Below are 72,089 nucleotides of genomic sequence, written 5' to 3' on the forward strand. Positions count from 1 at the left end.
ATTCAACATTGTTTTACAAAGACCACCCCAATCACTTAAACCAAATAATGCATACTAAGTCGTAAGTCCATGTGACACGTCAGATCTAGCCATAACGTCTGGGCCGGGTTTAGGGTGTTACAACGTAAGTTATTATGATAAACACACATGTGTTATGATAAGTTTATGTGGTCAAATGATGTTAATTCCTAGGTTAAACCAACCTAAGATTATAAACATATGTGTGTATTATGTTATACCATATTTAGATGTTAAAATGTGCTTAAATTAAATGGTTGAATTGGTCTTGAAATAATATTTGGATTGGTTGGTATTTGGACGAAAGTTTTGGTGCAGGATATTGGTAAAATAATGGGTGAAAAATGAAGCTAGAAATGACTTTATTTTGTCCACACGAGCATGTGTCTATACCGTGTGTAACACACAGCTTGGTACATGGGCGTGCAGTGTAACAGCCCGATTTTGGGCCTAGCCGAAAAAGTGGTTTCTGAACCACTAACTCGAGGTCATAGAAATTATTTTTAATATTATTTTTTATGTGATGGCATGTTTATAAAGATGCATGAAAATTTTGGTAAATTAATTTTAGCGTTTGTGAGCTTAATCGCGAAAACAGACTAAATCGCATAATGTTCAAAAGTTTTAATTTGTTAGCTAAGGGAGTTAAATTGCCATGTACCATAAATTGGGGGGTTTTTAAAGTGAAATTAGGCCCTAAAATAGTGCTTGGCCGGCCATGAGACAAGGATTTTAACTTAGTCAAATGTTAGGTGAAGTTGGAGACTTATTTGACTAAAAAGAAAATAAAATAAACATGGGATGATATCATCCCTTTTCCCATCTTCTTCTTGACCGAAAATATCATCCATATGAGGGTTTTAAAGCTTCAAAATTTCAGCCACTTAATCTCTCTACAAGCAAGTGATCTTGATGGTTTTTCTTGATGATTTCTGTACTTTTAGACCCCTTGTAGCATGAGCTTTCAAATGAGGGAACTATTTTGCAAAAGGTGGAAAGTCTAGGGTTTTACCATGAGAGTGTTCATGTTGTTTTCTGAAATTTTATGGAAGAAAATGAATCATGGTTGTGAAATAAACAACTTTTGTGAAGTAGTTTTCATGAAAACCCTAACTAAGGACCATTTTGCATAAGTTGTAAAATAGTTGATAAATGTGTGAAATAATGAGAATTGTGGGCTGGTCATAGTATAAAAATTATTCGGCTAGGCTTGATCAATAAGAAAATGTGATAAAAATTGATTTTTAGACCCAGGGGTAAAATGGTTATTTTGTGAAAGTCTAGGGGCATAATGGTTATTTTGTACAATTATGAATTTTTGAGTGTCTAGATTGATATGTTGATGAAATGAATGAATTTCTATCATTTCAGATTAAGAATTACAAAATCCGGGACTAGACCGGGGAAAAACAAAACTAGTGGACTAAGCTGACTAGTCGCCTACATTTTGTAATCCGAGGTAAGTTGTATGTAAATAATACAACTACATTGTTATTATATGCGTTGGAATTGATATAGAATAAATTACTTGTTTGTGGAAATGATTATGTAAGTTGAATATTAAGATAGTAGAATTCCCCTTTGGACCTTAGGAAATAAATCGAATATTCATGCCATGACATTCGGGTCATTTGTGTGCTAGTATAAGACATGTCTGGGACATGCATCGGCCACATTATGAAATCCAGTGTAAGACCATGTCTGAGACAATGGCATTGGTATTGAGACTAGAGCTAGTGTAAGACATGTTTGGGACATGCTTCAGCCTCGAGATGTAAGCCAGTGTAAGACATGTTTAGGACATGCATCGGCTATGAGATGTGTCAGCGTAAGACCATGTCTGGAACATGGCATCGGTACGTATAGAGCTGTCAGTGTAAGACCATGTCTGGGACATGGCATCGGCATGGATATGTGAGAGCTAGTGTAAGACCATGTCTGGGACATGGCATCGGCCTCGATTTCGATAGTCAGTGTAAGACCATGTCTCAGACATGGCATCAACTTGATGGATGAGCCAGTGTAAGACCATGTCTGGGACATGGCATCGGCATTATACCCTATGTTCGAAGCTTAGTGAATATCCGATAGTATTCCAAATTGTTCAATGATGAGAGTTACAGTTTAAGTTAAATGAGAAAAATATAACCATGTTGTGACTGGTACAGGTACCTATATGAAATGTATGAGATGTGAGCTCAATATATGTTATGTGAATTGTAATGGAAAGTAATTAGTAAGTTGTGCTTGTGCCTACTTTTGTACTATGAGCATGATGATGAATGGTAAAGTTCTTGTTATAATTATTTGCATATAACTTACTAAGCTTTATGCTTACTCCCTCTCCTTTTCATTTTCTTATAGTGTCGCCTAATTAGCTCGAGGATCATCGGATGTCGAAGGCATTGATCACACTATCATCCGAAGCACTTGGTGTAGTTAGATATTTTATTTTGATTATGGCATGTATAGGACCTTGACTTTTGAGTTTTGTGTCATTGTTAATTAACCAAATGTGTTGGCTTTAACATTTGATTCATTTTGTATAAGGCCATGGAAAATGGCTAATATTAAAAGTTATTATGTGGCAAGCTAGTCTTTCATGAATGTGAAATTGTCGGCATGGTTAAATAAATGTAATGTATATAGGTATTAACTATGGTTGTTTGGTTGAGAAATCATATTAATTTAGACTTTGATGTGTTGGTTGGTGTTAAATTGTGTCTCAGGGTGGCAAGGGCTTGGTAGATAGCCTTATATTGTCCATACGGGTAAACACACTGACATGTGTCTAGGCCGCGGAAGACACATGGCCAGCTCCATGGGCATGTTGTCCAGTTGTGTGTCCCCTGCACGTAAAAATTACAAGTCAATATGCATGGTAGTAAACACATGGGCAGAGACACGGTTGTGTGTCTCAACCGTGTGAAGGACATAGCCTCTGGCCACGGACGTGTGCCTTGGCCGTGTGCCCTTTATTGGATACTGACGTCAGAAACAGAATGTCAAGGTTTTTAAACACGGGCTAGGACACGGGTGTGTATGGCCGTGTGAGGGACACAAGCCATAGACACGGCCATGTGTCAAGCCATGTGAAAACCCCTGTAGGTTTGAATTTGGAATTAAATTCACACAGGTATGGGACACGGGCGTGTCTCTAGACGCTTAGGCCGTATGTGTCACACGAGCCATCAGCACGGCCATGTCATAAAGACCACATGGGCGTGTACCTTGTTTTCAAGGGTTAATTTTCTAATGTTGGTTAAGGACTCGAACTGGTCCAAAATGGTTTCGAATGGACGTTTGTGGCCTTGTAGGCCCTTGTTAAGGAATTTAAACAAAATTTGAAAAAGTGTTAAGTTTGATCAAGCCTTAATGATTCGAAAATGTTGGAATGCATGTGTTTAAGTGAGGTAATGCCTCATATCCCGTCCCGGTGTAGGACTCAGGTGTGGGGTGTTACATGTAGTTAGGCTGTGTGTCCTTTGCATCTTAAATTCGAGAAATAGAATGGTCAGAGTTGAACACACGGGCAGAGACATGGGTGTGTGTCTTGGCCATGTGAACCCTGCACCGAATTTTTGAAAATTAAATTAATCACACGGCCTACTCACACGGGTGTGTGGCTGGCCATGTGGTACGAGTCAGAGAATTACACTTGGTCGAACACGGCCTACTGCACGGGTGTGTCTTAGGATCACACGGGCGTGTCCCTAGACCTGTAACACCCCTCGCTCGCATCCGACGCTGGGACGGGGTTCGAGGTGCTACCTGACTTTTACTAACACTTACATACTAGACAGGGCCATGAAATCTCAAATAATTAAAAACTTTTATTTTCACATACAATCTGTCCCATATACAGGCTTACGAGGCCCAAAACATACATTCGGAGTGGTTCGGGACCCAACCGAGAACTCATGAAAAACTTAGAAAATCTCTTGCATCAAGGCTTCATACGCCCGTGTGGGTATAGATCACACGTCCGTGTGCTAGGGACACGCCCGTGTACTAGGGACACACCCGTGTACAAAAACCTGGACAAATACAAGGCTATTTTCCAAGCCATTTTGTCAAACTCACAATAAATACACGCATACTTATACAATAACATACAACATGGCAAAATTAGGTACTTAAACATTCCTAACATGTCATGATTATGGCAATTTCACATGCAATAGATATCATAGATTTTACTCACATCTTTACCACATTCATACTATAATCATTATAAAATCATCACATAATACCATAGCACATGCATGCATAATTAAAATAGATTTACAACCCCATAATCAAAATAGGCCAACACATATGGTTAAAGCCATATCACATACTCTAATATTTAAACTCCTATACATGCCATAGGCTCAAAGTACTTGAAATCACTACACCAATAACGTTAACTTGACAGTGTGATAATATCTCTGACGGCCTCTAACCCGAGCTGACCTAGAAACTCTAGAAAACATGGGAAAGAAGAGGGGTTTAAGCTTTCGCTTAGTAAGTTCTTATGAAAACAATAAGCACCCATTAACTTGTTTTATCAATGTTTACAACATATTCTCAAGTTCACTACAAGCTGTCTTTCTAAGCAATAGTCACTATATTATTTATATCTGGAGCTACGAAACTCCGAATTAAGTTCCGTTAATTTTCCCTGAAACTAGACTTATTTTAATTTCTTCCATAAAATTTTCAGAATTTTTGGTTAAGCCAAATAGTACAGTTTATTCCTCAAAGTTACCCTGATTCACTTTGTCGACAGATTCGACCCATACGTACTAAAGTTCAATTATCTCATAGTACAAGACTCAAATAATGTTCTCGTCTATTTCTCTTGAAACTACACTCATATATATACTTACTAATTTATTTCTAGAATTTTTGGTTGGGCCAATTAGTACAGTTTATTAGTTAAAGTCTCCCCTGTTTCAGGGTATGACCACTCTGACCGCTGTGCACTACAAACCGAATTTATCCCTATAAAAATTCCAACAACCATGGCGTTTATTTCCCAAAAAAATAGACTCAATAAGGAATCCATGAATGTAAGGTATGACTCTTAATAATTTTTGTACAATATTTGATGAATTTCTAAAGTCAGAACAGGGAATCTCAAATTCATTCAGACCCTATTTCACAAGAATTCAAATATCACACAATATGGAATTCTTTTTCTTCCCCTGTTTCTTTCATGTGAAAATAGACTTATTAAGCTTTAATCGTATATTTTATTCTGCCTCTAACTCATTTTTCACTATTTTTAGTGTATTTTCAAAGTTACACTACTGCAGTAACTCAAATCTGTCAAGGCTAAATTACTCATTCATGATCATTGTTCACAAAATTAATACAACATCGTTTGTATAATCATCACCGAGACATTCATATCACATTTTCATTTATCATCTTAACATATTGTTGTTATGTCGAGTTTTCAACCCAAGGGTTAAGTACATACCTGCTCAAAGTATCCATTTCACAACATTTACCAATACGTCCCTTTCATCTCGAGTATTCCTCCATTTGAGTAGAATTTTACCCGTTGAACACATCGGAATATAATTCGGATACATGAAAAGTTTGCACATAAATGCCACATATGTAGCCAAGCTACCATGTAACCCGCCCATAAGTGAACTCAGACTCAACTCAACGAGCTCGGATGCCTAGTTACATCTCACGAACTCGGACTCAACTCAACGAGTTCGAACATTCGCATCCATAAGTGAACTCGGACTCAACTCAACGAGTTCGGATGCTCAACCATCCTAGTGACATGTCACTTGTATCCTAATCTATTCCTAAGGTTCAAACATGATTTTCCTCGAACACATCTCCTTGCCATCTTCCGTAAAATACTGAAACCAATACTCGGTAGCACTTTATATTTAACAGATAATACACATAACTTGCATTTTATTCGAAAATAACCACAAAGCATATATTTCATGATAGAAATCAGCATATCATATATTTAACATCAATAACTTAAAAATAACAATTATGCTACATTATTTACATATGAACTTACCTCGATACCACAAAGGTGAAAAGGACATACTCGTCCATAAATCAATTTCTTTTCGTTCTAGGTCCAAGTCTCAATTTTCATCGTCTATAACATCACATTTAGCATACCAATCAGTCACAATATTCATATGGGTCTAAAAATCATATTTTTACAAATTTTCATTTTGACCCTAAACTGTTGCATATTTATACTTTTGCCCCAATGCTCGTAAATTAATTTTTATCATATTTCTTTACTCCTTGAGTCTAGATGAACCATTTTCATAACTATAGCAACTCATAATTTCAACTATTTTACACATTTACAACTCATTTTACAACTTAGCAATTTAGCCCTTTTTAAGGTATTTTCATGCAATTTCTTTCACAAAAGTTGTTTATTAGACAACTAGGACTCATAATCTTCCATAAAAACACAGCAAACAACACATTTAATCTCATGGTAAAACCCTAGACTCTTCATCATTTTGCAAAATAATCCCTCTTATGAAAGCTTATGCTTTAGGGTTCCAAAATACAAAAATCATCAAGCAAAGACATTAAAATCACTTACAAGCAAGGAAATATGTTGCTGAAATTTTCCAGCTTCAAAACCCTTTCTTTCTGCATATTTCTATGAAGGGAAGAGAAAATGATAGCTTTTTCCTTTTTTTTATTTGTTAATAATAAAACTATTTTTTCTAATTTTGACTTTTCAACTATTTTGTCTCCCATGGCTGGCCATCACACTTTCAATGGCCTAATTTTACTTTAAAGACCCCGAATTTAAGATACAAGGCAATTTAACACCTTTATGTATTAAAACACAACTTTTACTTTTTACGCGATTTAGTCCTTTTTCGAAATTGGACTAGAAATTGCTAAAATTAATATACCAAAATTAACATGCACTTATAAAATCATATTATAACACATAAAATAATACTAAAATAATTGTCTCTAGCCTCGAAATAATGGTCCCGAAACCACTGTTCCGACTAGGCCCAAAATCGGGCTGTTACATTTCTTCCCCCCTTTAGGGATTTTCGTCCCCGAAAATCTTACCAGAAAAAGTTGTTCTCTACTTTCACGAGTCACTTATATCTTTTTCTCACAACTAACAAAACAACTCCGCACAAGCTCATACTCAAGATTTCCTATAGCTTTTCCATAGTTGAGGTATAAACCTCGGAGCTCAATTTGAAACACTAGAGGCTGACATTCTTGGAACTATAAACTCAGAAACATACAACTCAGTCACATCTGTTGAATAATATATCTGTACATACTAAAATAATCATGCAGACTTCCATCATCAATCTTTCACAATTCAACTTGCATCTCTCCTTTTTCCTAGAAATGAGAGACATCCCGATACGAAATTCATAACAGTCCTTTCTCATTTTCTTCCCACTGTCATCACTAACAATAATAATCTCGAATACATTTGATATTCGGCTTTACCCTATAGACAATTCGACATCCTTTGACCGAATAGACAAGATACTACTGTGAACTCTGTACTCAATTCTTTGTATACCCAAAGTTTCACAGTACTGAAATCTTACTCTGAATTAATAGTAATAGAAACAAGAAATCAAATCCTCCCTACAATTCCAAATTAAAAGTCGAATCATGCTGTACTTGTTTAATTTACCACTTATAGCCACATTTCTATATTCTGATCAACAGCTGCTTAGAAACTTTACTAACATGAATCAAATGATTCCAACTTCATAGATGTGGTCTTTTTATTAATCAGGATAACTATACTTATAACATCTCTCGAACAAGAGAAATCCAACTAATATGTTTCAATAACATACTTTTAAGAATGAAACCCCATCATTTCTGACTGTACGACTACTTACCAAAGAATACGTAACGGTATTCTCGAACCAGAGAATAAACTTAAATGCACATAACTCAGATTTACTTTTGCAGAATAACCATTCTTTACCCCAAGAATTTTAAAGAAATCTCGACACTGAAATCCCCACACTTCTATGGTCGAGCCAGAAGCTTAATCATAACAGATTCTAATATCGCAAGTCAAAGATTACTCGTAAAGATAAGCCAAGCTTGATAATTCTCAAAACAAGAACGAGAGAAAAGCCAATATAAGAAATTCCAAGATATAAAGACTATACCAGAAATCCAAGAATATAATCCAGAAGAAAGTAATAAATATGATCCGGAAAATCCCTCAGAGAAAACCAGAAGGAAACTACTGTCTGTACGCTCTAGAATTTCTCGTAACAGAGATAATATAATTCTCCAATATATATAAACCATAATCAATAGAACATCAGAATAATCTCATATAGATTTTTACTATCAACTTCATTCCAGTATATCAGAATAGAAATCTGAAGAGATGGGGAAATGTCGATCATAACTAACTGGACCAATAGAACTTTTCATCTAATATCATAGTCATTAGCATCCTCATACGATAGAATTTCCATTCGAAAGGGATAACCATACGTATTCCCCAGAATAGAGGAAAACATAGAATGCTCAGAAGAGAAAGATAGCCATCACTTTATTTAATTGAATCCGTCATATTTAGACATCTGTGCAAGTCCGACATTATTCCTCTAACTAATTCTGTCTTTGCTAATCTTATACTATTCCATTATTGTACTCTTCAGTTTCACTTTTGCAAGCTTATGCAACATATCTCTCGAAAATCTCATCGTATAACTCTATTCTGGTAAGGGGGCGAAGATTGTAAAGCCTCTAAACTTTTGACTCTCAAGCAAATACATATTCAACAACAACATAGCATTACACACATCGATTCAAACATTTCAAATTTCCAACTTGTTATGAACACATTTTCACATATCTCAGTAATACATGCAACTTTATTTCGTGCGAATATTAGCTAAACATAAGTGAATTTATCATAACTCAAACTTTCATTTCTTTTTCTCAAATTACCCTTAATGTTTTATCAAATTCCCATATTTAGTCTTAATCACTTGCCAATATTTATCAAATTGGAGAACGTCTTATGGTTTTGAGTACATCGCTTACTTGATGCCATAGTTCAATTATGGTCTTGTACTAGCTCTCATCCATCTGTGTCGATGCCGTGTCCCAGACAGGTCTTACATTGACACATGTAACCGTGCTGACGCATGTCCCAGACATGTCTTACACTAGCACATCTCGTAGCCGACGCATGTCCCAGACATGTCTGACATTGGCTAACATCTCGAGGCCGATGCATGTCCCAGACATGTCTTACATTGGCTCTCATACCGTGGTTGATGCATGTCCCAGACATGTCTTACACTAGCCCTCGTCTCAATGCTGATGCCATGTCTCATACATGGTCTTACACTGGCACACAAATCTCATGTATTATCATGGTCCAACCATAGTCTTTTTCGTTAATTCATTAGTGAACGATAGTACTCATTCCCTGCGTTCCACCCAATTTGATCTTTCATTACAACTTTCATGCTATTGTGACATTTATGATTCTGTAAGTAAGATTATAAGGCATAACATTTCAGCATCTTGACTTCATTAATCTAGACATAAATGTCAACCTCATGTATATACTGATTACTAATCATGCAATAAAAGTATTCATACATACATTCTGTCACTTCAAGCAAATTTTTTTCTTTTCATAAACACTTGGCCAAATCAAGTTGGACATTTAACATCGTATGAATACTAACATGCATAAAAACATTTTTCACAACTTAACTGTGTTTTACTCCACTATTTCACATTCTTTAACTCAAGAGTATCACATAGTGAATACTAGTTCATATAAAAATCATGAATATCTTTTCATACCTTTCCCATTTTCAGCATGTCACAAGCATGATTCAATAATCTCAATTTTACTCTTATCTTTATCAAGATTTGCTCGGTTCAAATTCATTCCTGTCTTAACCAACAGTTTTATTAATGCCGAGAGATATCGCACTATCACGAGTAATACTATGGCATGTATAGCTAGACTCTCTTACGCTAGGTTAGTCCGAGAACCGACTAAACCATGCTCTGATACCAATAAATGTAACACCCCTCGCTCGCATCCGACGTCGGGACGGGGTTTGAGGTGCTACCTGGCTTTTACTAACACTTCCATACTAGACAGGGCCATGAAATCTCAAATAATTAAAAACTTTTCTTTTCACATACAATCTGTCCCATATACGGGCTTACGAGGCCCAAAACATACATCTGGAGTGATTCGGGACCCAACCGAGAACTCATGAAAAACTTAGAAAATCTCTTGCATCAAGGCTTCATACGCCTGTGTGGGTATAGAGCACACACCCGTGTGCTAGGGACACGCCCGTGTCCCAAACCCGTGTACAAAAACCTGGACAAATACAAGGCTATTTTCCAAGCCATTTTGTCACACTCACAATAGATACACGCATACTTGTACAATAACATACAACATGGAAAAATTAGGTACTTAAACATTCCTAACATGTCATGATTATGGCAATTTCACATGCAATAGATATCATAGATTTTACTCACATCTTTACCACATTCATACTATAATCATTATAAACTCATCACATAATACCATAGCACATGCATGCATAATTAAAATAGATTTACAACCCCATAATCAAAATAGGCCAACACATATGGTTAAAGCCATATCACATACTCTAATATTTAAACTCCTATACATGCCATAGGCTCAAAGTACTTGAAATCACTACACCAATAACGTTAACTTGACAGTGTGATAATATCTCTGACGGCCTCCAACCCGAGCTGACCTGGAAACTCTAGAAAACATGGGAAAGAAGAGGGGGGTAAGCTTTCGCTTAGTAAGTTCTTATGAAAATAATAAGCACCCATTAACTTGTTTTATCAATGTTTACAACATATTCTCAAGTTCACTACAAGCTGTCTTTCTGAGCAACAGTCACTATATTATTTATATCTGGAGCTACGAAACTCCGAATTAAGTTCCGTTAATTTTCCCTGAAACTAGACTTATTTTAATTTCTTCCATAAAATTTTCAGAATTTTTGGTTAAGCCAAATAGTACAGTTTATTCCTTGAAGTTACCCCTGATTCACTGTCTAACAGTTCTGACCCTTCTGTACTAAAGTTCAATTATCTCATAGTACAAGACTCGAATAATGTTCTCATCTATTTCTCTTGAAACTAGACTCATATATATACTTACTAATTTATTTCTAGAATTTTTGGTTGGGCCAATTAGTACAGTTTATTAGTTAAACTCTCCCCTATTTCAGGGTATGACCACTCTGACTGCTGTGCACTACAAACCGAATTTATCCCTATAAAAATTCCAACAACCATGGCGTTTATTTCCCATAAAAATAGACTCAATAAGGAATCCATGAATGTAAGGTATGACTCTTAATAATTTTTGTACAATATTTGATGAATTTCTAAAGTCAGAACAGGGAATCTCAAATTCATTCAGACCATATTTCACAAGAATTCAAATATCACAAAATATGGAATTCTTTTTCTTCCCCTGTTTCTTTCATGTGAAAATATACTCAATAAGCTTTAATCCCATTTTTTATTCTGCCTCTAACTAATTTTCCACTATTTTTAGTGTATTTTCAAAGTTACACTACTGCAGTAACTCAAACCTGTCAAGGCTAAATTACTCATTCATAATCATTGTTCACAAAATTAATACAACATCGTTTGTATAATCATCACCGAGACATTCATATCACATTTTCATTTATCATCTTATCATATTGTTGTTATGTCGAGTTTTCAACCCGAGGGTTAAGTACATACCTGTTCAAAGTATCCATTTCACAACATTTACCAATACGTCCCTTTCATCTCGAGTATTCCTTGATTTGAGTAGAATTTTACCCGTTGAACACATCAGAATATAATTCAGATACATGAAACGTTTGCACATAAATGCCACATATGTAGCCAAGCTACCATGTAAGCCACCCATAAGTGAACTCGGTCTCAACTCAACAAGCTCGGGTATTCGCATCCATAAGCGAACTCGGACTCAACTCAATGAGCTCGGATGCCTAGTTACATCTCACGAACTCGGACTCAACTCAACGAGTTCAAACATTCGCATCCATAAGTGAACTCGGACTCAACTCAACGAGTTCGGATGCTCAACCATCCTAGTGACATGTCACTTGTATCCTAATCTATTCCTAAGGTTCAAACGGGATTTTCCTCGAACACATCTCCTTGCCATCTTCCGTAAAATACGAAACCAATACTCGGTAGCACTTTATATTTAACGAGATAATACACATAACTTGCATTTTATTGAAAATAACCACAAAGCATATATTTCATGATAGAAATCAGCATATCATATATTTAACATCAATAACTTAAAAATAACAATTATGCTACATTATTTACACATGACCTTACCTCGATACCACAAAGGTGAAAAGGACATACTCGTCCATAAATCAATTTCTTTTCGTTCTAGGTCCAAGTCTCAATTTTCATCATCTATAACATCACATTTAGCATACCAATCAGTCACAATATTCATATGGGTCTAAAAATCATATTTTTACAAATTTTCATTTTGACCCCTAAATTGTTGCATATTTATACTTTTGCCCCAATGCTCGTAAATTAATTTTTATCATATTTCTTTACTCCTTGAGTCTAGATGAACCATTTTCATAACTATAGCAACTCATAATTTCAACTATTTTACACATTTACAACTCATTTTACAACTTAGCAATTTAGCCCTTTTTAATGTATTTTCATGCAATTTCTTTCACAAAAGTTGTTTACTAGACAACTAGGACTCATAATCTTCCATAAAAACAAAGCAAACAACACATTTACTCTCATGGTAAAACCCTAAACTATTCATCATTTTGCAAAATAATCCCCTCTTATGAAAGCTTATGCTTTAGGGGTTCCAAAAATACAAAAATCATCAAGCAAAGACATTAAAATCACTTACAAGCAAGGGAAATATGTTGCTGAAATTTTCCAACTTCAAAACCCTTTCTTTGCTGCATATTTCGGTGAAGGGGAAGAGAAAAATGATAGCTTTTTCCTTTTTTTTATTTGTTAATAAAAAAACTATTTTGTCTAATTTTGACTTTTCAACTATTTTGTCTCCCATGGCTGGCCATCACACTTTCAATGGACTAATTTCACTTTAAATACCCCCAATTTAAGATACAAGGAAATTTGACACCTTTATGTATTAAAACACAACTTTTACTTTTTACGCGATTTAGTCCTTTTTCGAAATTGGACTAGAAATTGCTAAAATTAATATACCAAAATTAACATGCACTTATAAAATCATATTATAACACATAAAATAATACTAAAATAATTTTCTTTGGCCTCAGAATAGTGGTCCCGAAACCACTGTTCCGACTAGGCCCAAAATCGGGCTGTTACAAGACCATACTGGTGTGTGAGCCCTGCATCTAGGAAAATTTTAGAAAATTTTGTGAAAAATTCTTGGAGTTCCCGATTAAGTTCCAACTCGATTCTAATAGTCTATTTGGGCCTTGAGGGTCCATTTAAGGGACATCATAAATAATATCGGTAAATGAATAGTAATTAATGTGAACCATTTGTAAATGTCCTGAATGTTCCAATAATGCTCCCTAACCCTATTCATGTGACGGATACGGATTAGGGGTGTTACAATATCGGCTATGTTAGTGCAGAAATATGTGAGATAGGGTTGCAATGCTTATCTTGCTTACGTACTTGATACAAAGGTGTCTGAATCGAAGATTGAATTAGTATCAGTGCATTGTGAATATCCAAATTTTTTTCTAGAGGAGTTACTCGGGTTACCACCGATCAGAGAGGTTGAATTTGTTATTGAGTTAGTACTGGGAACATCACCGATATCGATAGCTCCGTATAGGATAGCTCCAACATAGTTAAAAGAGTTGAAAACTCAGTTGTAAGAGTTAACGGATAGAGGTTTTGCATGATCGAGTTTCTTGCCCTAGGGTGCACCGATTTTTGTTTGTAAAGAAGAAAGATGGATAATGACACTTTATATCTATTATCATCAGCTTAACAAGGTTACGATTAAGTATAAGTATCCTTTGCCGAGAATTGATGATTTGTTTGATCAGTTGAAAGGAGCAACAGTATTTTCATAGATTGATTTGCGATCTGGCTATTTTCAATTGTGGGCTAAATATTTAGAGTTGTTGAAAACTGCATTCAGAACCAGATATGGGCATTATGAATTTCTTGTTATGCCATTTGGGTTAACTAACGCTCTTGCAGTATTCATGGATTTGATGAATCAAATCTTTAGACCGTATTTGGACAGATTTGTTGGTGTGTTCATTGATGATATATTGATATATTCTTGAGACGAACCTGAGCATGCCAGGCATTTGAGTTTTGTATTGTAGACTCTGCGAGATAAACAACTATTTGCTAATTTAGCAAGTGCGAGTTTTGGCTCCGAGAAGTTGGATTTCTAGGACACATTAATTCAGCGGAAGGCATCCGAGTTGATCCAAGTAAGATCTCAGCAATTATTGACTGGAAACCAAAAAGAAACATATTTGAAGTTAAAAGTTTTCTGGGATTAGCTGGCAATTATTGCCATTTTGTAAAAGGATTCTCGATGATTGCTACACCGATGACTCGATTGTTACTGAAAGATGTGAAATTTGAATGGTCTAACAAATGTCAAAAAAGATTTAATCAGTTGAAAGAACTGTTAACCGAAGCACCAATTTTAGTTTAGCCTGAGTTGGGTAAAGAGTTTGTGATTTTCAGTGATGAGTAATTGAACAGTTCGGGATTTATTTTAATTGAAGAAAGTAAAGTGATAGCGTATGCTTCTAGACAGTTAAAGATGCACAAGAAGAATTATCTAACACATGACTTGGAGTTGGTTGCGATCGTGTTTGCATTGAAGATTTGGTTACACCATTTGTTCGGTGAAAAATGTCATATTTTTACTGATCAGAAGAGTTTAAAATATTTGATGTCTCAGAAAGATTTGAATTTGCGAAAATGAAGATGGCTTGAATTGTTGAAAGATTATGAGTTAATAATTGAATATCACTCGGGAAAAGCAAATGTTGTCACGGATGCTATGGGTAGAAAATCCTTGTTTGCTCTGAGAATGATGAATACGTGGTTGACTTTGTCTGAGAACAAAAATAAGGTTAGACTAATTCGAGATTGTCTGAAAGTGGCTTCTGATAGAAGGAAGTCCTATGCGGATCTGAAAAGGAAAGATATTGAGTACTTTATGGGTGACTACTTGTTTTTCAAGGTTTCTCCATGGAAGAAAGTTCTGAGGTTCTATCGTAAAGGCAAGTTGAGCCATAGGTTCATTGGGCCGTATCAGATTCTGAAGTGTGTGGGATCGGTAGCTTATCAGTTGGAGCAACCTCTAGAGTTGGACTATATCCATGATGTTTTCCATGTCTTGATGTTGCGGCGGTATCGGTCTGATCCATCTCACGTTGTGTCTGTTGAGGAGATTGAGATTAGACCGAATTTGACTTTTGAGGAGGAGCTAGTTTAGATTTTGGATTATGATGTTAAGGTTTTGATGAGGTAAATTTTGAGGTCAAAATTTCTTTTAGGGGGTAGAGTTGTAACGCTCTGATAAATTTGTTTCTATTTCTGTAAATATTTGACACAATTGTGTATCTGCTTCAGTGGCTAAGTGTTCTGGGTGTGTGTGAGAGGTTATGGGTTCTGTAATACCCCAAACCCAGCCTGAATGTTATGGCCGAATCTGGCGATGTCACATTGAAGTGTTTTTTTTCGCAAAGTGTGTTATCGTTGAAAAACCCTTTCCAAATTTAACTTCATTGTGTGACCTTATTGATGATTTTAAAATGTGTCATTCATTTTAAAACTTGTGTCCCAATCATAAGTTATTTACTTTGGAAACTTTTTGAATGTCAAGATATCGCATTATAGCGAAAGCTTTCTAAATCGATTGCGTTTTTGCGTTTAATTTGTAAAAATGTTGTTTCTTTTTTTAAAACTCGAGTTCCTAATACTAGCAGTTATAACCAAAGTAAATTAAAATCCCAAATTAAAAATAAAAATCAAAGAGGCCTTATTATATTAAAAATACCCAAAATAAAAATTACTTATAATTTAAAGATTAAATACGAAAGTACGTGCCTTTTAAGACTAGGAATTACTTGTATAGATAAACAGATGGGTGAGTTATGAAAACTCAGTGTGTAATCCCATTTAAATAAACAAACAGTGAGTATATACAGTCTGGGCCTAAGCCCCATCCAATGACAATTCAGTATTAGTTAGGGCCTTAGCCCACTACGATATCTGTAGAACTTGGGTCAGAGCCTATTTCAGTGACAGTACAGTACATATATGCAATCAAAGATCTTACCCAACCAGCCTCTACACTCCATATCCGTCCAACCCTACACTCTATGTGGGGATATAATCAACCCACCCATCCCTACACTCCAAGTAGTACCAGTTACGGCACTAAACAGTATTTGCCGTAGAGCTGTTAGTATAGTACACTTTCTCCAATCATAATAAAACCCATCCCCATGCAACATATCATGCATCATGTCATGTCATGTCATAATATCATACATGAATTCAATATGTTTAAAGTGGCATGCTAAAATATAATCATATATCTCATAGAGGCATAACAGTCATTTTATCACACAGGGGCATAATAGTCATTTTATCGATTAGGGGTCCAGGTACACTTACTGACCCAAAAGTAGGTTCATAGACATCTCAGGTGACTCGTGCAACCTTAATTGTCAAACAGTAAAAATGGGCTAAAGGCCCATAATGTAGGCCCATGTGGGCCCACACGTCCGTGTTGCCCACATAGCCCAGAAATGGCCTTGGTCGTGTGGATTACACAGCCTGGCCCAATATTTCCCACACTTTCGTGTAATTTACCGGAATAGGGCCCACATGTCCGTAGGGCCCACTCAGCCTAATTCGGCCCAATAAGCCCAAAACGGTTTTGGCCCATGAAATTGCCCATGGCCGGCCTCAACGATCATACACCTATGTTTAGGCATACGAACTACTACACGAGCAAAAAAAGGACTAAGTCGCATGTTTATATTAGTGCATGAAAATTTTGGTGAATAAATTTTAGCGTTTGGGAGACTAATTGCGAAAAAAGGACTAAATCGCATAAAGTACAAAAGTCTTAATTCAATAACTAAGGGTGTTAAATTGCCATGTATCATAAATTGGGGGTCTTTAAAGGGCAAATAGACCCTAGAATAGTGCTTGGCCGGCCATGAGACAAGGAAGTCAAAATTAGGTGATGTTTTGGTGACCTATTTTGACTAGTAATAATATTAAAATAAAATAAAAAGGCTTTATCTTTTTATTTCTTCTTCTTCACTGATTTTTAGCATAAAAAATGGGGTTTAGAGAGTTCTAAATATCAGCCATTAATATCTCTTGCAAGTAAGTCATTTAGAAGGTTATTCTTGATGATTTTTGTATTTTTGGACCCCTTATAACACGAGCTTTCTAATAAGGGGACTATTTTGCAAAATGGTAGAAAGTATAGGGCTTTACCATGAGAGTGATTATTTTTTTTGGAAATTTTATTGAAGAAAATGAATCGTGGTTGTGAAATAAACAACTTTTGTAAAAGGACTTCTCATGAAAACCCTAATAGGACCATTTTGTAACATTTGTAAAATAGATAGTAATGTTGTGAAATATTGGGAATTTGGGGTTGTCATAGGAGTAATAAATGGTCGGTTAGGCTTAGATATTAAGAAAATTCGATAAAAATCAATTTTTAGGTCTAAGGGTAAAATGGTCATTTTGTAGAAGTCTAGGGCAAAATGATAAATTGTTAAATACCTAGATCGATAAAGTGATTTAAACTTGTGAATTTTTATCGTTTTAGATCAAGAATTATAAAATTTGGGCCTAGACCGGGGAAAAGAAAAGCTAGCGGACTAAGCCGAAATAGTCGACATATTTTGAATATTGAGGTAAGTTGTATGTAAATAATACAACTACATTGTTAGTATATGTGTTTGAATTGATATAGCATAAATTGCTTGTTTGTGGAAATGATTATGTATGATGAATATTGAGATAGTAGAACTCCCGTTTGAAATTTAGGAAATAAATCGGATATTCATGCCATGACATTCATGTTATTTGTGTGCCAGTGTAAGACATGTATGAGACATGCATCGGCCACATCATGAGAGTCAGTGTAAGACCATGTCTGGGACATGGCATCAGCATTGAGACGAGAGCTAGTGTAAGACATGTTGGGGACATGCATCAGCCTCGAGATGTAAGCCAATGTAACACATGTCTTGGACATGCATCGGCTATGAGATATGTCAGTGTAAGACCATGTCTGGGACATGGCATCGGTACGTATAGAGATGTCAGTGTAAGACCATGTCTAGGTGATAAACCGTAAATTATACATATTTTTACCCCATGTTTAATGCATTTTATAGGTGATTTCTCATTAGAATTGGTGAATTTGATGCTTCTAATGCTTTAATTTCATGTTTTGTACTGAGGAGAGCACCAAGAGTCAAAAGGAGCCAAAAACGAGCCAAAAAGGGACAAATGGACCAAATCGAGAAGATGACATGGCAGAAGCCTTGCCACACGGGCAGCTCACATGCCCATGTCTTTTGAGGGTGTCGACCAAGGCTTTCGTGATTTACACGGCCTAGCCATTGACCCACACGACCGTGTGTAATTTAACAGATCAAACACGGCCTGGCAATCACGTCAGACGGCCGTGTCACACGGGTGCGTCCCTACTGAGCCCAAGTTAAGTCCAGTTCAGAAAAGGCCACTTTGGAGGGTTTCTAGGCACTCCAAAGCCTATAAATACACACTAGAGGAGGAGAGAAGGGGAGACGGAGAAGAGGGGCAAGGAATTACCCCAAGCAAGCCGATTGATCCATCTCAGAAGCCAGATTCATCATCAAGACTGAAGATCTCTCCTCAATTCCCTTTCAGGAGTTTTGGGTTTTCTTTATGTTTTGTATTCTTTATTCTTCAGAGATGTTTTCTTATTTAGTTATGAACTAAATCCCTTAAGTACCTAAGAGGAATGAAACCTAAGACGAATCTTGTTATTATTTTCTGAATCGTACGATAAATATTTAACTTGTTCTTAATTATTTGTTCTTAATTCTTGTTTTGATATCCCAAGATACTGATTCAAGACACGCTCTTATTCAGAGGAGGAATAGACCCTGTCTAAGAGTACATTTTCCATAATTAAGCGGAGTTGATTGCGCGCCTAGAAATAGGGTGACAAGATTTTACCGGATTAGGGTGAAACCTAATAAGGTGATCCATAGACCAAGTTAATGCAACCCTAGAGTGTTAATTAGAGAAAAGTCTCGGTTATTCAATCTAGGGATTAGACATTATTATTCTTGAATAGGGATAACAACATAACTTAGGGATCTCTACGGAACAAGTTGAACGAATAAATCGTCCGATTCGGAGCCATAATAACAAGTAAAGTCTAGGTGGATTTTTCCTTAGGTATTGTCTCAAGTCAATCGATTTTCACAAAAGCAATTCCCCAATTCTTTTCTCTGTGCGTTCTTAGTTTAAATAATTAGTTAATTAAAACAAACCCCTTTTATTCTTAGGCTAGATAATAAAAAGATAGTTATTACTAGTACTTTTGGTTCCCTTGGGTATGATATCCCGATCTTGCCGTTACTATACTATTGTTCGATAGGTGCGCTTGCCTTTTCGTCATGATAATAGTTAGTCTAGGTTTGATCTTCATTATAAATATTTATTACTTGTTACAGATCACGAGATCAAGTTTTTGACGCCGTTGCCGGGGAACTGAAATATTAGGAACACTAAATTTTTATTACTTTAGCCATTTATTTTTCTTGCAATTTTATTTTATTTATTATTTATTAATTTACTTTTTCTCTCTCTTGGCAGGTTTTTATAGTTTATGACTAGAAAAAACCCGTCAGGACCATTACTTTTTTACGTAGAAATCAATCGTACAATTCGAAAAAATCAAAGAGAAATAAGGCGTAGTTTACGATACACGGAGAATGAGCGAGAAGACGATACTCAAACCACAACCGAAGAGATGGCCGAAAATCCAGCTGATCAGCTACCTCCTGCAATTGCAGCTAATCAAAATCTTGCACCACGTACTATGTATGATTATGCTAAACCTTCTTTAACAGGAACTGAGTCTAGTATAGTTAGACCTATTATTGCTGCGAATAATTTTGAACTAAAACCTAACACAATTCAGATGATACAGCAGTTTGTTCAGTTTGATGGTTTGCAGGATGAGGATCCCAACACGCACTTGGCGATTTTTCTTGAATTTTACGATACATTCAAAATCAATGGCGTTTCCGATGATGCCATTCGTCTTTAGTTATTTCCCTTTCACTGAGAAACAAAGCTAAACAGTGGTTGAACTCGTTACCACGAGGGTCTATCACTACTTGGGAACAAATGACCAAGAAGTTTTTACTAAAATATTTTCCGCCGGCTAAAACGGCTAAATTGCGTAATGATATCTCTTCTTTTATGCAGATGGATTTAGAAACACTTTACAATGCATGGGAGAGATACAAGGACTTACTGAGAAGGTGCCTTTACCATGGGTTACCGCTTTGGCTGCAAGTTCAAACGTTCTACAATGGTGTGAATCCCTCGACAAGAAAAATGATTGACATAGCTGCTGGTGGAACCATCAACAATAAAACATCGGAAGATGCCTATGAATTCATAGAGGAGATGTCACTGAACAACTATCAGTGGCAAGTTATGAGGACAAAGCCAACGAAAACAGCCGGCGTCTATAACATCGATTCAGTCACCATGCTCTCTAATCAGGTAGAACTTTTCAATAAAAAGATTGACTGTTTAATTGGTTCTACGTAGGTACATCTAGTAATGATGTGTGACTCAAGTGGCGGAGGTGTACATACAGAATATCAATCCTTCAATCCCACAACCGAAAAAGAACAAGTCAACTATATGGGTAACAATAACTTTAGATCTCAAAATAACTCATACAGTAATACTTATAATGCAGGTTAGAGGAACCACCCAAATTTCTCCTGGTGGTCAAGGGAATCAAAAGCCACAAAATCCTCAAGGTGTTCAACAGCCACCTTATCAACAAGAGGAGAAACTGAACCTTGAAGACATGCTTTCTAAATTCATCTCGATGTCAAAAACCCGTTTCCAAAATACCGAGACAGCACTTAAGAATCAACAAGCATCGATCTAAGGACTTGAAACTCAGATAGGTTAGCTGTCCAAACTAATCTCCGAACGACCACAAGGTAGCCTACCAAGTAATACTGAACCTAATCTTAGGGAACACCTCAATGCAATTAGCAATCAAGATAAGGTAGAATTCATTACACCTGAGCCAGAATTACAGCAAGACAATGCGATGAACAAAGGACGAGAAGAGGTAAACAATAACGATCCCAAACAGGTAAGTACAAATCATGAACCTCGTGTGCCATATCCTAAAGCTATGACGAAAGATAGAACAGAAGAACAATTCAATAAGTTTGTCAAACTCTTAAAGAAATTACATATTAACTTACCCTTTATTGAAGTTTTTTCGTAGATGCCCAATCAGCAAAATTCTTAAAGGAACTTCTGAGCAATAAAAGGAAATTAGACACTACATCACATGTGGAACTCAATGCAGTCTGCTCAGCTATTCTAAAGAATGAGCTACCTAACAAATTGAAAGATCCAGGGAGTTTTACAATTCCTTGCTTAATTTGTAGTCTATCTGTGAATAATGCTTTAGCTGATCTAGGGGCAAGTATAAATGTTATGCCATATAAAATGTTTAAATGACTAGGTCTCGGTAAACCTAAACAGACTAGGATGAGCATACAATTAGCTGACAAAACAGTTAGATTTCCTAAAGGTATTATTGAAGATGTTCTCGTTAAGATTGATAAATTTATTTACCCAGTAGACTTCGTTGTCTTAGACATAGATGAGGATAACGAGGTACCTTTAATTTTAAGACGACCAGTTTTAGTAGCTACCAGAACCATTATTAATGCAGGCACAGGAGAGCTAACACTTTGTGCAGGTGACGATGCAGTAACACTCCAAGCACACGACTCAGTCAAAACCTCTAAGACTCAAGATAATGCTATAAAAACTATCGATGATAAAACTAATATTCAATCATCCTTGAAGGAACTTCCTCAAACAAAGACAAAAAAAATAGTACACTACTATCATGAAGAGAACAAAGACGTCCATGAAGAACGATAACTACAGATAGAGGAGCTAGACGAATGGCGAGAACACAAACCGAGAACACATGATAAACTGAACCTACGCAAAAACAAGCCCGATACCTCTCCTAATCAATTTCAGGTCAGTGATACAGTCTTACTAGATGCCATTGATCCTTACATTATCACTACCACACCAAATGAGGAAACCTCTCTTACGGTACTCAGTATTTTTCCATTCGGTATGCTAGAGGTGAGTCACCCCAAGTTCGGCACTTTTAAGGTAAACAACACCCGATTAAAACCCTATTTTGATAGCAGGAATGAGGAATATAAATTCTTCAAACCACTCTGACCATTCACTAGAGAGGTAAGTCGAGCTTAGACTATAAATAAGCGCTTCTCGGGAGGCAACCCGAGCACTAACATTATTAATTTCTTTAAATTCTGATATTTAACTCCTAACGTACTAATAGAAATCTTGAATACAGGTGTTTCCACAAAGACACGGCCAATCACATGGGCGTGCTTAAGGCCATGTGAAAACAGGGCAAAAGATTTCCCCAACACAGGCAATGATAAAACGCCACGGCCATACGACATGGCCATGGTCGAGCCTACCAAAATAGCACGGGCGTGCGACACGCTCGTGTCGAACACCCGTGGTCGAACCTGTCAAATGTACACGGGCATGGGAGAAGCGAATGAAGCTAGACACGGTCGTGCTACACGGTCGTGTGAACCAACACACCTGAGGCACACGGGCGTGTGTCAAATTTTAAATGCGCCAAAATAGGAAAAACACGAAACACACGGGCTGAAATTGGGGAACACGGGCGTGCCCCATGGCTGTGTGTCCCAAAATCTATAAATAGGTTGCACTATTCATTGTCTTCTCCATTCAAAAACCCTAACCCTAGCCGTTGCAACTCCACACAGCCCCCTGCCACGCCCGTGCACCGCCATCAAACTTCGTTTTTAAAGCTCAATCCCTCTCCCTTAGCGTTTGTTTACTCCTTTCACTTTTATTTTACTCATTATTAATGCTTATTATTACAATAATCTCCATTACTTTTAAACTAGTTTTCATTTTTGTTCACTACTTTATAATTTAGTTTGCATTTATAGGTTCTTTATTATACATTTCAAATTAAATCAAGTTGTTAGACACACCTCATATCCATGCCATTACTATGCTTATTTTCATGCTACTATCATGCTAATGTCTATCATTTAAATTGCATTCGTAGGTTAGTTACCATCCAGTTTATGTTCAATTGAGACGAGGAAAACCTTATACCCATTACATTTCTATTCTCGTTCTCATGATTATTGTGGTTGAGTTTGCTTCATATTAGTAGTTTTGGCTGAAATAGTTTATTTCCCCTTCGAATATGTTTACCTATTATTATTCTTTATATCACAGGCCTTCAATATCATCTTCAAGAGGAAAGAAAACTGCCATACCAGCCTCGAAGAAGAGGAAGGGAGCGTTATCCTCCGCGGGTCCAACCCTGAAAATTCGTTACCCTTTTCTACAGTTTCCATGAGGGCCCCAAGAAGAGCTCTTCCAAATACTTCAGGTCTGACCTTTAGCAGCGGGCCGCTACATCGACTGGCCTACCGTAGAATAAGTCTAGATGGCTGATGTGATTCGAGCTCTCTTAACCACCGACCCATGGGAGCTATTCTTCGGGATTATCGAGCCAGCATACCTCGAGCTCACGATGGAACTCTACTCAACATTCCATCTCCAGACCATAATGACAAGGTACGATGATCCTGGCACGGTCCAGTTTCACCTTGGTGGATTAATTCACCAGCTAAGCGTCCCAGTGTTTGGTGCTGCACTAGGCCTATTTACGAAGGAGTTTAGGGAGGAGAATGAACTACATGCTCTCAGTTGCCACATACATTTCTCTCTCTCGAAGTGCTGGCACACTTTGGCCCCTAGCACGGCCTCGTACAATCCTAGCCACTCCAAGGCATCAGTTCTCCTACCATCCTTGAGGTACTTACACGCTATTTTAGCTCACGCGATTACAGGGAGGCGAGAGAGCACCAGCGTCATCAACACCCATGACGTCTACTTCTTATGGTGCATGTTCCAAGGGCACGTCATCGACCTTGCCTATTTCATAGCCCACGTGATTTAACACCAGACGTAGTGGCATCGGAAGGGGGTCATCTCCATTAGCCCCTAAATGACTCGACTGACGTGACACTTCGGGCTCCTCAACACCGCGGCCCAAGAATCATCCCTCACCCTCATCGTCCAGATGTCTCCACAAGGCATCTCAAGCATACTTAGCATGAAGATGATCGAGAGCTGGGAACACAAAAATTTATATACTTTTTCATACCCAATTCTACTTAAATTCATGCAAATTCGGTTAAATTCTTGTCAAAAAATAATTAAATTATGTTAAAAATATGAACATTATGAATTTTAATTAATTTTATAGTTAATTTTGATTAAATTTGGTTATTTTTTATAGAATTACACAATTGGAGAAAAAGGGCCCGGTGAACACTGCGAGAAGAACAAAACCGAGAGCAATTAAGTATCAAGGCCAATTAATTTCCAGCCCAAGATGGTCCAGAAATGTGTATTAATTCATAATTAAATTAATTTTAATTTATTTCCTATTTAATTTAGGTTAAATGAATTTATTTTAATTAATTATGAAGAAAGAGCCTAGTGAACCGCACTGGTTGAACCGAATGAAGTGAACCGAACCAGCCACTAATTGGGCTGACCAAAACCGTCCATTGGCTGACCCAAATCAGAAAATTAGCTGATAAAATATGCTTGCAAAAAGGACCTTGAAAAACCTCCAAATTAAGTTCAAACCCTACCTTTATTCTAGGCTTTGTAGATTTGCCCGAACCTATTTTTAGTAAGGTTGAAAGCTTCAACATTCCCATGTGTGTGGCCGGCCATGGGAGGGCTCTCTTGGCTACTGAATTTGCTATTTTTACCAGCCCTCTTCAGCTATAAAAGCCACCCTATGCTTCCCATTTCAAAGCATCCCTCAACATCCCTTATTCCACAACATTCTCTCATCCTCTCTTCACTTTTCTCAACGTTTCCTCTCCATTTTTCCATCCCATTTTCCCTTCCTCTTGTGCCGACTTCCTCTCTTAAGAAAGAGGTGTTCTTCAGCCATCTTGGGCGGCAATCAAGAATTCATAGAAGCCTTGCTCAGCGAAGACAACAGAGACTAAGAACGGAGCAACAGTCAAGCTGCAGAGAAACACTGGATTTGCTTTCTGTTCCCTTTCTTTTTAATTTCTGTTGTTTTTATGATGAACATATCTATGAAAAATATTGTTGTTGAAATGGTTATTTTAATCAATTTAGCTTGAATTTAATTCGTGTTGGGTTTATTATATTTTTCCTACTTGAATTATTAAATTAGTGTTTATGTTGTTATAGGCCTCAGTGAAATGCTTGATTAAGTAAAATCATGCTTAGGTTATCTGGCATTATAATTGTTTAGATAACTAAAGAATTAATTGTTTAAATGGATTGAAATTGCAATTAATGGACTCAGTACTTAATCAGTGCATGTTTCATTCTTCTAAGGTAACTGAAAATTAAATTAGCATTGTATTTGGCGATACATATGCCTTGCATAACTTGCAAGATTGTTGTGATTAAATTGTTTCAAGGTATGGCTACTTTGTTACTTCACATAATCTTTTACATGTTTATTAAGTTGAATTAATCAGTTGAATCGACATAGGAATATGCGATAGATAATTTAATTCAAGAAGTATGTATGTGCGATAGCATGTTTACTTTATTAAATCTGTTTAGTCGGTTGAATTGGCATAGGGATATGTTCAACAGATAAATGGAATTTTTAATTAGTAAATATGTTCATAAGTTAGCAAATTACTGGGTTGCCGTGAATTTATTCATAACAGCATAAGCACGAAGTTAATATTTCTAAGTTAAACAGGTATAATTAATCCAACACAATTATATCATCTTGATTAAATCTTAGTTGAAATCGTGCACTAGAACTCTTTTGTTTTATTTAAATTGTTTGCTTAGTTTTAAAATCTTAGTTTATAAATCACTCTTTTTAAACCAAAATCATTTTTACCTCACTAAAGTGTTTTAATTTATTTCAGAAATATTGCTTTTTACAGTCCCTGTGGGTACGATAACTTGACATTTACTTGTCACTTTATTACTTGTTACGATTGTGTACACTTGCACATTTCCACCGTTCCAAGTTTTTGGCGCCGTTGCCGGCGACTGTTTAAAAAAAAACATTATCTGTGAATTTATTTTTACATTTTGGTTCTTTTATTTTCCTGTTCAATTTTACTTACTTAATTAATTCTTCTTTGATTATTTCAGGTGTTTATGAGTATTGACCGAATTATCGACTTACTCCTAGTGGACCCTGAAATAGAACGAACCTTTCGCTAACGAAGAAGACAAGCGAACGAGAGAAGGACCGAAGAGATGAATTTCGAGAATATCAATAAAGGAAATGGAGCAAACCTTGCTCAAAATCCTATCCTTATTGCTGATGATAGGGATAGAGCTTTACGACAATATGTCGTGCTAGTTTTTAATTACCTTAATCCAGGTATTAGACGACCTGAGATCGAGGAACAACAATTTGAGCTGAAGCGGTCATGTTCCGATGCTTGAACGATGGGCGATTCGGTGGAATGCCTCATCAAGATCCTCATCTTCATTTAAGACTATTTATGGAGGTGAGCGACTCTTTCAAGCTAGATGGAGTAGCTGAAGATGCATTACAATTAAAACTGTTCCCGTACTTACTGAGGGACAGAGCTCGAGCCTGGTTAAACTCACTGCAACTGAACTCAATTTCTACATGGCAAGAGTTAGCAGAGAGATTTCTTGTAAAGTATTTCCCGCCTAGCAAGATTGCTAAGCTGAGAAATGAGATTACTGCTTTCCAACAAATGGATGATGAGTCCTTGTATGAGGCATGGGAAAGATTCAAAGAGTCATTAAGAAAGTACCCTCATCACGAAATTTCGCATTGCATCCAACTTGAGACATTTTACAATGGTCTCAACGCTCACACAAGGATGGTAGTAGATGCTTCTGCTAATGGTGCTATCTTATCTAAGTCTTACAATGAGGCTTATGAAATCATCGAGAGGATCACCAGTAACAATGATCAGTGGCCAACCAATCGAGCAACGTCAGGAAGACGAGCTGCTGGAATCCATGAAGTGGACGCTCTCACTTCACTTGCATCCTAGGTATCTTCGATATCTTCAATGTTAAAGAATCTTACCACTAATGGGTCTAACAGTTTTGCAGCTCAACCACCTAACCAGTATGAGAATATAGCCTGTGTCTATTGTAACACCCCAAACCCGTGACCGTCACCGGCTTTGATCACGTGGTGTTACCGGGCTTACTCCCCTTATTTCTCTCTTGACAATAATTGATTTGGTTCGAGCGGGCTAGCTAAGCTGCGTCACTGTCACCTTAAAAATCATATCTCGAGTTCCAGAACTTGAAAATCAGTTCCGTAAATTTTCCCTGAAACTAGACTCATATATCCATCCCTGGATTTATTTCTAGAATTTTTGGTCGGCTTATTAGTTAAAGTCACCCATGTTACAGGGGTCGACTACACTGACCTTCGCGCGTTACAAATTGAATATCTCTCTGTACAGGGCTTTAATACTGGTGCCGTTTGTTTCTAAAGAAACTAGACTCAAAATGGAATCTTCACATATAAGGCATGACTTCTAATTCTTTCTGTATAATTTATAGTAAATTTTCAAAGTCGCGACAGGGGACCCGAAACCGTTCTGGCCTGTCTCACGAGAACTCTAATATCTCTCAAGATATCTGCTCATATGGTCGTTTCGTTTCATCCATATAAAAATAGATTCATCAAGGTTCAATTTCATAATTTATTCACTATTTAATTCTACTTCTACTATTTTAGTGATTTTTCAATATCATCTCACTGCCGCTGTCCGTCAATAGCGATTCTGCGATGAACTATGCCAATTTCATGAATCTTTCCTTGGCCTTACTAATCATCCATCATACATGACACAATTTATGGCCACCTTATCAAAATTAAAGTTTCTAAGACTCGTGGCTATAGGTTCTAGCATCCCACTCGGCGACCACATAGGCCATTTTCACATGGCTTAAAGTTTACAACCCACAATTCAACAAAACATAATAGCCTATACATGCCAAATGTTCTCCTAGTTCAACTACGAAGACAATACCAAAAGGTTTCCAGCCGGTGTGATGACTTCAACGACGGTTCGAAACGCAACAATAAGAGTCCAAGAGACCTAAAATGGGTGACAAGAAAACACCGAGTGAGTTTATAACTCGATGAAGTCATAAGCATTCATCAACCATCCATTAATAAAATTTTCGCAACATCAAACAATAAGCGAGGCTAGGTACTTCATCCATATCGAAACTATACCATAATTCCTCGGACCTTTCGGTTCAATCTCATACCAAGTCATACATCCACATTTCATATTTTATACAATAAGATATTTGAGGCATTTTACACACCAACTCATTCGCACCACAATCATACAATTGCAATCATCACATAGATTTCAAGCTTACCAAGCTCAACCCGAGCATGAGCGTATTGCCTATTCGTCATGAGCTCAAGGTACTTACCGATCCATGTCCGGGATTAACTCGATAATGTCGCACACTCGGTGCCAATTGTAATACAAGAGCATATAGTGAATCCGCACACTTAGTGCTATATATTTTCAGCTCGCACACTTAGTGCTATATAATTTTCAGCTCGCACACTTAGTGCTATATAATCAAACTCGCACACTTAGTCTTGTACAATTTTAAAACCCGCAGACTTAGTGCCAATCTTGTCACCGTGTCCATTTATACCCGCACACTTAGTGCCGAGACCAATACCTTATGCATTTTGCTGCCTTTATACATTCAACAATGGCATCATTCCATACACATACATTTCCATTTACACATCAACTCATTTAAACACAATTGAGTATATATTATGGTCATTTACATCAACACCAAATATATGCTTAATGACTTACCTTATGTTGGGTAAAACAGTCCAAGTCGGCTACTCGATGACCTTCATCTTTCCCTTGCTTGATTCTCCTTCTTTAACTCCTTGAGCTTAATCAATAAATCAACTAGTTTAACCATCTTGCTAAACATTCATAATTCAACTACACATGCATATGTATGCTTGTATATTCGGCAACCATTTTTTTTTTACTAATCACCCATTTGGTCGATTATACACATCACCAAATATGCACCAAAAACTTGATTCAACATCACTTACATACTCACCCAATGGCCGAATATACTTGAAATTTTACAAACATTCTCCAACAATTTATTTTTTAAGCAAACACATTTATCATTTACTTCATAACCAAAACATCATGTGCAAACATATATCCACACATAGGTGCAAGGCCGAACTTTAAGGTGTCCATAACCATTCAAAACACAAATTTTAATATCATGCAAGAAGCATAAACCATGCTCATGAGCATACCATGGCGAATACCTCACACACCATGCCCTTTTAAATTTTTTGTCATGGTTAAACAAAGGACTCAATGCCCTACTCAAGAATACTAAAAGAAATTTCAACGAGAGTTAATCCATCATTACATGCATCAATAGCAAGCTTCACATTTAGCATGCAATAGTTTCAACACAATATCAACCTTGGCTAAATACCATTTTCATGGCATAACAAGGATTTGAACCATGGCTAACATGCACATCAAGTAAGCAACCAAAACAAGCAAGAATCTCATGACACCACCTCAAACATACCTTAATATTGATGCAAGTATAGCCAAATCTCCTTCTAGTTCTCTTCTAAACCAAGCATGAAGCAAAAATCCTCCCCTTTTCCTTAGTATATTCGGCCAAGAAGTGAAAATGGATGAACAAAATTTCTCCTTTCTTTTCCTCTACTCACGGCAACAAGGGGCATCCATGCTCATCTTTCTTTTTTTTTTGTTCATTTTTTAATGCTAATTTTATTATATTCCTTCATACATAACTCACTAACCAAACATGTTGGAAACATGTTTTCCTTACCCATCATACCCACCTTGGCGGCCACTATAGTCAAATTTGGGAAATTTGACATGCAAGGACAACATTTCCTAGTATGCATCAATAGGCCACTTCAACATTTGCCTATCTCATTTCTAAGTTTTCTCACACAAGTCCTTTCTAGTGAAATTCACCTTTATAACACTAAATCAAATCATCAAAATGTCACACACAATTTAACACATATCATAGGCATCACAATAAATTTTAAATTATTTTTATGCCTTGGTTTTGTGGTCCCAAACCACATCCGTCTAGGGTCAATTTTGGGCTGTTACAACTCTCCCCACTTAAGAAATTTTCGTCCCGAAAATCTTACTGAGTAAATAGGCTCGGGTATCGCTCTTTCATAGAGTCCTCAAGTTCCCAAGTGGCTTCTTCAATTCGTGTTTATGCCACAACACCTTCACTAACGGGATTTTCTTATTAGCAACTCTTTTACTTCACGCATCATAATGCGAACGGTTCCTCTTCATAGCTCAAATTAGGTGAATCTCAATCTCGGGCAGGCGATTACGTGCGATGGATCGACTTATATCGTCGAAGCATCGAAACATGGAAAACGTTGTGAATCTTTTCGAGCTCGGGGTAAAATTAATCGATGCGCTCTTGGCCCAACTCGTTCGAGATACTTCATACGGATCGATGAACCTCGGACTCAATTTGCCCTTACGGCCAAATCTAAGCACTTTCTTCGGGTGAGACTTTGAGAAATACCTTGTATCCAACACGATATTCAATATCTTTTCTTTTCAAATCCGCATCGACTTTTGGCGATCCGGCGACTTTCAAACTTTCACGAATTACTCGAACTTTTGCTCGGCATCCTTAACCAAATCAACCGAAGATTTTTCCTTCACTAAGTTGATCCGAATAATGGGTGCGGCATTTACGACCGTATAAAGCCTCGTAAGGCGCCATCTTGATACTTGATTGAAAGCTATTGTTGTAAGTGAATTCAACCAAAGGTAAATACTGTTCCCATGCACCACTAAACAAGGATGCAACACCTCAACATATCCTCGAGTATTTGAATTATCCGTTCGGATTGACCATCGGTTTGGGGGTGGCGGTGCTAAAATGCACTTGGTACCCAAGGCCTCTTGCAATTTCTTCCAAAATCGCGATGTAAATCTTGGGTCTCTATCCAACCACGATAGAAATAGGCACCCCATGCAATCGAATAATTTGGGAGGCGTATAATTACGCCAATTTATCAGCGAAAAATCCGTGCGACAGGAATAAAATGAGCGGACTTGGTCGATCTATCAACAATGACCGGATCGTATCCTTCTTACTTGCGACAAAGGCAGTCCGGATACAAAGTCCATGGTGACTCGATCTCATTTCCACTCGGGTATCGTGATCGGCTGAAGTAATCCCGATGGCACTTGATGCTCCGCTTTCACTTGTTGACATATTAAACATCTCAAAACAAAGTCAGAGATGTCTCGTTTCATACCATGCCACCAAAACCAACGTTTCAGGTCATTGTACATTTTAGTACTACCCGGGTGGATTGACATTCGACTACTGTGAGCCTCGTTCAAAATCATCGAAACAAGTTCCGAATTCCTTGGAATACATAATCGACCCTTGAGCGTCAAGCAATCATGGTCGTCAATCGAAATTTCGATTCCTCATTGAAACACATTCGGCTCGCTTAGCGACCAATTCGGCGTCGACCTTCGAGATTCGAGTACTTGATGAATCAATAACGATTTGGTCTCTAATTCGACTACTAGCACCTCATCGGGTGAAACAGATAGATGAGCATCCATCACTCTCAAAGCAAACAGTGCCTTGCGACTTAAGGCATCGGCCACCACGTTGGCCTTTCCCGTGATAATCAATGATGAGTTCATAGTCTTTCAACAACTCAAGCCAACGTCTTTGTCACGAGTTTAAATCTCTACGAGTCATCAAATATTTTAGACTCTTGTGGTCCGAATAAATGTGACACCTTTCCCCAAACAAGTAATGCCGCCATATCTTCAAGGCGAACACTATGGTCGCTAGTTCAAGGTCATGGGTGGGATAGTTTCTCTCATGCGGCTTTAGTTGTCTCGACGCGTAAGCCACAACTCGACCTTCTTGCATCAACACACAACCTAACCCAAGCAAGGATGCGTCATTGTATATGACAAACTCTTTCTGGGACTCATTTGTACTAATCTGGGGGCCTCGGTTAAGCAGGTCTTTAGTCGATCGAAACTTTCTTGACAAATGTTCGACCACTCGAACTTAACATCTTTTGAAGTAGTTTTGTCATCGGTGCAGCTATCACCGAAAAACCTTTCACAAATCGTCGATAGTATCCGCAAGCCCCAAAAGCTCCTAACTTCGGTAACATTCCTTGGTGGTTTCCAATCGACTATGGTAGAAATTTTGTTCGGTCCACCACGACACCGTCACGGACACCACGTGCCCCAAAAAGCTAACCTCTTTCAACCAAAATTCACATTCTTGAACTTTGCGTATAATCGCTTATCTCGTAAGATTTGCAACACTAGCCTCGGTGTTCAACATGTTCGATTTCATCTCTCAAATAGACCAAAATGTCATCGATAAATACAACTACTGAACCGATCCAAGTATGGCACGAAAATTCTATTCATTAAATCCATAAACACCGAGGGCATTAGTGAGCCCAAACGGCATCACCAAGAATTTGTAGTAACCGTACCTCTTTCTAAAATCGGTTTTAGGTATGTCCGATTCTCGGACCCTCAACTGATAGTACCCCAATCGCAAATCTATCTTTGAAAACACTGAGGCTCCCTTTAATTGATAAAACAAATCGTCAATTCGTGGCAACAGATATTTATTCTTTATCGTCACTTTATTGAGTTGACGATAGTTGATGCACAACCTCATGGTTCCGTCCTTCTTTTTCACAAACAATCTTGAGTGCGCCCATGGAGAAAAACTTCGGTCGACGAAACCTCTATCCGTCAATTCTTGCAATTGAACCTTCAATTCCTTTAACTCCGTTAATGCCATATGATCTGAGGCTATTGAGATCGGCGTAGTAGCCGGTACAACCGATGCGAATTCCACTTCTCGAACCGGTGGCAATCCGGTAACTCCTCGGAAAAACATCCGAATACTCACAAACCACCGGGTACCGATTCGAGTTTCTTTTCCATCTCTTTACTTTCAAACACATACATATGAATGAGTAGAGCGGGTCAATCAATGCAATCACACTAGTATCAAAGAGAGCAAAAGTACCAATGATGACGTCGGGGAGGATGCCTCCTCTCATGCACGGATGGCATATGCTCTAGCAGGCCGCGGGCCTCGGATCGAACAGTAGTGTCGAGGCTCCTCTCGATTGCCACCCCTACCTCCAGAAATTCTCGGGGGCCTACCTCTAGCCATTGTTCCACTAGGTCTTGCACCTTGCATCATATTCTTCTCGTCTAGCTCCGTGCAATCTCTAATAAAGTGGTCCTTCGAACCGCATCCATAACAGGCCCTACTAACAGACTTACCCCAACATTCACCTAGGTGTCGTCTCCCACATTGGGGGCATTCAAGTCTCTCTTGACGATTATTGCCCACACTAGCTACCGAAGTAGTTCGGGAGTCCGCCAATGGTCGGGCTCTGATGGAAATTCCCGCAGTCGCCCTTGTCTTATTAGTGTCCTCCGTGAACTTCTTTACCACCAAGAACGGAGCTTTACTTGCCGATCTTTTACGATAATCTCTTGCTTCAAATTCAGCCTTCTTCTTTTCCTTTCCAAGTTCTTCTGCCTTGCAGGCTCGTTCGACTAGTGTCACGAACTCCTTTATCTCCAAAATTCCCACTAGTAACTTTAACTCTTCATTCAATCCTTCTTCAAATCTTTTGCACATAGCAACCTCATCACCCACACACTCCGGGCATCTGACTAAGTCTTACGAACTCATGTTCAGTATTGAGATCTGATCATCCGGCCTTGCTTGAGTTCCAAGAACTCCTTACGCTTCGATCGATGAACAGTTGACTAATGTATTTCTTTGAAATTCAGATTGAAAGAAATCCCAAGTAACTCGTTCATTTGGGACTATGGAAATTAAAGTCCTCCACCAATAGTAAGTGAGTCTACGCAACAAGGATATAGCACACTTAAGACATTCATCGGTGTGCATGATAGTTCATCTAACACTCGAATGGTGTTATCGAGCGAACTTCGGCCTTTTCGACATCATCAAGAACTATGGCCTTGAACTCCTCAGCCCGCGCTTCCTAATCAGTCCACGGTGGTTTACTTAGCCTCACGGGATCGATGGCGAAGGCATTACGGGCTCTTGGGGTAGAGTATTTAAATTCGGAATGGTTGGACAGTAGGGTTGGTTCGGGCATATTATGCGACCCACTCATTCATCATGGTGAAGAAGGCTTGTTTCACCCTTCATTTTGATTATTCACGGATGGTGAGGCTCAACAGGCGGTGTCCCTTGCGCGGAGCAACCGCTACACTTTCAACGTCATCCGCTAAGGGTCTCTCTATCCGGTTTCCATTGCTAATCAAAACAAAAATTTCAACCGTCGAAGTCATCACATTATTAAGCACTAACAATTTGGCATGTATAGCTAGACTCACACGCTCTATGGTAGTCCTAGAACCGACTAAACCATAGCTCGATACCAATAAAATGTAACACCCCAAACCCGTGACCGTCACCGGCTTTAATCACGTGGTGTTACCGGCTTACTTCCTTATTTCTCTCTTGACAATAATTGATTTCGATTCGAGCGGGCTAGCTAAGCTGCGTCCTTGTCACCTTAAAAATCATATCTCGAGTTCGAAACTCGAAAATCAGTTCCTCAGTAAATTTTCCTGAAACTAGACTCATATATCCATCCTGGATTTATTTCTAGAATTTTTGGTCGGCTTATTAGTTAAAGTCACCCATGTTACAGGGGTCGACTACACTGACCTTCGCGCGTTACAACTTGAATATCTCTCTGTACAGGGCTTTAATACTGGTGCCGTTTGTTTTAAAGAAACTAGACTCAAAATGGAATATTCACATATAAGGCATGACTTTTAATTCTTTCTGTATAATTTATAGTAAATTTTCAAAGTCGCGACGGGGACCCGAAACCGTTCTGCCCCTGTCTCACGAGAACTCTAATATCTCTCAAGATACTGCTCATATGGTCGTTTCATTTCATCCATATAAAATAGATTTATCAAGGTTCAATTTCATAATTTATTCACTATTTAATTCTACTTCTACTATTTTTAGTGATTTTTCAATATCATCTCACTGCTGCTGTCCGCAATATTCTTCGCGATGAACTATGCCAATTTCATGAATCTTTCCTTGGCCTTACTAATCATCCATCATACATGACACAATTTATGGCCACCTTATCAAAATTAAAGTTTCTAAGACTCGTGGCTATAGGTTCTAGCATCCCACTCGACGACCACATAGGCCATTTTCACATGGCTTAAAGTTTACAACCCACAATTCAACAAAACATAATAGCCTATACATGCCAAATGTTCTCCTAGTTCAACTACGAAGACAATACCAAAAGGTTTCCAGCCGGTGTGATGACTTCAACGACGGTTCCGAAACACGCAACAATCGAGTCCAAGAGACCTAAAATGGGTGACAAGAAAACACCGAGTGAGTTTATAACTCGATAAGTCATAAGCATTCATCAACCATCCATTAATAAAATTTTCGCAACATCAAACAATAAGCGAGGCTAGGTACTTCATCCATATCGAAACTATACCATAATTCCTCGGACCTTTCGGTTCAATCTCATACCAAGTCATACATCCACATTTCATATTTTATACAATAAGATATTTGAGGCATTTTACACACCAACTCATTCGCACCACAATCATACAATTGCAATCATCACATAGATTTCAAGCTTACCAAGCTCAACCCGAGCATGAGCGTATTGCCTATTCGTCATGAGCTCAAGGTACTTACCGATCCGCTGTCCGGATTAACTCGATAATGTCGCACACTCGGTGCCAATTGTAATACAAGAGCATATAGTGAATCCGCACACTTAGTGCTATATATTTTCAGCTCGCACACTTAGTGCTATATAATTTTCAGCTCGCACACTTAGTGCTATATAATCAAACTCGCACACTTAGTGCTGTACAATTTTAAAACCCGCACACTTAGTGCCAATCTTGTCACCGTGTCCATTTATACCCGCACACTTAGTGCCGAGACCAATACCTTATGCATTTTGCTGCCTTTATACATTCAACAATGGCATCATTCCATACACATACATTTCCATTTACACATCAACTCATTTAAACACAATTGAGTATATATTATGGTCATTTACATCAACACCAAATATATGCTTAATGACTTACCTTATGTTGGGTAAAAGCAATCCAAGTCGGCTACTCGATGACCTTCATCTTTCCCTTGCTTGATTCTCCTTCTTTAACTCCTTGAGCTTAATCAATAAATCAACTAGTTTAACCATCTTGCTAAACATTCATAATTCAACTACACATGCATATGTATGCTTGTATATTCGGCAACCATTTTTTTTACTAATCACCCATTTGGTCGATTATACACATCACCAAATATGCACCAAAAACTTGATTCAACATCACTTACATACTCACCCAATGGCCGAATATACTTGAAATTTTACAAACATTCTCCAACAATTTATTTTTTTTAAGCAAACACATTTATCATTTACTTCATAACCAAAACATCATGTGCAAACATATATCCACACATAGGTGCAAGGCCGAACTTTAAGGTGTCCATAACCATTCAAAACACAAATTTTTAATATCATGCAAGAAGCATAAACCATGCTCATGAGCATACCATGGCCGAATACCTCACACACCATGCCCCTTTTAAATTTTTTGTCATGGTTAAACAAAGGACTCAATGCCCTACTCAAGAATACTAAAAAGAAATTTCAACAGTAGTTAATCCATCATTACATGCATCAATAGCAAGCTTCACATTTAGCATGCAATAGTTTCAACACAATATCAACCTTGGCTAAATACCATTTTCATGGCATAACAAGGATTTGAACCATGGCTAACATGCACATCAAGTAAGCAACCAAAACAAGCATGAATCTCATGACACCACCTCAAACATACCTTAATATTGATGCAAGTATAGCCAAATCTCCTTCTAGTTCTCTTCTAAACCAAGCATGAAGCAAAAATCCTCCCCTTTTCCTTAGTATATTCGGCCAAGAAGTGAAAATGGATGAACAAAATTTCTCCTTTCTTTTCCTCTACTCACGGCAACAAGGGGCATCCATGCTCATCTTTCTTTTTTTTTGTTCATTTTTTAATGCTAATTTTATTATATTCCTTCATACATAACTCACTAACCAAACATGTTGGAAACATGTTTTCCTTGCCCATCATACCCACCTTGGCGGCCACTATAGTCAAATTTGGGAAATTTGACATGCAAGGACAACATTTCCTAGTATGCATCAATAGGCCACTTCAACATTTGCCTATCTCATTTCTAAGTTTTCTCACACAAGTCCTTTCTAGTGAAATTCACCTTTATAACACTAAATCAAATCATCAAAATGTCACACACAATTTAACACATATCATAGGCATCACAATAAATTTTAAATTATTTTTATGCCTTGGTTTTGTGTCCCAAACCACATCCCGTCTAGGGTCAATTTTGGTCATTACAACTCTCCCCACTTAAGAAATTTTCGTCCCGAAAATCTTACCGATAAATAGGCTCGGTATCGCTCTTTCATAGAGTCCTCAAGTTCCCAAGTGGCTTCTTCAATTCGTGTTTATGCCACAACACCTTCACTAACTGGATTTTCTTATTGCGCAACTCTTTTACTTCACGCATCATAATGCGAACGGTTCCTCTTCATAGCTCAAATTAGGTGAATCTCAATCTCGGGCAGGCGATTACGTGCGATGGATCGACTTATATCGTCAAGCATCGAAACATGGAAAACGTTGTGAATCTTTTCGAGCTCGGGGTAAAATTAATCGATGCGCTCTCGGCCCAACTCGTTCGAGATACTTCATACGGATCGATGAACCTCGGACTCAATTTGCCCTTACGGCCAAATCTAAGCACTTTCTTCCGGTGAGACTTTGAGAAATACCTTGTCTCCAACCCGATATTCAATATCTTTTCTTTTCAAATCCGCATCGACTTTTGGCGATCCGGCGACTTTCAAACTTTCACGAATTACTCGAACTTTTGCTCGGCATCCTTAACCAAATCAACCGAAGATTTTTCCTTCACTAAGTTCACCCGAATAATGGGTGCGGCATTTACGACCGTATAAAGCCTCGTAAGGCGCCATCTTGATACTTGATTGAAAGCTATTGTTGTAAGTGAATTCAACCAAAGGTAAATACCGTTCCCATGCACCACTAAACAAGGATGCAACACCTCAACATATCCTCGAGTATTTGAATTATCCGTTCGGATTGACCATCGGTTTGGGGGTGGCGAGTGCTAAAATGCGACTTGGTACCCAAGGCCTCTTGCAATTTCTTCCAAAATCGCGATGTAAATCTTGGGTCTCTATCCGACACGATAGAAATAGGCACCCCATGCAATCGAATAATTTGGGAGACGTATAATTCTGCCAATTTATCAAGCGAAAAATCCGTGCGACAGGAATAAAATGAGCGGACTTGGTCAGTCTATCAACAATGACCCAGATCGTATCCTTCTTACTTGCTGACAAAGGCAGTCCGGATACAAAGTCCATGGTGACTCGATCTCATTTCCACTCGGGTATCGTGATCGGCTGAAGTAATCCCGATGGCACTTGATGCTCGCTTTCACTTGTTGACATATTAAACATCTCAAAACAAAGTCGAGATGTCTCGTTTCATACCATGCCACCAAAACCAACGTTTGGTCATTGTACATTTTAGTACTACCGGGTGGATTGACATTCGACTCTTGTGAGCCTCGTTCAAAATCATCGAAACAAGTTCAATTCCTTGGAATACATAATCGACCCTTGAGCGTCAAGCAATCATGGTCGTCAATCTGAAATTCGATTCCTCATTGAAACACATTCGCTCGCTTAGCGACCAATTCGGCGTCGACCTTCCGAGATTCGAGTACTTGATGAATCAATAACGGTTTGGTCTCTAATTCGACTACTAGCACCTCATCGGGTGAAAGCAGATAGATGAGCATCCATCACTCTCAAAGCAAGCGATTGCCTTGCGACTTAAGGCATCGGCCACCACGTTGGCCTTTCCGGTGATAATCAATGATGAGTTCATAGTCTTTCAACAACTCAAGCCAACGTCTTTGTCACGGTTTTAAATCTCTACGAGTCATCAAATATTTTAGACTCTTGTGGTCCGAATAAATGTGACACCTTTCCCCAAACAAGTAATGCCGCCATATCTTCAAGGCGAACACTATGGTCGCTAGTTCAAGGTCATGGGTCGGATAGTTTCTCTCATGCGGCTTTAGTTGTCTCGACGCGTAAGCCACAACTCGACCTTCTTGCATCAACACACAACCTAACCCAAGCAAGGATGCGTCATCAGATATGACAAACTCTTTCTGGGACTCACTGTGTACTAATCTGGGGCCTCGGTTAAGCGGGTCTTTAGTCGATCGAAACTTTCTTGACAGCGTTTCGACCACTCGAACTTAACATCTTTTGAAGTAGTTTTGTCATCGGTGCAGCTATCACCGAAAAACCTTTCACAAATCGTCGATAGTATCCGCAAGCCCCAAAAGCTCCTAACTTCGTAACATTCCTTGGTGGTTTCCAATCGACTATGGTCGAAATTTTGTTCGGGTCCACCACACACCGATCACGGACACCACGTGCCCCAAAAGCTAACCTCTTTCAACCAAAATTCACATTCTTGAACTTTGCGTATAACTTCTTATCTCGTAAGATTTGCAACACTAGCCTCGGTGTTCACATGTTCGGTTTCATCTCTCAAATAGACCAAAATGTCATCGATAAATACAACTACGAACCGATCCAAGTATGGCTGAAAATTCTATTCATTAAATCCATAAACACCGTAGGGCATTAGTGAGCCCAAACGGCATCACCAAGAATTTGTAGTGTACCGTACTCTTTCTAAAATCGGTTTTAGGTATGTCCGATTCTCGGACCCTCAACTGATAGTACCCCAATCGCAAATCTATCTTTGAAAACACTGAGGCTCCCTTTAATTGATAAAACAAATCGTCAATTCGTGGCAACAGATATTTATTCTTTATCGTCACTTTATTGAGTTGACGATAGTTGATGCACAACCTCATGGTTCCGTCCTTCTTTTCACAAACAATCTTGGTGCGCCCATGGAGAAAAACTTCGGTCGAGCGAAACCTCTATCCGTCAATTCTTGCAATTGAACCTTCAATTCCTTTAACTCCGTTAATGCCATATGATACGAGGCTATTGAGATCGGCGTAGTAGCCGGTACAACTTCGATGCCGAATTCCACTTCTCGAACCGGTGGCAATCCCGGTAACTCCTCAGGAAAAACATCTGAATACTCACAAACCACTGGTACCGATTCGAGTTTCTTTTCCATCTCTTTACTTTCAAACACATACATATGAATGAGTAGAGCCGGGGTCAATCAATGCAATCACACTAGTATCAAAGAGAGCAAAAGTACCAGTGATGACGTCAGGGGAGGATGCCTCCTCTCATGCACGGATGGCATATGCTCTAGCAGGAGCGCGGGCCTCGGATCGAACAGTAGTGTCGAGGCTCCTCTCTGATTGCCACCCCTACCTCCAGAAATTCTCGGGGGCCTACCTCTAGCCATTGTTCCACTAGGTCTTGCACCTTGCATCTTATTCTTCTCGTCTAGCTCCGTGCAATCTCTAATAAAGTGGTCCTTCGAACCGCATCCATAACAGGCCCTACTAACAGACTTACCCCAACATTCACCTAGGTGTCGTCTCCCACATTGGGGCATTCAAGTCTCTCTTGACGATTATTGCCCACACTAGCTACCAAGTAGTTCGGAGTCCGCCAATGGTCTGCTCGATGGAAATTCCATGATCGCCCTTGTCTTATTAGTGTCCTCCGTGAACTTCTTTACCACCAAGAACGGAGCTTTACTTGCCGATCTTTTACGATAATCTCTTGCTTCAAATTCAGCCTTCTTCTTTTCCTTTCCAAGTTCTTCCGCCTTGCAGGCTCGTTCGACTAGTGTCACGAACTCCTTTATCTCCAAAATTCCCACTAGTAACTTTAACTCTTCATTCAATCCTTCTTCAAATCTTTTGCACATAGCAACCTCATCAGCCACACACTCCCGGGCATACCGACTAAGTCTTACGAACTCATGTTCGTATTCAGATACGGTCATCCGGCCTTGCTTGAGTTCCAAGAACTCCTTACGCTTCTGATCGATGAACCGTTGACTAATGTATTTCTTTCGAAATTCAGATTGAAAGAAATCCCAAGTAACTCGTTCATTTGGGACTATGGAAATTAAAGTCCTCCACCAATAGTAAGTCGAGTCTCTTAACAAGGATATAGCACACTTAAGACATTCATCGGTGTGCATGACAGTTCATCTAACACTCGAATGGTGTTATCGAGCGAACTTCGGCCTTTTCGACATCATCGGTAACTATGGCCTTGAACTCCTCAGCCCGCACTTCCTAATCAGTCCACGGTGGTTTACTTAGCCTCACGGGATCGATGGCAGAAGGCATTACGGCTCTTGGGGTAGAGTATTTAAATTCGGAATGGTTGGACAATTTGGGTTGGTTCGGGCATATTATGCGACCCACTCATTCATCATGGTGAAGAAGGCTTGTTTCACCCTTCATTTTGATTATTCGCGGATGACTGAGGCTCAACAGGCAGTGTCCCTTGCGCGGGAGCAGCCGCTACACTTTCAACGTCATCCGCTAAGGGTCTCTCTATCCCGGTTTCCATTGCTAATCAAAACAAAAATTTCAACCGTCAGAAGTCATCACATTATTAAGCACTAACAATTTGGCATGTATAGCTAGACTCACACGCTCTATGGTAGTCCTAGAACCGACTAAACCATAGCTCTGATACCAATAAAATGTAACACCCCAAACCCGTGACCGTCACCGGCTTTAATCACGTGGTGTTACCGGGCTTACTTCTCTTATTTCTCTCTTGACAATAATTGATTTCGAGTTCGAGCAAAGCTAGCTAAGCTGCATCACTGTCACCTTAAAATCATATCTCGAGTTCCGAACTCAAAATCAGTTCAAATAAATTTTCCTGAAACTAGACTCATATATCCATCCTGGATTTATTTCTAGAATTTTGGTCGGCTTATTAGTTAAAGTCACCCATGTTACAGGGTCGACTACACTGACCTTCGCGTTACAACTTGAATATCTCTCTGCAGGGCTTTAATATGGTGCCGTTTGTTTTTAAAGAAACTAGACTCAAAATGGAATATTCACATATAAGGCATGACTTTTAATTCTTTCTGTATAATTTATAGTAAATTTTCAAAGTCGCGACAGGGGACCCGAAACCGTTCGCCCTGTCTCACGAGAACTCTAATATCTCTCAAGATATCTTTGCTCATATGGTCGTTTCATTTCATCCATATAAAATAGATTTATCAAGGTTCAATTTCATAATTTATTCACTATTTAATTCTACTTCTACTATTTTTAGTGATTTTTCAATATCATCTCACTGCTGCTGTGTCATACAATTCTCTGCGATGAACTATGCCAATTTCATGAATCTTTCCTTGGCCTTACTAATCATCCATCATACATGACACAATTTATGGCCACCTTATCAAAATTAAAGTTTCTAAGACTCGTGGCTATAGGTTCTAGCATCCCACTCGACGACCACATAGGCCATTTTCACATGGCTTAAAGTTTACAACCCACAATTCAACAAAACATAATAGCCTATACATGCCAAATGTTCTCCTAGTTCAACTACGAAGACAATACCAAAAGGTTTCCAGCCGGTGTGATGACTTCAACGACGGTTCCCGAGCACGCAACAATACGAGTCCAAGAGACCTAAAATGGGTGACAAGAAAACACCGAGTGAGTTTATAACTCAAGAAGTCATAAGCATTCATCAACCATCCATTAATAAAATTTTCGCAACATCAAACAATAAACGAGGCTAGGTACTTCATCCATATCGAAACTATACCATAATTCCTCGGACCTTTCGGTTCAATCTCATACCAAGTCATACATCCACATTTCATATTTTATACAATAAGATATTTGAGGCATTTTACACACCAACTCATTCGCACCACAATCATACAATTGCAATCATCACATAGATTTCAAGCTTACCAAGCTCAACCCGAGCATGAGCGTATTGCCTATTCGTCATGAGCTCAAGGTACTTACCCGATCCGCTGTCCGGATTAACTCGATAATGTCGCACACTCGGTGCCAATTGTAATACAAGAGCATATAGTGAATCCGCACACTTAGTGCTATATATTTTCAGCTCGCACACTTAGTGCTATATAATTTTCAGCTCGCACACTTAGTGCTATATAATCAAACTCGCACACTTAGTGTTGTACAATTTAAAACCCGCACACTTAGTGCCAATCTTGTCACCGTGTCCATTTATACCCGCACACTTAGTGCCGAGACCAATACCTTATGCATTTTGCTGCCTTTATACATTCAACAATGGCATCATTCCATACACATACATTTCCATTTACACATCAACTCATTTAAACACAATTGAGTATATATTATGGTCATTTACATCAACACCAAATATATGCTTAATGACTTACCTTATGTTGGGTAAAACAGTCCAAGTCGGCTACTCGATGACCTTCGTCTTTCCCTTGCTTGATTCTCCTTCTTTAACTCCTTGAGCTTAATCAATAAATCAACTAGTTTAACCATCTTACTAAACATTCATAATTCAACTACACATGCATATGTATGCTTGTATATTCGGCAACCATTTTTTTTTACTAATCACCCATTTGGTCGATTATACACATCACCAAATATGCACCAAAAACTTGATTCAACATCACTTACATACTCACCCAATGGCCGAATATACTTGAAATTTTACAAACATTCTCCAACAATTTATTTTTTTTAAGCAAACACATTTATCATTTACTTCATAACCAAAACATCATGTGCAAACATATATCCACACATAGGTGCGAGGCAATTTTAAGGTGTCCATAACCATTCAAAACACAAATTTTAATATCATGCAAGAAGCATAAACCATGCTCATGAGCATACCATGGCGAATATACCTCACACACCATGCCCTTTTAAATTTTTTGTCATGGTTAAACAAAGGACTCAATGCCCTACTCAAGAATACTAAAAAGAAATTTCAAGAGTAGTTAATCCATCATTCCATGCATCAATAGCAAGCTTCACATTTAGCATGCAATAGTTTCAACATAATATCAACCTTGGCTAAATACCATTTTCATGGCATAACAAGGATTTGAACCATGGCTAACATGCACATCAAGTAAGCAACCAAAACAAGCATGAATCTCATGACACCACCTCAAACATACCTTAATATTGATGCAAGTATAGCCAAATCTCCTTCTAGTTCTCTTCTAAACCAAGCATGAAGCAAAAATCCTCCCCTTTTCCTTAGTATATTCGGCCAAGAAGTGAAAATGGATGAACAAAATTTCTCCTTTCTTTTCCTCTACTCACGGCAACAAGGGGCATCCATGCTCATCTTTCTTTTTTTTATTCATTTTTTAATGCTAATTTTTATTATATTCCTTCATACATAACTCACTAACCAAACATGTTGGAAACATGTTTTCCTTACCCATCATACCCACCTTGGCGGCCACTATAGTCAAATTTGGGAAATTTGACATGCAAGGACAACATTTCCTAGTATGCATCAATAGGCCACTTCAACATTTGCCTATCTCATTTCTAAGTTTTCTCACACAAGTCCTTTCTAGTAAAATTCACCTTTGTAACACTAAATCAAATCATCAAAAATGTCACACACAATTTAACACATATCATAGGCATCACAATAAATTTTAAATTATTTTTATGCCTTGGTTTTGTGGTCCCGAAACCACATCCCGTCTAGGGTCAATTTTGGGCTGTTACATCTATTGTGGGGAAGGACATGTGTTTGAAGAATGTTCGTCAAACTCAGAATCCATGTACTACATAAGTAATCAAAACCAGAACCGAGGAAGGCAAGGGCTACAATCCAACTTTTACAACCCATCGTGGTGAAATCACCCCAATCTTTCCTAGAGTAACCAAGGGGTTGGACGCAGTAATAACTATGCCCAACCTAGACCAACCCAGCCACCTAGTTTTTCACAGCAAGTTCAGAAACCAGTTCAGGCTGAATCGTCCAATAGCTTAGAGAATTTATTGGAGGCATACATGGCAGAGAATGACGCCACTCTAAGGAATTTGGAGAATTAAGTGGGCCAGCTTGCTACTGAACTTAGAAACTGTCCATAAGGTGCTTTACCTAGTGATATGAAAAATTCGAGAAATCCAGGGAAGGAGCATTGTAAAGTACTAACATTGAGGAGCGGAAAAATGGTAGAGCCCAACATCATTGGAGCTGAAAAGGAGCATGCTGAAGCTCAAGATTTGGAAGAAGTTCAACCGAGTGTTGAAGTTCTTGTTCCACTAGAACCAGAACCTGCAACACCTGAAAAGGTAACATCAGAACCAGCCAATTCTGATCAGCCAACCATTCTGTTAGTAGTAGAATTACCGCCAAAGACAAATCAACCAGTACCAACTCCAGTATATAAACCTCCGCCCCCTTACCCTCAAAGACTCTAGAAGCAAAAACAGGAGGTCCAATTCAAGAAGTTCCTTGACGTACTCAAGCAACTTCATATCAACATCCTGTTGGTTGAAGCACTTGAACAAATGCCAAATTACGTAAAATTCATGAAAGATATCCTGTCCAAGAAGAGGAGACTTGGAGAATTTGAGACGGTAGCTTTGACGAAGGAATGCACTGCATATCTTCAAGACAAATTACCCCTTAAGCTGAAGGATCCTGGGTGTTTTACCATTCCATGCAACATTGGAGCAGTTTATTGTGGTAAGACACTATGTGACTTGGGCGTAAGTATCAACTTGATGACTATGTCGATATTTAAGAGATTGGGGATAGGTGAAGTTTGACCTACTAATGTTACACTTCAGCTAGCAGATCGATCCTTAGCACATCCAGAAGGAAAAATCGAGGACGTATTGGTACGTGTAGATAAGTTTATCTTTCCTGTTGATTTTGTAATTTTAGATTTCGAAGTAAACAAAGAAGTACCAATTATCCTGGGGAGACCGTTCTTAGCAACTGGAAGGACACTTATTGATGTGCAGAAGGGCAAACTTACTATGCGCGTTCAGGACGATCAGGTAACATTTAACATTTTCAACTCAATCATAGATGATTATTCTACAGTATCCAACTTAGAGGATTTAATAGTGGAGAAGGAACTCAACTCTGTTGAGGATCCTCTAGAAAGAATTTTGACATCAGACCCTCTAAGTGATGAAGAGGAGGATGGAAACTTAGCTTTGCTAGAAGCTAATCAAAAGGGATTTAATCCACAATTGAGGAGCCACCTAAACTAGAACTCAAGGTATTACCTTCTCATTTAAAATATGTTTATTTAGGTGACGCTTCTACTCTACCTGTGATTGTTTTAGTAGAGTTAACTACTGAGCAAGAAGAGAAACTTATCTTAGTTCTGAAACAATTTAAGAAGGTTATCGGATAGACCATAATCGATATTTGCAGTACTAGTCCATCTGTATGCATGCACAAGATCATCCTGGAAGATGGTGAAAAAGGGATGATCGATGGACAACGAAGGCTGAACCCCATCATGAAGGACTTAGTGAAAAAGGAGATTATCAAGTGGTTAGATGCGGGTATCATTTACCCCATCTCAGACAGTTCATGGGTAAGTCCGATCCAGTACGTACCAAAGAAAGGAGGTATCACGGTCATAGAGAATGAGAATAACAAGTTGATACCGACTAGAACAGTTACTGGATGGAGAATCTACATTGATTACCGAAAACTAAACAAGGCAACTAGGAAGGATCACTTCCCTATGTCGTTCTAAGACCAGATGCTGGATAGACTCGCGGGACAAGATTACTATTGTTTTCTCGATGGATACTCAAGGTACAACCAGATTATGGTAACACTAGAAGATCAACACAAGACCACATTCACCTCCGTACGGTACATTTGCATTTAGACGCATGCCATTTGGTTTATGTAATGCACCTGCTACATTTCAAAAATGTATGATGTCTATTTTCACTGACATGATTGAGAAATTTTTGGAAGTTTTCATGGACGACTTTTCAGTGTTTGGAGATACGTACGATGATTGCTTCCAATCTAGCTATGGTACTTAGGCGATGCGAAGAGACAAACCTAGTCCTTAATTGGGAAAAGTGCCATTTTATGGTACGAGAAGGTATCGTTCTAGGGCATCGGATAACAAGACATGGGTTCGAGGTAGACAGGGCAAAAGTAGATGTTATTGAGAAACTCCTACCTCCAACATCTGTAAAGGGTGTTAGGAGCTTTTTGGGCCACACCGGGTTCTATCGAAGATTTATCAAGGACTTATCCAAAGTTGCTAAACCTTTATGCAAATTATTGGAGAAGGACATGATATTCAAATTTAATGAAGAATGCTTAAAAGCTTTCAATGACTTGAAGAATCGATTAGTCACGGCACCCATAATTGTCACACCAGACTAGGACTTGCCATTTGAATTGATGTGTGATGCAAGTGACTTATAATAGGAGTGTCATGGGCCAATGAGGAACAAAGTTTTCATCCCATCTACTATGCAAGCCGAACTCTGACAGGAGCTCAGTTAAACTATACGGTAATAGAAAAAGAGTTACTTGCTATCATATTTGCTTTCGACAAGTTTCGATCTTATCTTGTAGGTACCAAGGTAAATGTCTATACAGACCACTCGGTAATTAAATATTTACTTGCCAAGAAAGACGCTAAGCTGAGGTTGATCCGATGGGTACTACTACTTCAAGAGTTTGATTTGGAAATTCAAGATCGAAAGGGAGTAGAAAACCAAGTAGCAGATCACTTGTCCAGATTGGAACCGCAAGAAGGGAATTCTCCACTTGTACCTATTCAAGAAACATTTCCAGATGAACATAAACTGAAGGTAAGTCATGTCCATAATACCCCTTAGTTTGTTGATATTTCTAACTTTTTACCTTGTGGTTTAATGCCGTATAATAAGACATATTAACAAAGGAGAAAGTTTCTTCACGATGTGAAGTACAATTTTTGAGAGGAACCATAGCTGTTTAAAAAGTGTGCAGATCAGATGATTAGGAGATGTGTGGCAGAAGAAGAAATACCGTAGATTCTATACCATCACACTCATTTCAAGTGGGGTCATTTGGAGGAACTTCGTCTGCAGACCAAAGTATTGCAAGCTGGATTCTTTTGGCCAACACTATTCAAGGATACATATGCATATGTAAAGAGTTGTGACCAATGTCAAAGAGTAGGAAATGTCACCAACAGAAATGAGATGCCTCGAACAAACATCATGGAGGTCGAATTATTCGATGTTTGGGGTATTGATTTTCTTGGGCCCTTTCCTTCGTCTTTTGATCACAAGTATATACTGGTCGCAGTAGATTATGTGTCCAAGTGGGTTGAGGCAGAGGCATATCCGACAAATGATGCTAGGGTTGTGATGAAGTTTTTGTAGAGACACATGTTCACGAGGTTTGGAACCCCGAGAGCCATCATTAGTGATGAAGGGTCCCACTTTGTGAACAAGTGGTTAAAATGGTTACTAGACAAGCACGGGGTGAAACACAAGGTTGCAACGGCTTACCATCCGCAGACGAATGGACAAGCTGAACTGGAAAATAAAGAAATCAAGGGCATATTGGAAAAGGTAGTTTGCCCGAACCGACGAGACTGGTCCAAAAGACTAGATGACGCTTTATGGGCCTACAGGACAGCGTACAAGACACCTTTAGGGATGTCACCCTATAGGCTAGTTTTCGGTAAAGCATGTCATCTACCTTTGGAGTTAGAGCACAAAGCTTACTGGGCTCTTCGACGACTCAGCTTAGATCCTAAGCTCACAAAAGAAAGAAGGATGTTCCAACTCAATGAGTTAGAAGAATTTCGAATGTTCTCATATGAAAATGCCAAATTACTCAGAGAGAGACTCAAGAAATGGCATGACAAACACATCCGGGTTCGAGAATTTGAAAAAGGTCAGCAAGGATTGTTGTTCAACTCGAGATTGAAGTTCTTTCCAAGTAAGTTAAAATCACGTTGGTCCAGTCTATTTACAATTCACAGAGTCTATCCATACGGAGTTGTTGAACTCTAAGGTAAGAGAGGAAATTTTCAAGTTAATGCTCAGCGTTTGAAACACTATTGGGGGAATAAAACCGAACGGGATAACATCTCTTTCATTTTGTCAGATATTTAATAATTTTCTTGTTTTGTTTAATAAATAATTTAGGGTCTATTTTTCAGGATTAGTATGTTTAAATAAATTGTCTAGGAGGTTGGAACTTAAGCGGGACCATTTGTGACCCCTCCAATCTTTCCTGGGAATTTATTTTAACATAATTTTCCAAGAAATTTTTTCCTAATCAATAAAATAAATTTTTGTTTTTCAAATAAAAGGGTCAATTTGATCCAATTTTTAATTTACAACTCAATTTTTAATTTTCATTAAGTCTAGGGACTTAAATTGAATTATTTTAAAATTTGATTGCTCTTTTCGTAAATAATAAAAACTAGATTCCTCTTTTGTAAATATTTTTTAAAGGGCTTCTAGAATGTTTTTAGTTAAAAAAAGATAATTATTAATATATAATTATACCCATTATAATATATATTAATTATTATCAATTTTAGATTTTGTTTGATAAGTTTCGATAATAAGATGATAATCTTTAATATATAATTATATATATTTGTATATTAATCTTTATCAATTTAGCATGAAATTAGGATTTTATCTTTGTTTTAATAAATTAAATAGCAATTAATAGTTTAATATATGCATATATCTAATTATTAATTGTTCTTATCTTTATATAGGATTAGAATTTAGAATTTTTATTAATTAATTTGTTTTAAGAATTCTACTCTAATTCCTATTTCTCCCCCTATAAATACTACCCATCTTCCCATTCACCTAACACTTAAAACCCAAAGCACCAAAATACCCAAGTGTCGAAACCCCAAGCAGCAGCAGCTCCAAGCAGTCGGCCAACACACGCCCAGCTCCATCGCACGCACATCCCGCGCACAACGCGCGCGTTGCCTCGAGTGGCCCCAGCCTCAACTCGCACCAGGCCTTCACCTCGCGCGCGGTACCTGCCCTCCGCACAATCCTGCGCGCGCCCAAGTCCCACCTGCTACCGAACGCCCTTGTTGCTACCAGCCTTACTCCGCACCGCTGCTCCCACATGCACTATGCCCGCACGCCCTAGCTGCTTGTGCAGCATTCCTTTCCCATCCATCCTAAGCCACAAACCTCCAACCCTTCTTTTAAATTCCCATATTTTTCTTCATTATTATTATTAATTCCTAGAGTTTTTATATTTTTACAAAAAAAGGTAGTAAGACCTAGCTTTTCTTATTTTAAATTTTAATTAATCAATTTTTAAATCATTGAATTACTAATTATTTTTATTAAAATTTATTGAGAAACTAATTTTTCCATCTTATGATCAGGTTAAACATGCCTCGCAAGAGAACTCGTGCTTCCGCTCAATTTGATGAAACACAAAACAAATTCCACTGTGAAGAAGCCAAAGTGAGATACGAAAGTATCTTCAAAAACCAATAGATGCATCCAGAAAAAGGCTTCACTTTAAAGGAGAGCAACTACCGAGACTTTATGGCTCGTATTCGTCAAGTTGCTGAAACCCTAAATTTGGAGTTGTTTTGTGAAAAGAGACCAAGTGTGGATGAGGAACTAGTTCGTGAGTTTTATGCAAATTTAACTTTAGGCGAGATGATAGAAGTTCCAGTTTGCGAAATCAAGGTGCCGATAAATTCAAATGCTATTAATGAATTCTTTGAATTACCAGATCTCAAAAATGATGAATATTCCACATTGATAAGCAATATCAAGCCTGAAAATCTGTGAGAAATTCTCGAGGAGCTTACAGTTGAAGGTTCCAGTTGGACTGTGTCGAAATAAGGAACCCATACGTGTCGAAGAGAATACTTAACACCTATTGCAAAGGTTTGGTTTTATTTCATCCGTTTCAGCCTTCTACCTAGCTCACATGGGACTACAATTTCATTGGATCGAATGGTCTTACTATACTCAATCTTAACGGGTAAGACCATTGATGTGGTAAAGATCATCCTAAAAGAAATTTGAAACTATGCCCCTAGACGTTCTGGCCCTACTTACTTCCCCTTTACAATAACTATTCTATGCTTGAAAGCAGAAATTCTTGCTAATGTCAAGAAGACAAGGTACACCTAAGGCACAATTACAAATTGGGACCTCTACTGAGTAGCCGGAGACTCAGTTCTACAACAACGAGTTGAAGAAAGTGAAGAGCCTGAAGAACCTGATGAAGAAGAAGATCCCACGATGCAATCATTTGAAGTCCCTGATAAGGTCGACCCAGTAGAGCCAAAAGATGAATCGGATGCTGGAACTTCAATGTTTCGAGCTAAAACGTCAAGCCCAAACCTTCGAGATGAGCTATCAAAACTGATGGACTTAATGCAACATATGCAATGGCAGCGACAAGCCTACTGGAGATACTCAAAAATAAGGGATGACTCGATGAGAAGTGCTTTTAAGAAAATATACAATGACCCATTTATTTTTGTGCCTGAATTTCCAGATTTCATATTCGAGCCATGGACTCCACTCTCAAAAAAGGAGCGAAGCGATTCATGCAAAAGCAATAGTAATGGAGCAAAAGATGAGTCAAATACGGAAGGGTCTGCAAATAAATAAAGGGAGCATCTTGACATTATTTTATCTCTGTTCTTAGGTCATTTTAGGATTAAGTTTAATTAGGAATTTATTTCTGTTTTTTACATAATAAAAAAAGGAGAGGAAAATCACTAATAAAATGTGAGCAAGTCACAAAATTTAAAGTGTGGCAATAGATATATACATGTCTAGGATTGGATTTAGAAAGAGCTTGGTACTTAAGCAATCAAATTGACTCACCTCCTCTTTTCTAAGATCCTATTCACTTTAAACAATGAGGACATAGTTCATTTTAAGTTGGGGGGACCGAGAAATTGAATTATTTCCACTCAGGATAAAATTTTTCTTTTAACTATGATTAGGATATATTTTGTTCAGAAATTTGAATTCTGTTAAGTATGCTCAATTTATGTATGAATAAAGTTCTATTATTTCACTAAATTATTATGTTAGCTTAATAATGACATGAATGTGTTTTTAATAAAGCATGCAAATTCGTACCATAAAATTCTTAGTTCTTTAGGAAAGTTAGGTATGCATGAAAGTTTAAGTCGTTAAAATTGACTTAGTAAGTTTCTTGAGGCGAAATCCTACGGAACATGAAACGCTGGAAATGATTTAGGCAACTCTTGTTTGGACTATTTGAGCCTTTCAAGCCCACCATGGTATATTTTATCCATTGAAACCCAACTTTGAGACTATATGGCCTGATTTTATTCCGACCCTTATAATAATTAGCCATTACTTTTCGATTAATAATCTTAAAATTGTCCTAAACACTAGACTCAGTAATATTCTAGATGTTGTTCGAAAATAAGTTTGGGGGAGTTGACAAGAAGTATCAATTGCTCGAGAATTACAGTACGCAAAGTAAGTGCTCGTGTTAATTGAAAAAAAAAGCACATATATTTGAAAAAGTGCATATGAAAGTCAAGTTCGTGTATCGAAGGTAAAAACTCTGAAGGTTCAATTGACGCTGAGTCTAGGGTTTTTTTAAAACAAAAATTTATCCATCTTTCACTTACCCCTAGCCTAGCCACGTTACAACCTTGATAAAGACCTATTGATTCAAAGTCCTCTTGCTACCTACATTAGTGGAGAGAAATTGCTACGATCAACATATGAAGACATAAGTTAAGCTTAATGATTGCAGCTTAGTCTCTAATAAAGGAATAAAAATCCAATTGGTAAGGATTAACGTGTCTTTATTACAAAAGCATTTAGTCTAAATTTTGCTATAATAATAAGTGGTTGAATTTAATTTGAACAATATGCATACTTAAATAGCATAACTAACAGATTTATTGTCTTTGAGCATAAGTATTATAAGTTCATAATTTTGGGAAAAATGTTGTTCTGAAGGAATTTTTCAAAGGTGTTTACGAGAGATTCTTTTTAAAATTTGCGCATTACTCAAGACGAGCAATGAATTAAGTTTGGGGGTGTGGAAACACAAAAATTTATATACTTTTTCATACCCAATTCTACTTAAATTCATGCAAATTCGGTTAAATTCTTGTCAAAAAATAATTAAATATTATAAAATAATTAACTTATGTTAAAAATATGAACATTATGAATTTTAATTAATTTTATAGTAAATTTTGATTAAATTTGGTTATTTTTGACAGAATTACACAATTGGAGAAAAGGGGCCCGGTGAACACTGCGAGAAGAACAAAACCGAGAGCAATTTGATGTATCGAGGCCAATTAATTTCCAGCCCAAAACGGTCCAAAAAAGTGTATTAATTCATAATTAAATTAATTTTAATTTATTTCCTATTTAATTTAGGTTAAATGAATTAATTTTAATTAATTATGAAGAAAGGGCCTAGTGAATCGCACTGGTTGAACTGAATGAAGTGAGCCGAACCAGCCACTAATTGGCCTGACCAGAACCGTCCATTGGCTGACCCAAATCAGAAAATTAGCTGATAAAATATGCTTTCAAAAATTCCCTTGAAAAACCTCCAAATTACATTCAAACTCCACCTTTATTTTAGGCTTTGTAGATTTTCCGCAGCCTATTTTTAGTAAGGTTGAAAGCTTCAACATTCCCATGTGTGTGGCCGGCCATGGGAGGGCTCTCTTGACTGCTGAATTTGCTATTTTTACCAGCCCTCTTCAGCTATAAAAGCCACCCTATGCTGCCCATTTCAAAGCATCCCTCAACATCCCTCATTCCACAACATTCTCTCATCCTCTCTTCACTTCTCTCAAAGTTTCCTCTCCATTTTTCCATCCCATTTTCCCTTCCTCTTGTGCCAATTTCCTCTCTTGAGAAAGAGGTGTTCTTCAGCCATCTTGGGCAGCAATCAAGAATTCATAGAAGCCTTGCTCGGCGAAGACAACGGAGACTAAGAATGGAGCAACAGTCAAGCTGCAGAGAAACACTGAATTTGCTTTCTGTTCCCTTTCTTTTTAATTTCTGTTGTTTTTATGATGAACATATCTATGAAAAATATTGTTGTTGAAATGGTTATTTTAATCAATTTAGCTTGAATTTAATTCGTGTTGGGTTGATTATATTTTGCCTACTTTAATTATTAAATTAGTGTTTATGTTGTTATAGGCCTCAGTGAAATGCTTGATTAAGTAAAATCATGCTTAGGTTATCTGGCATTATAATTGTTCAGATAACTAAAGAATTAATTGTTTAAACGGATTGAAATTACAATTAATGGACCCAGTACTTAATCAGTGCATGTTTAATTCTTCTAAGGTAACTGAAAATTAAATTAGCATTGTATTTGGCGATACATATGACTTGCATAACTTGCAAGATTGTTGTGATTAAACTGTTTCAAGGTATGGCTACTTTGCTACTTCACATAATCTTTTACATGTTTACTAAGTTGAATTAATCGGTTGAATCGACATAGGAATATGCGAGAGATAATTTAATTCAATAAGTATGTATGTGCGATAGCATGTTTACTTTGTTAAATCTGTTTAGTCGGTTGAATTGGCATAGGGATATGTTCAAGAGATAAATGGAATTTTTTAATTAGTAAATATGTTCATAAGTTAGCAAATTACTGGGTTGCCGTGAATTTATTCATAACAGCGTAAGCACGAATTTAATATTTTGAAGTTAAACAGGTATAATTAATCCAACACAATTATATCATCTTGATGAAATCTTAATTGAAATCGTGCACTAGAACTCTTTTATTTTATTTAAATTGTTTGCTTAGTTTTAAAATCTTAGTTTATAAATCACTCTTTTCAAACCAAAATCATTTTTACCTCACTAAAGTGTTTTAATTTATTTCATAAATATTTCTTTTTACAGTCCCTGTGGGTACGATAACTCGACATTTACTTGTCACTTTATTACTTGTTACGATTGTGTACACTTGCACATTTCCACCGTTCCAAGAGGCACCGAGGAACCTGCCCTCCCCAGTATCGTCTCGCCCAATCTACCGAGGAGGAGGCCTACGAGGACATTCCTGATGATGTCCCCCCACAGCACGAGGACCCACCGGCTCAGTCACCACCACCCTCTCGTCCAGTTCATGCGGTGACTTCATATGCTGACATCTCTGAGCACCTCACCCGATTCGAGTATCAGTGTTTTCAATGATTTGACAACATTGATGCTACTCTACAGCAAATTTGTCAACACCTCCACATCTCATCGCCAGTCCCACCTCGTAAACCATCCAGTGATGTAGATGTTTAGAAATATTTATTATTACTTTATATTTTTAATTGAAACTACCTTTTTTTTTATATTTTAAAATTTTATTTTTAATCATGAATTTTGGTTATTCCTTTTCGAGTACTTATTCTTCCTAATATCTCCTAAAAAGTTCCTAATTCCATCACAGTTATATAGAGCTCTTAAGCTCATCATCGCAGAGGAACTAAAACTCCACCAGAAAATGGTTCTCCACGACTGCCATGTCCTGCTCAACCATGACCATAGCTACCACTAGATACAATATTCTTTTGGTGTAGGACTTATGGCCTAATGAACCTTTACGACCGCCGGAGTATCCTCCTCCACTCTCAAATCGATCACTCTCCAAAACTCTAAGTTCGAGGAATTCATCATACATGAAGTTTCACTTCTCTCCCTATCTTATTTTTATTCTCTAAATATCCAACTTTGTACATTGAGGGCAATGTCCATATTTAGGCTTATTCTCTTGAGTGTGGGGAGTATTTATTAATGATTGCCTTATTCTCTTGAAAAGCTCTCATATCATATTTAGGCTAAATTTTAATTGATTTATGATTTTGATTGATATATCTTGAATTGAAACATAGGGATTTAGGCATTGATTATTTAAACTTTAAGACATTAGAGAATCAAGCATGATATGTTGATTTTTAAGAAATTAAAATTATAGGCTATTTCCCCAAGTCTAGGTTTTACTTTGAATTAGAATTCACGAGTCTAAACATCAAAAAGCCATAATTTTTTGGAGATTTTTGAGCCTTTTGAGCATCTATTCATCCTTTCATGCTCACTTTTATTATTGCTTTGAGTGCGTCAGTATTGAACTGTTATTCTAAAACTTGCTTGATTATGCATGTGGAGACCTCACCATTTGATTTGATATATCAAAATGATTAAGGCACTTAGGATTAACCCACTCATGCCATGAAAAGCCTACCTCTACGATTAACCCCTAGTAAACCCCCTTGAGCCTAACAAGCCATTCCTTGTATTACCCTTAATATTAATCATTAACCCATTATTGTTGAAATCCCACAAATTAATTTGATCCCTATTTTTGTCGAGATCTGAGTTGGAAAAGTTGCTTAGCTATGTTTTTCTTCTTTATTTAACTTGCTCCTAAAAAAAAAAAACTATGTATACATATTAGTAATTCCAGATTCTGAGAAGAAGCTCTGTTGTACGCAAGTAAAGGTTAAGCAAGTAAAGGTTAACTCTTTTTCTAGTTAGGAAATCTTTCAATTCAATCTCGATTCTAACCCTTTCTTTCAGCTTGTGACCCCATCCTCTAACCAAACCTCATTACAACCTTCTAAAGACCTTTTGATTGATGTATCATCTTAAATTATAGTGGTGGAGATTTGATTTTTATGCAAGCCTATGGTAATGACTTTTCATTATTGACTATTGAGTGTTTCATTTATTGTCCTTAAACACCTCGAGTAATTTGAGTGAATCTGTAGTGAGGATGTGAAACTCTATGATATTCTAAATCAAAGGTAATTACTTAGATGAGGGGAGACACCCATGTTTACATGAATAAAATACTCAACTTGGAATGTTTGAACCTTTTATGTTCTTTTAGTTGAATTCTCAATGTTACCTATGGATTATTTTGAGATATTATCGATAAGAATTATAAGTTGAGAAGAGTTTATTTTGATTATGAGTTGAGAATTTTGCTTGAGGACAAGCAAATGCTTAAGTGTGGGGGTATTTGATAAAGCGTAAATTATACATATTTTTACCCTATGTTTAATGCATTTTATAGGTGATTTCTCATTAGAATTGGTGAATTCGATGCTCCTAATGCTTTAAGTTCATGTTTTGTACTCAGGAGAGCACCAAGAGTGAAAAGGAGCAAAAAACGAGCAAAAAGGGACAAAACGGACCAAATCGAGAAGATGACACGGTCGAAGCCTTGCCACACAAGCAGCTCACACGCCCGTGTCTTTCGAGGGTGTCGACCAAGGCTTTCACGATTCACACAACCTGGCCATTGACCCACACGGCTGTGTGTAATTTAATGGATCGAACACGGCCTGGCAATCACGTCACACGGCCGTGTCACACGGGCGTGTCCTTGCTGAGCACAAGTTAAGTCCAATTCAAAAAAGGCCATTTTGGAGGTTTTCTAGGTATTCCAAAACCTATAAAATACGCACTAGAGGAGGAGAAAAAGGGAGACGAAGAAGAGGGGTAAGCAATTACCCCAAGGAAGCCGATTGATCCATCTCAGAAGCCAGATTCATCATCAAGACTAAAGATCTCTCCTCAATTCCCCTTCAGGAGTTTTGGGTTTTCTTTATGTTTTGTATTCTTTATTCTTCAGAGATGTTTTCTTATTTAGTTATGAACTAAATCCCCTAAATACCTAAGGGGAATGAAACCTAAGACGAATCTTGTTATTATTTTCTAAATCGTATGATAAATATTTAACTTGTTCTTAATTATGTGTTCTTAATTCTTATTTTGATATCCCAGGATACTGATTCAAGATAAGCTCTTATTCAGAGGAGGAATAGACCCTGTCTAAGAGTACATTTGCCATAATTAAGCGGAGTTGATTGCGTGCCTAGAAATAGGGTGACAAGATTTTGCCGAATTAGGGTGAAACCTAATAAGAGGATCCATAGATCGAGTTAATGCAACCCTAGAGTGGTAATTAAAGAAAAGTCTCGGTTATTCAATCTAGGGATTAGACGTTATTAGTCTTGGATAAGGATAATAACATAACTTAAGGATCTTTACGGAACAAGTTGAATGAATAAATCGTCTGATTCAGAGCCAGAATAACAAGTAAAGTCTAGGTGGATTTTTCCTTAGGTATTGTCTCAAGTCAATTAATTTTTCCAAAAACAATTCCCCAATTCTTTTCTCTGTGTGTTCTTAGTTTAAATAATTAGTTAATTAAAACAAACCCCTTTTATTCTTAGGCTAGATAATAAAAAGATAGTTATTACTAGTACTTTTGGTTCCCTTGGGTACGATATCCTGGTCTTGCCGTTACTATACTATTGTTCGATAGGTGCGCTTGCCTTTTCGTCGTGATAATAGTTAGTCTAGGTTTGATCTTCATTATAAATATTTATTACTTGTTACGGATCACGCGATCACTAGGACGTGGCATCGGCATGGATATGTGAGAGATAGTGTAAAACCTTGTTTGAGACATGGCGTCAGCCGCAATTTTTATAGTCAGTGTAAGACCATACCTGGGACATGGCATCGGCTTGATGGATGAGCCATTGTAAGGCCATGTCTGGGACATGGCATCGACATTATACACTATGTTTGAGGCTTAGTGAATATCTGATAGCATTTCAAATGGTTCAACAGTGAAAGTTACAGTTTAAGCTAAACGAGAAAAGTATAACCATGTTGTGAGTGGTATAGGTACCTATTTGAAATGTATGAGATGTGAGCTCAATATATGCTATGTGAATCGTGTTGGATAGTGATGACTAAGTTGTGCTTATGCCTACTTTTGTATTATGAGCGTGATTATGAATGGTAAAGATGTTGTTATATTTATTTGCATGCAACTTACTAAGCTTTATGCTTACTCCCTCTCATTTCCATTTTCTTATAGTCCTACCTAATTAGCTCAAGGATCATCAGACATCAGAGGCATCAATCACACTATCATCCACAGTATTCGGTATAGTTAGATCTTTTATTTTGATTATGGCATGTATAGGACCCTAACTTTTGTGTTTTGTGTCACTGTTAATTCGCCAAATGTGTTGCCCCAATCTAATATTTGATTTAATTTGTATAAGGCCATGGAAAATGGATAATATTGAAAGTTATTATATGAATGCAAGCTAGTCTTTCATGAATGTGAGAGTGCTCGCATGGTTGAATTTGTGAAATGTATGTAGGCCTTAGCTATGGTTGTTTGGTTGAGAAATCATATTAAGTTAGATTTTGACATGTTTGATACGTGATATTCGCGATAGGTTTTAAATATTTATAATTAATCATTCTTGAAACTAACTAATGTCACAATGAAGGCAAGTGTACCTATCGAACAATAGTATAGCTTTAGCAAGACCGGATTATCGAACCCAAAGGAACCAAAAGTACTAGTAATTGCCTTCTTTTTATTATCTAGCCTAAAAATTAAGGGATTTGGTTATCTAAACTAATTACTAAACTAAGAATACACAGAAAGAAAATTTGGGAAAATACTTTTTAGAAAATTCGATTGATTAAGACAATAACTAAGGAAAAATCCACATAGACTTCACTTGTTATTTGACTCTGAGTTAGATGATTTATTCATTTGACTTGATCTATAGAAATCCCTAAGTTATATTATTATCTCTCTCGGGACTAATAACGTCTAACCCTAGGTTAAATAATTGAAATCTCTTTCAAATTAATGCCCTAGTGTTGCATTAACTAGATCTATGACCCCCCTTATTAGGTTTCACCCTAATTCGACAAAATCTAATCACCCTATCTCTAGGCGTGCAATCAACTCCGCTTAATTATGACAAATTTACTCTTAGACAGGGTCTATTTCTCTCCTGAATAAGAGTGTTAACTTGAATCAATATCCTAGAATATTAAAATAAGAATTAAGAACACATAATTAAGAACAAGTCAAATATTTATCATACAATTTAGATAATAATAACAAAATCCGTCTTAGGTTTCATTCCCCTTAGGTATTTAGAGGGTTCAGTTCATACTTATGAAAGAAAACATTTCAAAAGCATACATATAACAAAACATAAGAAAACCCAAAACTCCTGAAGGAACTTAAAGGGAGATCTTCAGTTTTGATGATGAATCCGACTTCTGAGATGGATCAATCGGCTTTTCTTGAGTAATTCCCTGCTACCTCCTCCGCGTCGTCCTCCTAAGTGCCTTCTCAGGTGTTTAAATAGGCTTTAGAATGCCTAAGAGCCATCAAAATTGGCCTTTTCTGAATAGGGTTATACTTGGGCTCGGTAGGGACACGCCTGTGTGCGATTACTCCAGCCCGTGGTCAAGGCCGTTGAATAGGCACGGGCGTGTAGTCTACCCGTGTAAGTCGTGCTTTGATCCTGCCAAAGGGACACGGCCGTGTGAGGAAGCCCAGGCCGTGTTGACTTCCTATGTGGGTCCATTTTCTCTATTTTCAGCCTGTTTCTCGCTCTTTTTACTCTTCTATGCTCACCTAAGTATAAAACATGACATTAAAAGAATTAGAAGCATCAAATTCACCAAATCTAAGGAGAAACCATCCATAAATGTTCTAACCATGGGATAAAAACATGTATAAATTACGGTTTATCAAATACCCCCACACTTAAGTGTTTGCTTGTCCTCAAGAAAAATCCTCAACTCACAATCAAAATAAATTCTTCCCGCTTTATAATCCCTATCAATAATATCTCAAAATAATCCAAAAGTATTCATACATTGAAAATTCAACTAAAAGTACATCAAAGTTTCAAACATTCCAAGTTGAGTATTTTATCACGAAAACATAGGTGTCTCCCCTTATCTAAGTGATTACTTTTGATCAAAATATTACAGAGTTTAACATCCTCAATAAAGATTCACTCAAATCACTCAAGGTGTTTAAGGACATCAATTAAAGCACTCATTAGTCAATATGAAAAGTTATTACCATAGGCTTGCTTGAAAATCAAATCTCCACAACTATATATTGAGCTGATACATTAATCAAAAAGGTCTTTAGAAGGTTGTAACGTGGCTTTGGTTAGGGGGCGTGGTCACAAGCTGAAGGAAAAGGTTAGAATCGAGATTGAATTGAAAAATTACCTAGCTAGAAAAATAACTAGTCATCAGTTGAATACAAGTGAGCTTCTTCTCAAAATATGGAATTAACACTCAAACTCAAAAACGACGAATTACTATTAATATGTGTTGAAGTATTTTATTTTATTTTATTTAGAACAAGTCAAATACATAGAAGAACAAAACATAGCTAAGCAATTAGTTCAAATAGAATCTCGACAAAAATAGGGATCAAATTAGGGGATTTCAACAATAATGGGTTATGGGTTAATATTGAGGGTAAATCAATTAATGGCTTGTTAGGCTCAAAGGGGTTCAGTAAGGGTTAATTATGAAGGTAGACTTTTGTGTAGTGAGTGGGTTAAACCTAAGTGCCTTTATCATCTTGGCATATCAAATCAAATGGTGTGGTCTTGACATACATAATCAAGCAAGTTCTAGAATAAAAAATCAATACTGACGCACTCATAAGAAAAGTGAGCATGAAAGAAATAAAATATGCTCTAAAGGCTCAAGATCTCACAAAAATTATGGCTTTTTGATGTTTAAACTTGTGAATTTTAAGTCACAATAATACCTAAACTTAGGGAAACAACCTAAAAGTTTATAATCCTTCAAAAATCAACTTATCATGCTTGATTCCCTAATCTCTTAAAGTTTAAACAATCAATGCATAAATGCCTATGTTTTAATTCAAGACATATCAATAAAAATCATAAATTAATTAAAATTCATTCTAATAGTGATATGAGTGATTCACGTGAGAATAAGACAAAATTTAGGGATTTCTAATGATGATATGAAGGACCCCCCACACTTAAGATGTACATTGCCCTTAATGTACAAAGATAGATATAATAAAAAATATAAATAAATAATCATAAGATAGGGAGAGAAGTGAAACTTTCTGAATGATGAATGAACTCCTTGATTTGGAGTTTATGGAGAATAATCGGCTAAGGAAAATGATGAGAGTGGAGGAGGATACTCCGGTGGTGGTAGAGGTTCATTAGTCCATAAGTCCTGCGCCAAAAGAATATTATATCTAGTGGTAGCTATGGTCGTGGTCAGGCAAGACATGGCAGTCATGGAGAACCTTTGCCAGTGGAGTTTTTAGTTCCTATCTGACGATGAGCTTTGGAGCTCTTTATAACTGTGATAGAATCAGGAACTTTTAGGAAATATAAGGAAGCAACATTACTCGTAATGAAATAGCTGAAACTATAAATTATTCAATAAAAATTATAAAAACTAAAATTAAAATAATAATAAAAGAAAATGAAATAAAAGTAATTAAATAAGATAAATAAAGATAAAAGTGAAAATAAAAATAATAAATAAAAAAGTTTTAAACATCGTCATCGCTGGATGGTTCGCGAGGTGGTGGTGGCGATGAGATGTGGAAGTGCTGACAAATCTGATGTAGATTTGCATCAATGTGATCAAAGCGCTAAAACATTGCTGCTCAAATCGTGTAAGGCACTCAGAGATGTCAGAGTATGAAGTCGCTGCATGAATGGGACGATGGATGGGTGGTGGTTGAGACAGCGGGTCCTCATGACATGGAAGGACATCATCAGTATTGTTCTCTGGGCCCTCCTCCTCGGTGGACTGGACGAGGCGGTACTGAGGAGGGTTCTTGATCATCTTTATGTTCAGCATGCTCGAGATGCCCTGTGGGGACATTTAGCCGATGAGAGTGAGGGAGGATGACTGTGGCGTTGTGTTGAGGAGCCCGAAGTGTTGTGCCAATTGAGTCACATACGGCCGGATAGAGATGACCTTCTCCGATGTCACTCCGTCTGATGGCAAACAGCGACAGCGATGAAGTAGGCGAGGTCGAGGACTTGCCCGTTCGCCATGATCCATAAGAAGTAGGCGTCGTGGGTGGTGATGATGCCGGTGTTCTCTCGTCGTCCTATCAGAGTGTGAGCCAAGAGGGCATGTAGGTACCTTGAGGATGGAAAGAGAGCCAATGCCTTGGAGCGGCTAGGATTGTAGATGGCTGAGGTAGGGACGAGGTCCCTCCAGCACTGTGAGGGAAAGTAGTGGATGTGGCGGTGGAGGGTATCGAGTTCATTGTCGTCCATGAACTCCTCTGTGTATAGCCCTAGTACAATCCCGAACTCGGGTATCTCTTGATTTTGGGCCTAAAAATAATGGGCCTTGAGTTTGGGATCGGTTAGAAGGCCACTTGAATAAAAGGAAGGTGTTTAAATATTTTATAATTGTTTGTTTAGTTTAATTGTTAAATTATTTAGGAATGGTTGGTAGTGTGGAAAAAGTCCTGGCTTCGATTCAGGGCTTTAGAAAAAAATTTCATTTTTTTCTAAAGAACCCTGAGCATTAAGTGGAAGGCTTATTAATAAGGCCTGGTAAAATCTGACACAAGGAAGCTTGTGGCCTAGTGGCAAAAGGCGTGCGTAGTAAGTAGGAGGTCTAGGGTTCAAGTCTTGGCCTTGGCAAAATTTTTTTTATTGCGCATAATATTGGTAGGGCAGCTAGCATTTAGGCTTTATAAATATGTTAGGTGGGAATTCGACACAAGGATGCGCTTGGCCCAGTGGCATGATGGCGTTAGGAGTAAGGAGAGGTGCTAAGTTTAAGTTGCAGCATGAGTAGAAGTTGTGGGTTTTTTTTAGACAATCTAGAGGTGGGCAGAAAGAGTTTATACATAATTGGGGAGGAGAAACGACACAAAAAAGCTTGTGGCTTGGTGGCAAGGGACGAATAGCACAGCCAAGAGATCAGGGGTTCGAATATGAATGGTAGCAAATATTTTTAGGATAACTAGGTTGTGGGTTAATAGGCCTTAAAAATAGTTAGGGATGGAATATGGCAGAAGAGCGCCTGCGGTGCAGTGGCGTGAAGCATGCTATGGTTATGAGAGGGACCAGGTTTGAATCCCAGGCCAGGAAAAGTTTAAATTTTTATTATTTAAGAAAACTGAGGCTTAGGCATATAAGTCTTATAATTAATTGTGATCGAATGGTAGCGTAAGAAAGGATGCGGTGCAGTGGCCAGTAGCGTTTGGGGAGGTGGAGTAACCTTGAGGTCTGGAGTTCGAGTGGAGGTGCGCGAAAAGGGAGAATTTTATTTTGCTACTCAAGTGTTGTACGGTGGAAGCAATTTGAATGCAATTCAAATTGGAATTTTTGGCTAAAATCAAGGGGATTAGGATGAGGATTAAGGGTAGATATGATGGCAATAAAATTGGTGAATTTGAAGGGAAATTATCTTGACGAGTTTAAGCCAATTGAGGAGTGTAGGTGTATTTTTTATTCATTTAATTTTTTTAGTATAGATATGTGTGTCGTACAGGAGAGTAAGGGCATTTGTTGTTTTTGTGTGCCTCAGTCGCATATCACCTCCTCTTTTCTTTAAGCCAAATTCTTGATCTTTTCTTCCCTATTTTAATCGAATCAATCTCTTCCCTATTCAACTTAGCCGACTGTTTCTTTTTCATTTAAAAGCCGATTCATACACTTTGAGGGTTTGATTTCTTGTTGGTAAGCAATCTCGTAATCGGTAAGTGAATTAGATCTTCTTCGGATTTTGTTAAATATTTCTAAGTTATTTCATTTCTACACTCTTAAAAGCTGATTCTTCTTTATTCTTTCAAAAACTTTCGTTAACCTACGGTTTCTCCATTTATTTCTCTTTTTCCCTCTCATTCAAGAGTGTGATCGCTGATGGAAAAAGGGGGTTCTAACAAAGAGGTTGGGATAGAGGCTTCCAAGTTTAAGCGACGTACAGTGTCAGCCGTTAGGGACTTTTCGCCTTGATGCGGAAGGGGGACTACGTCAGATTTCGAGTTACATAGGCAGATTGCAGTCGATCAATCAATTCAAGGCAAGTATAGGTGGTTCTTCAATAAATAGTGGATTTATTTTGAATTAATGGAATTTGACTAATGGAATATAATGTTGAATATAGGTTCAGGCAATTATGAATACTTAGCACTCCAGGTGATAAGGTGTGTACTTCTACCCTATGATAACTTGATATAAAGCCGAAAGTGTGTACACACACTGCACACACAAGTAGATCGACAAAAGTTGAAATGCTGAAAAGCCAAAAGTTTGACTACGGTAGTCTTGCGAGTGCGCGAACACTCGTGAGATGGAAACCGATAGGTTTTCTGAGGCCCCATGAGCGATTCCATGGGCTTGGGCTGTGAATTGGCCAACCGGGCCAGAATAGGCTTAATGGGCCTGATGGGTTGTTGGGCCCATAATAGGCAAAAATTGATAATTGATGCTATGTGATGGAAAACCGTATGTAAGCATGACTATAAATGTGAATTGGGCCTGATGGGCCATATAAATGTGATTTGGGCCTAATAGGCCATATAAATGTAATTGGGCCTAGTGGGCCATATATAGGTATGTGAACTTGACTGGGCTTTGTAAGGGGTTTTAGGCCTAGTATATGATGACTACATAAAACTTAATTAATATATTACGACTGTGGACAATCCATTGGGTTAAGGTGTGGCAACGGGTATATGCATGTCTAGGATTAGATCTGGGGAGAGCTTGGTACTTAAGTCGTCTTAATGACTCACCTTCTCTTATCTGGAATCATCCTGGTGCATGGTATTCGTTCAAATTAGCTCACGAGATTTGTTAACAAGCCAAGGTAAGTGAAAACCGGAATAAAAAGAAAAATTACCGAAATGCCCCTAAGGGCAAAAATGACCGAAATAACCCTAGGTGCTGAATGTAAGTTTTATAGATGTGACATGCATATCTGCTGCATACATATGATATTTTGCTTAGGCTGCATATGGGTTGTGTATTATGGAAGGGAGGAAGTATATGAGGATCGCATGGTGGCTTGACAATCGTGGATCCACCAACGGCTTTTAAACCCAATGTGTAAATGAAGGTAGTTCCGCAACCGGGCTACCATGAATGTGCATCGATTGGGTGGGTCGATATTTATATCCCCACATGATGTGTCGGGGGACGGAGCTGGTGTGTAGTGGATGGATTATTGGGACGGGATTGCACTGCATTTTATTACATGTATGATATTGTTGTGATATTATTGCGATGTAGGCTTCGGCGCAACCGAGGCTAATTTGGGCTAAGGCCAAGAGACCACCGTTATTGAATTGGGCTCTGGCCCAAAATGACTAATGATTTCTTTATACTCGTTGAGGGTTGTACACACTGAGTTTTCAAAACTCACCCCCTCATTCTAAACTTTTCAGGTGATCCTCAATAGGCGGTTTAACGGATGGAGGGACTCGGAGGTGGCCAACTAGCATAAAAAGTTTAGGCTGTCTTTATTCAATTTTTAATATATTAACTTTAAATTATTTCTATTTGATTTGGGTTGTAACAAGGTCTTTCCTCTGGCTAATATTTCAAATTATGATTTTTATCATTTTTTTTTATTCTTTATATATATTAGAAGTAGAACCTGGTTTCCTAAACTATAACTGTTTTTAAATACTACATTTCCATAACTCAATTTTTAAATGACGAGTTTTCATAAAATCATATGTTCTAAATAAAGCTTCGGCAACTGAAAAGAGATTTTACAAAGTAATTTAGGTTTTTTGTTTTAAGGAAGTATTTCCAATGACAACAAGGTTTTCGCTAAAACACTTCAATATGACACGCCAGATTCAGCCATAACGTCTGGGCCGGGTTTGGGGTGTTACAACGCTCAACTGGCGCACTAGACCACCAAGGCAAAACTGGACCGTTCCAGGATCGTCGAAGTTGGTCATGATGGTTTGAAGATGGAACGTCAAGTAGAGTTCCAATGTGAACTCGAGATACGTCAGCTCGACGATCTCAAAGAAGAGCCCCCACGGGTCAGTCATTAGGAGGGCTCGGACCGCATCAGCCAACTGAATCTGTTCAAGTGTGGCCCAGTCAATGCAGTGGCCCACACCTAGGGGCCGGGCCCGTAATGTCTGAAATAGCTCCTCCTAGGGTCCCAAAGGGAACTCGAGGAAAGGGTGCAGATCTCAGTGTAGGACCCGAGGATGACGCTGCTCCTTTCCTTTTCTTCGAAGCGGGGACAACGGTCTTCTTACCACGTGAGGATGACATTGTATATCTACATTGAAAAGTCGAAGTTCAACAAATATCTCCCAAGAATAGCATGGAAAAACAAAACAAAATAGAAATATTTCATAAGACTCACATACAAGATGAAGTAAACAAAACTAAAACAACTAAAGTAAATATATTAACTTATTAAAATAGGACTATGAGAATAATGCTACGGGAATATCTAATGCATAAGTGCATGTGGGTATGCATAAAATCCATGGAAACGAGAAAGATAGATGAATGTAATATGAAAAATGGAAAAAATTCTTTAATAATAAGCATGATTATTTCTATTATTCTATTATGAATATTCACTTAAAATAGTTAAATGGATCAGAAAAAATAGGAAATAGGCAAAATTTTTAAAGAAAATAGAGAGAAAAGAGTAAACAAATGCAAAAGGGAGAAGCTTGGGTCATCGGAAACAATGTTGTAGACGGCGCGCGGGCGTGGCAGGTAGGGCATGTGGAGTTGTAGCGGCTAGGGTTAGGGATTTTTGGGGAGGGAGATGATGAATAGTGAGGGGTTTATATAGATTTTGGGGCACACGGCCATAGGACACGCCCGTGTGCCCTAATTTTTGCCCGCATATTTTGCGATTTTTAAATTTAGGCGCGTCTAACATTCGCCCCACACCTATGTTCCTTGGGCGTGTGGGCACACATGACCGTCTTGCACGACCGTGTCTTGCTTCGTTCGCTTCTCCCACACTCGTGTGTGGTAGCCCACGCCCGTGTTAGGTTGACAGTGTCGACCATAGGGGCTGGGTACGGGCGTGTCGAACACCCGTGCTAATTTGACAGGTCCGCCCACGGTTTCCCGACACGGTCGTGTCACAAGCCCATGTTGGTTTGGCAATTTCACCCACGGCTGTATCACACGACCGTGGCGACTTATTGCATCCCGTGTTGGGGAAAAATTTTTGCCCTGTTTTCACATGACCGTATCGCACGGCCGTGTCTCCTCCTGTGGTGTGCACACGGCCTAAGGCACGCCCGTGTGACTTTCCGTGTGGATGGGAAAAACCTATGTTTGAAGACTCAGTTAGTAGGTTAAATGTGCAAAACTAGAATCTAAATAAATTATTACTGTTAGTGCTCGGGTTGTCTCCCGAGAAGCGCTTATTTATCGTCTTAGCTTGACTTACCTCTCTGGTGTGTGATCATGATGGCTCGAGGAGTTTACACTCCTCATCCCTGCTATCAACTTTATTAATATAAGGTTTAAGACGAGTATTGTTTACCTTAAAAGTTACAAATTTGGTGTGAATTACCTCGACTGTACCATATGGGAAAATACTAGTGAATTACCTCGACTGTACCATATGGGAAAATACTAAGTAGCGTGAGAGGAATTTCTTCATTAGGTTCAGAAGTGGTAATGCGATCTAGTAGTACTTTTTCTCCAACCTTAAGTTGATTTGGCGATGTATTGAGCTCGTCCTAGCTCGATTTCGGTTTATCGGGTGTTCTCGATTTTTGTATCCACCATTCATCTAGTTCCTCAATTTGTACCCTTCGTTCTTCATAGATAGATCCATTGTTGTTGCTTGAACATGGCTTGTGTAGGTTCTTCGAACTTATTTCTTGCAAAGTAGGTTGCACCACATGGTCAGTTTTGGTAGAATGATTTATACAACCACCTTCAATTTTTGATGTGTTACTTGAATTACGAGCTTGAAGGGTGATTGTTTCGTCTTCCATATGAAGTGTGAGTTCACCTGTGCTAACATCAATTATTGTTCTAACGGTTGCTAAAAAGGGCCTCCCTAAAATTAAAGGAATGTTACCTTTTCTATGTTTAGAACAACGAAATCAACTGAGAATATAAATTTGTCAATTTTAACGAGTATGTCTTTAATAATCCCCCCTAGGAAATCTGATTATTTTATCGGCGAATTGAATACTTATCGTAGTTTGTTTGGGTTTCCAAAGACCTAGCTATTTAAACATTTTGTAAGGCATGACATTGATACTAGCCCCTAAATTAGCCAAAGCATTATTAACATCTAGGCTACTAATTAAACAGGGAATTGTAAAACTCCCTGGATCTTTTAATTTGTTGGCCAGCTTATTCTGTAGTATGCCTGAGCAAATTGCATTTAGTTCCACATGCGACGCCTCATCCAACTTCCGCTTATTTGTTAAAAGCTTCTTTAAGAATTTGACTACGTTTGGCATCTACGAAAGAGTTTCAATAAACGGTAAGTTAATATGTAACTTTTTTAATAATTTAAGGAATTTACCAAATTGTTCTTCTGTGCGGTCTTTCCTTGTTGCGTTTGGGTATGGCACACGAGGTTTGTACTATTTACTTACCGATTTCTGGTCATTGTGGTCCACCTCACCCTTACCTTTACTTACTACAATTTCATGGCTCTGTTCTGGTTCAGGTGCAACTAACCCTTCCTCATCTTGAATGGTAATTGCATTGATTTGCTCCCTTGGGTTAGATTCAGTGTTACTCGGTAGGCTACCTTGTGGTTGTTCAGATATCAATTTAGCGAGTTGACCTATCTGAGTTTCGAGCCCTTGGATCGATGCTTGTTGATTTTTAAGTGCTGTCTCGGTATTCTGAAAATGAGTTTCTGACACCAAGATGAATTTTGTTAGCATCTCCTCAAGGTTCGGTTTTTTCTCTTGTTGGTAGGGTGGTTGTTGGAAGCCTAGAAGTGGTGGTGGTCACTGATTTCCTTGGCCTCCCTATGAGAAATTTGGGTGGTTCCCCCAACCTGCATTGTAAGTATTACTATAAGGATTATTTTGAGATCAAGGATTATTACCCATGTAATTTAACTGCTCGTTCTCCATGTTGTGGCCATAGGATGGGTAATCTAGATTGCTCGATCCACCTCTACTTGCTTCGCACTGCATTACTGGGTGAACCTGTGCAGAACTAAGAAATCCGTCAATTTTCTTATTCAAGAGTTCTACCTGATTAGAGAGCATGGTGACCGAATCGACAGTATAAACCCTGGCTGCTTTTGTTGGCTTTGTCCTCATGACTTGCCACTGATAATTATTCAGTGACATCTCTTCTATAAATTCATAAGCATCTTCAGGTTTCTTATTATTGATAGTTCCGCCAACAGCTAAATCGATCATCTATCGAGTCGAAGGATTCAGACCATTATGAAATGTTTGAACCTGTACCCAGAGTGGTAACCAATGGTGAGGGCATCTTCTCAAGAGGTCCTTGTATCTCTCCCATGCATTGTAGAGTGTTTCTAAATCCATCTACACAAAAGAAGAGATATCATTACGTAATTTAGCCATTTTAGATGGTGAAAAATATTTTAATAAAAACTTTTCGGTTATTTGTTCCCAAGTAGTGATTGACCCTCGTGGTAACGAATTCAACCAGTGTTTAGCTTTGTTTCTTAATGAAAAAGGAAATAACCAAAGGCGAATGGCGCTATCAGAAACGCCATTAATTTTAAATGTATCACATAGTTCCAAAAAGTTTGCCAAGTAAGCGTTGGGAACTTCGTCCTGCAAACCATGAAACTGAACAAATTACTGTATCATTTGAATTGTGTTAGGTTTTAGTTCAAAAGTATTTGCAGCTACAGCAGGTCTAACTATGCTCGATTCAATTCCTGTTAAAGAAGGTTTAGCATAATCATACATAGTGCGTGGAGCAAGATTCTGATTAGCAGTAATCGTAGGAGGTAGTGGATTTTCTTGGTTTTCAGCCATCTCTTCGGTTGTGGTTGAAGTATCGCCCTCTTGCTCTTCCTCTATGTATCGTAAGCTTCACCTTATTTCTCTTCAGTTTCTACAAACTTTACGATCGATCTCACTATCAAACAGTAATGGTCCTGACGGGTTCCTTTTGGTCATAAACTAGAAAAACATGTCAGAAGAGAATAAATGAAGAATTAGAAACGAAAATAAAAATTTAAATTTCAATAAAAGTAAAATGGCTAAAGTAATAAAAATTGAGTGTACCTAATATCCTAGTTCCCCGGCAACGGCGCCAAAAACATGATACATCATATTCGCGACAGGTTTTAAATATTTATAATTAATCATTTTTGAAACTAACTATTGTCACGATGAAGGCAAGTGTACCTCTCGAATAGTAGTATAGCTTTAACAAGACCAGATTGTTAGACCCAAAGGAACCAAGAGTAGTAGTAATTACCTTCTTTTTATTATC

General features: G+C 37.9%; 3 non-coding genes across 3 annotated transcripts; 1 reads left to right on the top strand and 2 right to left on the bottom strand.

Annotated features, from left to right (window-relative positions):
* Positions 1–20,562: 20,562 nt before the first annotated feature.
* LOC128279804 (small nucleolar RNA R71) lies at positions 20,563–20,669 on the bottom strand. The gene has a single exon (XR_008269999.1). It is a non-coding gene; the product is annotated as a small nucleolar RNA R71 (small nucleolar RNA).
* Positions 20,670–27,206: 6,537 nt separating this feature from the next.
* Positions 27,207–27,313, bottom strand: LOC128280162 (small nucleolar RNA R71). Its single transcript, XR_008270342.1, has one exon. It is a non-coding gene; the product is annotated as a small nucleolar RNA R71 (small nucleolar RNA).
* A 43,777-nt stretch (positions 27,314–71,090) lies between these two features.
* Positions 71,091–71,197, top strand: LOC128280222 (small nucleolar RNA R71). The gene has a single exon (XR_008270403.1). It is a non-coding gene; the product is annotated as a small nucleolar RNA R71 (small nucleolar RNA).
* Positions 71,198–72,089: the final 892 nt, after the last annotated feature.

The sequence above is a fragment of the Gossypium arboreum genome, chromosome 8, assembly GCF_025698485.1.
Source record: "Gossypium arboreum isolate Shixiya-1 chromosome 8, ASM2569848v2, whole genome shotgun sequence".
Lineage (NCBI taxonomy): Eukaryota > Viridiplantae > Streptophyta > Magnoliopsida > Malvales > Malvaceae > Gossypium > Gossypium arboreum.